Here is a 67,500-nt window from a genome sequence, read left to right on the forward strand (position 1 = left end):
AGTGGATAGATCTCACAAGCTAACTGATGGAAAGGTTGAGTATTGATAATGATTGGAAGGAAGCAAATGGTGGAATCAGATCAAATCGAATTGGAGTGAGGAGGAGATAGACAGAGAGACAAACTAAATGAAGGATGAAAATGAGGTTGAAGAGATGTAAGATGGGGGGAGAAAGGGTTCCTGTGAAGTGCAATAAGTCCATGGTGATGACTTGCAAGCGAATTGTCCTAAAAAGATCTTCCCCATTATACACCTCCTCGACGTTGTCTAGAACACAGGCCAAGGTCGTCTGCTATTTCATGCCATTTACTAGCCTTTTACCAGCTCGCCATAAATTCATAGAGAGAGAGAGAGAGAGAGATTGTGTGTGTGTAGGCCAGTAGAGAGAGAGAGAGAGAGAGAGAGAGAGAGAGAGAGAGAGAAAGAGAGAGAGAGAGAGAAGTATAGAGAGAACATTTACGGTTGTGACTTAAGTGGAGAAATATTTGGAGGGTTTGTATTCAGAAGTGATGAACACTATGATCAAAATAGGCCTAGGATATGTGTGTATAAGAAATTGAATAGATGAAGATTGTTTTTACAAGGATACAAAGCTAAGATGTGGAGGATCTCACTATGTGAGGGAGGCAAGGGTAGGGGCGGATGGAGATAAGATTTTTTGGGTCTTTAGAGGAGCTTACTGTGCAGAATGTGGACATAAATGCCACAAGCTTGGGCTCCATATGTGGAGGATCTCACTCTATGAGGGAGACGGGGGTCAAGGCAGATGGAGATAAACTTTTTTGGGTCTTTAGAGGAGCTTATTGTGCAAAATGTGGACATAAATGCCACAAGCTTGCACTCCATTGTCACCAACATGATATGCTTTGAGGGAGGTTGATGTAGGATGCAAGTTAATAGATCCTGCAAGCTAATTGATGGAAAGGTTGAGTATTGATAATGATTGGAAGGAAGCAAATGGTGGAATCAGATCAAATCGAATTGGAGTGAGGAGGAGATAGACAGAGAGGCAAACTGAGTGAAGGATGAAAATGAGGTTGAAAAGATGGAAGATGGGGGGAGAAAGGGTTCCCTTGAAGTGTAGCAAGTCCATGGTGATGACTTACAAGCGAATTGTCCTAAAAAGATCTTCCCCGTTACACACCTCCTCCGTGTTGTTCAGAACACAGGTCGTCTGCTATTCCATGTTGTTTACCAGCCTTTCACCAGCTGGCCATAAATGCAGAGAGAGAGAGAGAGAGAGAGAGAGAGAGAGAGAGTGTGTGTGTGTGTGTAGGCCAGTAAAGAGAAAGGCATCCCAGGCTGCCCTCTCCAAAGAGTGAATTCCACCCTGTTTGCCTTCCTTTTTGTCTGATGGCAATTCAACCATGTTCAAGTCACCACCATTACTTCTTGCATCTCAAGATCCTTGAGCTGATTTGTTAAGGCAATGGTCCTTGCCTCATTCTTAACATAATACATGTTTGCCAATCTTTCCCATGCAAGAAGCGCATTGTCTCTGATAGTGCATTCATCACCGTCGAAGATGACTTTGTAATTGTGTTCCGTTATTTGACCCACTGACAAAAGGTTCTTGCTAAGCTTTGGAACATAGAGCACATCTTTCACTAATCCTTTTGTACCAGTGAAATTGTTCATAGGGATAACACCTGTCCCTTATACCAGATTCGCTGTATTGTCTACTGTGTAGATGACATTTTTCTGTCTTTCTAATGGTTTCATCTCTGTGAACCATTCTTGATGATTTGTCATATGAGATGATGCACCGCTGTCGATGTACCAAGGATCCTGTTCCATTTGGTCGACTTGATAGCTGTAATCCTCTTTGGGATTGAAATCAGTGTCTAGGTACACTTGTCTAGGTACACTGTATCAGTCTAATGCACTTCCTCGCTTGCAAGAAACATATTTACATGTTCATTTGCAAAATGATTGTGACTAGAATGTCCATCACGATGATTTCCTCTTCCTCGAGAATTTCCTCAATTACTACTGGATTGACCGCCTTGGTCGTACTGCTTCTTGCAGCAATCTCTTTCATAGTGTCCAAACTTGTGACAGTAGTTGCACTGAATGTTTGACACATTGGTGGATGCATGCCCTCGTCCTTGGAATCTTCCTCGATTGGAATGATTTCCTCTTTGCTGATTCTGATGTTGCTGAGGATGATGCTGATGCTGATGCTGACTCTGACTTTGATTTTGTTGATGATGACCACTTTTCTGGTATGATCTACCTCTGCCTCTGTCTGTGCCTCTGCTTCTGTCTGAAGCTATGAATGCCTGATCATTAGAATGACCTTTACGTGCTTGAATGGCCTGAGTCTTGAGTTCTTCACCAAGTAGAACTAACTGAAGTTCTTCCAATGTCGGAATTTGCCGTTGGATGGCAATACTCTGGACTAGATTCTCGTATCCTTCTCCTAGTCTATTCAGAATGACTTGAATCATTTCTGCGGGGTTCATAGTCTCTCCTACTGCTGCAAGTTGATTGTTGTAGTCTTTTATGCGGAGTACATAAGCATGACCGGTTTCACTATTGTTGTGGAAACTCTGGTTTATTTGGTTTCTCAGGGTGAGAATCTTGGATGTGTTCTTGAACTCGTAGAGAGCTGCAAACATATCCCATGCTTCTTTTGATGTCTTGACTGTGTTGAGCTGTCTTAGCATGACATCTTGCACATTTTGCTTGATCAGGTGATAGGCATACTTGTCTTTCTTATCCCATTCTGCTTGAGCTCGGGCAATGGCAGGATCTGCTACTAGTGCGGAAACTATTTGTGTAGATGTAGATCCCATTGCTAGTGCTATGACAATAGATGGAGACTAGAGTAGAGCTACTGGTAGCTGGTCTAGGTATAGACCCATCGACATACTCCCATTTGTCTTGAAGTACAAGAATGGTCTCCATTCGGTATTTCCATGTACCATAATTGAAGTTGTCTAACTTAGCAGATGCCTCTAGATTGAGGTTACTAGTCGACATGGTGCAAGAAATGTACTCAAAAAGTGTCGTGAAAATCTCTGTATGAATCAACTGCAAATACACTGACTATGCCAAGTGAAATCTCTGTACCGTCGATGAAGATAGAACTGCAGTATATAAAATCTGATCTGTATTACAAGGCTTGTGGCAATGATGCCAGGAATAGCCAAGAGGCTTTACAAGGCTGAAATGATGTGCACGATGTCATGAGATAGCTGAATAGGCTTTACAATGGTGGCATGTGTGTGTGAAATCAAATGCTATCTGCCCACTAAATCAATCTGCAATGCCTCTGAACTCTGAAGTCTGCTCACTGAATTGATGAACGTAAGGTTTTAGGTAATGTAATGATGTGAAAATGTATGTGAGCATATGGACTGACTCCGAGTAGGTACTAGTTGGGAATTTTGGGCATGGCTTAGATTGGCAACTTGGGGAAATTCAAAGCGTCCCCTCTATGGTAATCTGGTCTACTCTGATCTAGATCTAAACCAACCGTCAATCGATGAAAGAACAACAAATAATTCCTTTTCTTTTGTTCTTTTTAAGTGCTGGGTCAGATGCATTGATGTAGAGGCAAATGTGCATGAAGGAAGTGGTTTTGCCGGTGAGGCTCAAATGTGAGTGTAACTTGCACTAAAATGTGTGCATGATGTGATGAGCACGTAGAGCATGAAAAAACAAGCGACTTTCCTTTTTGGAGCGCCCTCAAATTCTTCCTAAATCAAGAGATACGACTTGATCTAGGTGGAGGGGCAAAAGGAGTGCAAATGGTGCTCAATGATGATGTGTCACTGTGTCACATGCAATGATGATGTGGCATTGTGCCTAGCAAGAGGTGTGCCAGTGAAGCTCTATGCTGAGGTGGCAAGAGTGGTCACATGCAATGACTGTGAAGCACTATGTGTGCCTGCAGAGGTCAGTGCTGATTGGATAGCTGAGGTGGCACAGATGATGATGTCAGTAGATGATGTGGCAATGTTGATGTGGCTGTGATGACATGGCACTGATGATGTGGCCTGATGATGTGGCAATGGTGATGTGGCAGTCGATGATGATGTGTCTCTGTTGACATGGCCTACTGAGCTGGCAGGGGTGATGTGGCAGCCTCACAAGGCTGCTAACGTGTCAGATAAGATGACATGGTAGCATGACGTGGACTGACATGTGGCTGTCAGTGACAGTTGGCACATAAGATAAGATTACCATGTGGCAAAACTCTGACCACTGACCAAACCAAGCTCCACTGACCTAACTCGGGCAAGACCTATCTACCACGTGTCAAAATGCGAGACACCGGAATCTATCGAAGATTCTAATAGAGTCTAGTAATTCCATCATCATTTCCATTGAGGCGCTCCTTTCATCGCAATGGAGGCGCTGAAGGCTTGAGCGGTGTCGTTGATGCAGAGATGGAGTCGTTCGTGGTTGTGAGACTTGGAAGCATTATCACTAGGCAAGGCCAAGGCTCCGAGGAGAGGCACTGCTTTGTTGGTGAAGGGCTAAGCACGGGAGCCAGAGCAGCGAGCTATTTGTAGAGGCTTTGGCAAAAGCTTGGCTCTTGTAGAGGCGGCTATGGATGCACCTACACTGCTCATTGTTGGAGCTGTCTATAAAGTCGTGCTTGCTGAGCATGGAGAGTCCGTTGGCTATTCGAGTTGCCAGAGCTTGGCTACTCCTTTAGTTTCACGGGCTCTAGAGGAAGCTTAGAAGGATGATCTTTACGAATGCTGGAGCTGTCCGTTTGGAGATGTTGGGCCGCTTTCATGAGGCTTGGAGCAGAGCGCGGTGGAATGCAGGTTACCTTACCATTTGGAGAGGTGTTGTTGTTCTGCGTAGGAGCAGTGTTGCATGAAGTGTCCCCTTAGAACCTCTCTATGTGTCTCTGGCCTCCTCAATGGAATTCTGAGTCACACTACAGATATTCTTTCGATCTCCTTCCAATTAGCAAATAGAACGATGGAGAGCTATTGTTGTGCTATCCACTATTAGAGGCACTCTTGATATGCTAGACATTGTGAGGAGGCCACAGTGGAAGCTTTGGAGCTATGGTCATAGCTATAGCTTGGGCGGGAAGGCTGGTTGATAGAATAGAACCTATGTGACAAGAGATGAATCTCTTCACAATAGAGCTCTCGAAACTAAATCTCAGGAACTCTCCCGAATGGATTTCCTCTCCAAATCTCTCTCACAAGCAATGGATTCCTATCTCAATGAAATCTCTCTCTCACAATAAGAATGAACCACAAAATGAATTGAAATCCTCACAAGGAAATCTCAAGAAATGAACGGAAATCTCTTAAGGAATGACGAAAATTTTCTCTCAAATGGATGGATGAAGATCTCTCACCGGAAGTGGACTCTCATGGAGAACACTCAAGAGAACTCTCAATCTCACAATCTCTCTCACACTCTCAAGAATCACAATGCCTCAGTGGAAGGCAAGGGAGCTCTGATACCATGACAAAATATGAAGAGGGGAGAGGAGAAGAGTGGAGATGAGGAGAGAGGGCACAGCTAGAGAGCACACCACAAATGACTAACTGTAGACTAGATTTAGTTGAAAAAATAGAATATATACAAACCCTTTTAGGATTAGGGTTAGGGGATCTAACCCTTTCCTTTATAGCACTCTATAAGGTTAGTGCGATGCACATATGATCACATGATGGTGCTATGCACACATGATCACATGATGTTGAGCGTGAACTCTCAATAGGAACTCATAGCGAGGATTGGAGTTAGTGTGAGGGTACTGATCGAGGTGTCGCACAACACTTTATATATGGCCATGGGCCAAAATTTGTATTTGTTTTATTATTGCAAGTTTGAGCAATATATTTTGTAGTGGACATAATTCATTTTGGGCCCTAAGATGGATATGTAAAGCAAATCCCTCATTTTTGGATGAGGGATAATTTTGGCTCCTTGGTGCTTTTATGAAATATCATAAATACTCTAGATGAGGAAGCGTGAGCCACTCATCTAGGGGGGGAGATTATACCTAGTTTGCTGTCATTCTCGTGGTGTGATTGTGATTTTCTTCTCCAATTCATTAAGTGGTGAATTTGTGTGAAAAGAATTACCTTTTTGGTTTCAATCTCATACTCAAGATTTTGATAGGTTTTGTTACTAAAGGGAGTTGGTGCCCCAGAAGAGGGACTGAGAGAGAGAGAGAGAGAGAGAGAGAGAGAGAGAGAGAGAGGGGGGGGGGGGATGACTGGATAGAGGGGAGTGGAGAAGAAGAGAGAGTACATGAGTGAGTAGACAGAGGGAAACTTACATTTAAAGAGAGAAGAGAGAGTATGCTCGCCATTTTTGGGCAAGCTCACCAAAAGATGCTCGCCAAAAAATCCCTCGTATCTCATGTGCACCATATGGATCAAATCCTAAATTTTAGGTGACGATCACATGCATGATAATTGTACTCTAATCTATAAAGATCACCCTGTATCATTCAATCATTATGCAAAGGTTCTATTTTGCATTGGCTTATTCATGTGTTGCTATCAAAGTGTTTTAGTGTTGCTTCATTTTGTCATTGGTATCAGAGCAAGCTAGGATGTCGATTGCTATGTCAACATCAGTCCATCATCTTGTTCCTGTGTTTGATGGATTAGGATTCAACCATATGGAAAAGAATGATGATCCTATATCTAAAAGGAGAAGGGTATTACTTGATCGTGGCTAGCAAAGAGAGGCAAAGACTAAAGCAGAAAAGAAAGCTTGGTAGACTTGGGAGGACAAGGCTTTGGTAGCCATTGGCCTTATCCTCAAAAGAGAAATGATCTTGGAGGCACCTTGTGAGATGAGCACTGAGCTTTGACAGTGGCTCATCTGATGGTATGAGAAGCATTTGGAGATGAAGATTCTCCATATCTTCCACAAGCTAGAAAATCTACAATATAGAGAAGGGAAACATTTATGTGCTCACATTCGTGCCATGAAGGAATTGTTTGAGCAGTTGGCATGTTGTGGCGATGCCTACAAAATCCCCATTGAGCAACAGAATCTCAAGCTTTTTCAGTCACTTCCTAGTTCGTGGCATAGCAGAAGGAGTACACTAATGATGCTCTCTTTGAAGAAGAAATGATGTGGGTTAACCTAGGCATGCAAGCTTCAAGCACAAAGAACAATCATGCACTCGTGACACAAGGTCCTTAATCGATCTTTGGTGAAAGAACATAGAGATCTCCATCAAACTTCAGAGGAAATCAGAAAAAAGGCAAGTGCTGCTATTGCAACATAGAGGGACACTTTGAGTTCAAGCACGAATGGAAGCTTGCTGATTTAGAAAAACAAGTCAAGGAGATGACAAATCAATTCATCTTCATGTGACAAACCTCGCATGCACAACATTCAAGAGATACTGTCCTCACAACAACAATCAAAGGTACAAATGGTAGACAATCTCATTCTTGATTCTAGAGCAAATAAGCATATGGTATTTCATTCTGATTCATTCATCTCTCTCAAGCACTGTCATTCAAAACAAACAGTTCAAATGGGTGATGATATTGAGCATTGTATTAAAGGAATAAGTGATGTAGAGTTTCAATTAGCTACTGGTGATGTTTTTTTGTTGTGTGGAGTCCTTTATGTTCCCAAATTGAAAAGAGATCAGATTTCAATATCAAGGTTGGTAGATATGGGTATGATGGGTTCGAGTTCACAACAGGAGAGTGTCTCATTTGCCTTGAAGAGACACGTGAGCTTGTAGCTAAAGGTATACGCCACCATTTATTACATTTGCTGATGGATACCAATGAGATCTAGAAAGTTGTCCTCTTAGCCACAAGCACAAGCAACACCAATACATGGCACAGGCGTTTAGCTCACGTGAACTTCAAATCTATTCGTCATACACACAAGAATCAGTTAGTTCATCGTTTGGATCTTGTTGAAAGTCCAAGGTTTGGTGCATGTGAATCGTGTATTACTGGGAAGCATTCTAGTCGCTCTTTCCATCATCATGCTCCTCAATTTGCAAATATTTTAGATCTAGTGCATTCTGACTTATGTGGACCTATGCCGGTTCTTTCTACAAGAAACAACAAGTACTACATGACCTTATTGATGATGCACTATTTTTTGAAGGCAAAATCAGAGGAATTTTAGTGTTTGAAGTAGTACAAAAGCATGGTAGAATAACAAACTAGCAAGAAACTCAAGGCATTGTGATCAGATAATGGAGGGAAGTATCTTGCCCACGATTTCCAATCTTTTTTTGTCAAGAAGGCATTCAATGTCAACCCACTACACCATATACTCCTCAGCTTAATGGAGTGAAAGAAAGAAAAAATCAAATATCCAACAATGTAGCTCGAACCATGTTAGTAAAAAGTCATCTAGATGCTATCTTCTGGCCAAAGGCAGTATACACAGCCATTTATGTGCAAAATCGATTATCCACTACACTGTTGTCAAATTCAACTCCATATGAACAATGACATGGATCCAAGCGATGTCTTTGCATTTCGAGTGTTTGGTTGTCAAGTTTTTGCTAAGATCCCTATTTCACAGTGTTAAAAGTTTGACCCTTGAAGTCACAAAGCAATATTTGTTGGGTATCTTACTGACCAATGTGGCTATAAACTTTGGGAACCATTTGCAGCATGAATGATTCTGACTTAGATGTTATATTCTGAGAAAACATTTTTTCAAGTATAGTACATGATAGTGTTGAATCTTCTATTTTTGAATTTCTCAATATAGCACTTGACCATTCTCTTCCTCCTGGTGATGAGCTCCATGGCGTTCAACTCATTAGTGATAACAGTCTTCCTTATCTTGTCATGCATGATGATGATCTTTCATTTCCCGAGGAATCTCATTCTAACACTTAGGTAGATCATGCGAAATCTTTGTTCTTGATCAAGATTCCTCTGGTGTTTCCTCCTCTACCAATTCTTTTGAAGCCTCCTCCTCCATCCCATTTGGCTCCGAACTTCCTGGCTTAGATTCCCATCACCTTGATCATGATGCATTTGATGATATTTAGCGTGAGATGGCTGATCCTTCCCAAGTAGAGCTTGATGATTTACCAGCTCGCAGTCTTCCTCCATGGACAAAAACCATCTGCCAAAGTGATCAAGAATGCAGATAATTCTTATGCAGGAGAATGCCCTTGGTTCCAAGCTCAAGCATATTGTCATCTTGACAATGGGCCTAAACCAGCTATAGAAAGACGACACAGGGGAGAGCTTTTTTGATAACAACGATAGTACAATAACCGAAGAATAGACACAATAGAGCATAATAAAAATTTTGTATCACTAAACAAGATACAACTGATAAATGTGTTTATTAATACCATTATGATATCTTGAAGATTTGATAGGACTCTTATGGTTAATTAATGTCATGCATTGGCCATACATACATACATACATACATACATACATTCATACATACATACATACATGCATACATATAATTTTTTCATACATTTAAATTATTTTTATTAATTTAAATATAATTAAATAATTAATTTAAATTGTTAAAAACTTTAGATTCTAGAATGACATTTCCATAAAATAAACTTTCCATTTGGGAAGGAGTTTTAGGATTAGTCCAAATGTAGAAATATAAGTCCAAAATGAATGAATATTTGTTAATTCCATTTCTCCTTATCCCATCATATTTCTCTTCAAAAGTTCCTATTATAGAAGCTTGCAATCATTGCATTGCATTGATAAAAAGATCTCCTAAGGCACGTGCAAAGATTTATGAATGGGCTTTAGTAGAAGGGGTACTTGCAAAGTCACAGCTAGAACTTGCCAAGGATGTTCATAAACTTGATAAATAGCTTGATGGGCTTAGATGCCCAAGGACATGAAGGTGTTTGTTAAATCGCTTAACAAAGTGTGCCACAATTTGGCAAATTAGAATGAATTAAAGTGCAAATCTGACACGTTTATAGTGCTATGTGCTATATGCTAATTGCTATGTGCTAAATGCAAATTGTTATGAACCCAAGAAAGGTCACATTCCTTGGCCTTATAATTATTGGACAGGAAGTGTGCCAACTATCCCCCCACGAATGTGTGATTATGTGCTAAATGTAATGTGCTATGTCCCAAATTCAAAATTGTTATGCGTAAGACTCAAACTGTTTTATGATAAATACAAATTGAAATGAACCCAAGGAAGGGAACATTCCTAGGTTTTATAATTTTTGGAGAGGAAGTATGCCAACTCTCCCCCACACAAATTTGTGGTTATGTGCTAAGTGCAGAATGCAAAGTGCTATGTGCTAAATATAAAAATTTAAAAACAAAACATGTAATTATATGCTAAAATAGAAAAATTAAAAGAACTTATTCTCTATTAGTATAGCTACCTGCCTAGATCTTGTAGATTTAAATGAATTACATTTATGGAGACCGAATTTTTGTAGACTCCCGTAGGATAGAATAGATGCATCTTGCAAGAGGTGTGAGAGCACAATGAAAGAAAGATGGTAGATCTCTATTATGATTATGAGAGAGAGGACTCTCTCTTATAGAAAGGGGGAGAAGGTAATACCTTCCCTACATAAGTGCAATCAGCCCCTACATTAGTGGGAATCAACCCTACATCAGTGGGAATCAACCCTACATCAGTGGGAATCAACCCTACATCAGTGGGAATCAACCCTACATCAGTGGGATTGCCTTTGTCTTACATCATCACTTAGGTCACACACTAGACACATCATAGCACTTGATGTGCCTTTACAACACACACAGACACACATGTGACTCCCCTAGATGCACACATGCACCATAGAGCAAGCCCTTGATCATACATACCCCAACAAACCCCCCTCAAGGGATTGCCTCTTGCAGTATCAAGGATACATCTAGTCTCATAGTTTCTCATGCCATCTCATGGTGGTCAAGGATTAATCTATGGCTAGGATCTCATGCTAGCAAGGGTTCCCAAGGTGTGAGGTTCATAGAAATGGGATAGTCAAAACACATATCACATGGCCTACATCATATGGTGACCAGAGGTGATTTACATAACATATTCTGTACTACTCTAGGCAGAGAACCTCAAAATTTGACCAAGTGATGATAAACAAAAAAGACAAAGTGCCTAAAAAGCATAGTCTTCATCATGTGGAGACTCATTGAATAAAAGTAGATTGGTAGTTTCTGACTTTGTAGCTTCTTCCTTTTTGCCTTTACAGTACTTTTCATGATGATTGTTTTTGCCACAATGTTTGCATGGATTGATCTTGAAGCAATCTTTTGAGAGGTGATTTGTCTTCCCACAATGTTTGCAAGGTGAAAACTTGCCCTTTTGAATCTTTATGGCATAGGCTGTGTCTTTGCCTTTCCGGAGTTCCATGTGCCTTTCTTCTTCTTGAAGAGCAGTAATAAGACCTTCAAGAGTAGGATTAGGAAGATTTTTCAGAGTGGTAACAACATGATCATAATCTTCAAGCATACTTTTGAGCAATACTGCCATTGCATCATCTGTAGTGATTGGAGAGTTGATAGAGGCAAGTTGAGTCATGAGACTCCGCATGTAATTGACATGGGCAGCTAAGGGAGTGCCACTAACCATTTTCAATTCAAAGAAAGCAATCTTAAGTGACAATTTTGAGATGTGAGAGCTAGCACCAAAAATAATGTCAAGCTTCTACCAAGCTTCAGAAGGAGACTCTAAATCAGAGATATGATGAATATAGTCATCTCCTAAGCCAAGAGCAATTATGCCATAGGCTTTCTCCTCTCTAGCAAGATCTCTTGCTGAGTGTGTCAGAGCTGAGGATTCTCCAGCATTAGAGGCTATTGAAGAAGAAGTTGAAGCAGGTTTGACAAGCCCCCAGAGGGTTTCCCTCATCAATGCAAACTTAATTTTCATCTGCCATGTGTGAAAGCCTTTACCATTGAACTTATCCATATTCAAGAAGGTAGCCATGAGAGGGTCTAACCCAAAATGGGTAGTGTCTACTCTCTTACAAGGCTAGAAAGAGTTGAAGAGCTTCAAAATACAAGCATTTAGAGTAGCAAAGGCTTGCAACTTAATTCCATACTACTAAACATAATGGAAATAATGCTTTCACTTGCATGCTTCATAGAGGTGGCTAAATGAAAGTATTCCATGCAAATCCAAGTATAGCAACTCAAAGGAAAGCTATAGCCACAGTTGTACTGATGCTATTCAACACTTTAAAACATAAAAAATGCTAAAGTAGCATCTAATGTAGCATCAAACTCACAACCTTGTAAAAACTATCCAAAACAGAGACCAGAACTTGGAGGGTGCAATTCTCACAGCTCATAGCTCTATTCAAGAGGGTTTTTATGCAGGAAGAAAGGCCTTATACTAGAGAAGAGCTACCAGCAAGGAGAGGTGCAATGTTGCGCCAGGTCGCCATAGCCAGGCTTGAGAAGATAGACTGGTTTTTCATCGTTTTCTCCTCCATCTCTTGTCCAAATGAGCTCAGATTTTAGCAGCAACTTGCCTCAGTGTAGTCCAACACGGGCTCAAAGGAATTTGCAAATAGGTAAGTAAAGAGGTGGCATTGCATGAAATTTCATCAGAGAGTGTGAGTGTTGGTGTTGCGTGTACAGACAAAATTTCCCTAAATGCTTGCAGCTGGAAGTTTGCCCATATGTGAGGGAAGTTTACAACTCAAAGGGTTTGGGCAATGGTCACTTGAATGCAAAGAACAGAGCTCTCAAAGATTTGGGGAAGAAGGAGGAAAATGGAGAAGATGAGAAACTAGTAGATTATGCTTGAGATAGCATCTAATGCTAGACTAGGCTAGATCTAGAACCTAAAGCTCTGATACCACTTGTAGAATCCCATAGGATAGAATAGATGCATCTTGCAAGAGGTGTGAGAGCACAATGAAAGAAAGATGGTGGATCTCTATTATGATTATGAGAGAGAGGACTCTCTCTTATAGAAAGGGGGAGAAGGTAATACCTTCCCTACATAAGTGACCCCTACATCAGTGGGAATCAATCCCTACATTAGTGGGATTGCCTTTGTCTTACATCATCACTTAGGTCACACACTAGACACATCATAGCACTTGATGTGCCTTTACAACACACACAGACACACATGTGACTCCCCTAGATGCACACATGCACCATAGAGCAAGCCCTTGATCATACTTACTCCAACAATTATTGCATTGACAACTAAACCAAACATGAAGTGACAAAAAAATTCAAGGACATGAAACTGAGAGCAAGATTGAAAGCATGATCAACTTTATTCATATGACCTCGTCAACTCTATTGAGCTTATTGGACACTTACATGAAAGCTACAACTCACACACACATATGAATATATGCTATCTACTCAAGTTGATGTGGGGGTTAAAGGTCACTGTGCCTTAACCCCAGTTATGTACAATACTCAAACACATATATAAATGAATGAAAAAGAAGATTAGGGTGGTTCTGCACCCACCAAACTTGTGTGGCTCTCTGTCTCTCTCTCTCCTTCTTCCGTTCTTGCTTCCGTTGAGAGCACTCTCAACTGGTATCAGAGCTCGAGTGATCTAGCTGAGCGTGCGTGAATGCTTGGAAGCTCAGCAGCTCTGTGGGAGGAAGGAGAAGCTTTGTGGGAAGCTTTGTAGGTGACTTTACTTGCATCCGAGTGTGCAGAGACCTTGGAGGAACCTTTGGAAAAGTCACTTTGGCTTTACAAAGTGGTTTTGAGAGCCTGTTAAGAGCTTTCAAAGAAAAAGTCGTTTTTTGAGCTTTTCCCTGTTCCGTTCGATGACAGAGACTCCGTATTGACTTGTGGAGGCAACTATTGCTTGCTTTTGGTGTCCACATTACTTCAGGAGCTTGGAAACACCTTCATTCTTGAATCTGAGATCATTTCAGTGGATTTCTGACTCACTGTGTCAATTCCTGCGTTTTTTGCCCGGGTGTTGGAACTCAAGTTTGGAGCAACCATTTGCAGATCTGTCAGTTCCGGTGGACTCAAGAGGCCTAAAACTTCTATGTTGCTCATTATTCGCACTCCGGTGGAGTTTACAGATAGCTCTGTTTCCAAAAACGTTTTTCAGTCCGTGTGTTGGACCCAGTGATTGAGGCCACGGTTTCCAAAACCGTCTGTCCCACTGCGTTCCGGATGCCCAAAAACCCCTACCTATCAGTTCTTGCGTGATTCGGTGGAGGATTTTCAGAGTTATAAATCTCTGTGTATTCGATTTCGTCTCTCTGTTATGCATTTTTCATACTAAGGTTTTGAAACCTTAGATTTATGCCACATGGCAGTGGATAAGTGTTGACTCCCATTTCTCACTCATCGGTTGGGATTTTGGAGTTCTGGCAGAAGAGAGATATTTGCAGATTTTCTTGCTGAGTCCGATTATGCAATGGCGCCCATGTTTTGAAGCATCTCAGGTTCTATTTTTAGTAGCGCTCATTACCGTGGGACTATGATTTCTTGAGCATACCTTATGCAGATCACTCTGGTTGCAGTTTGAGCAGTGTGCGCTCATTCGTGGTATGCATTGGGTTGCAGTGGATGATTTATAGGCCATTTGGATGCATTGCGGTCCTTGTTGGATGCGCTGATAGGCCCAAATTGCCTTGTGGGATGCTATTTTTTATGGACGCTTTGCACATGGATGCTATTTTAAGCTGAGGGACAGCTTTGACACATTGCAGGTGATGCACTGATAGTGCTATGCTCTCTTGGATGAGACATTATTGATGCATATGCCAGTGGACAGTGTTTATGCTTGAGTCATTTGGCACTTATTGGCATTTTCTTTTGGGCCAGATTTGCTCATATGGATGCATAGTATATGCACATGAGTCAGATGCATCTTTTGATGCTTTGAGCTTTGAATTTTGGTGATATTTCACTCTATTGTGGCATACACATTTGGGTGCACCTGGTATTTGGTGTGATTCTCTCTTGCAGGCACTAGCATTTGGGATTTTGCTTTATTTGCATCATGGCATCCTCTTCCATGCCTGAAAAGGAGTTTTTCAGCATTAAAAAGTTTGATGGGACAAACTTTTCTTTGTGGAAAGAATAGATAAGGGATGTGCTTATTCAAAAGAAGCAGATTAAACCCTTGGCAGGGATTGAAGCTAAGCCTGCAAATATGTCTGAGGATGATTGGAATGAGTTGGATGCATTAGCAAAGTCTACTATTAGACTTCATCTTGCAGAGTCAGTTTATTTCACAGTAGTAAATGAGCAGACTACGGAAGATTTGTGGAAGAAACTGTGTGCCACTTATGAAAAGGAAACTGCCTCTAATAAAGTTTACCTCATGAAGAGGTTGTTTGAGCTGCAGATGAAGGAAGGGGTCTCCATTGCTTCTCACTTGAATGAATTCAATATTATTTTCAGCCAGCTTCAGGCTCAGAAAATGAATTTTGATGCAGAGACTAAGGCAATATTTCTCTTATGTTCATTGCCATCCTCATGGGATACCTTTCGTACAACTGTCAGTAACTCTGCACCTGGTGGAGTACTGAAATTTGATGATGTTGTGGGTAGCTTGTTGGCCGAGGAGATTAGACGGAAGTCTATGGATGGCAACAAGCAGGATGCAGCCTTAAATGTGCAAAGGGGCAGATCACAGTTCAGGGGGAAGTCCCAAGAAAGAGGGAAGTCTCGTAGCAAATCCAGGGCACGGAACATTGAGTGTTACCATTGTGGCAAGAAGGGCCATATGAAAAAGGATTGCTACAAGCTGAAAAGAGAGCAAAAGGATAAGAAAAAGAATGCAAATTGGGGTGCAAATCAAAAGGAAGAGAGTCCAAGGGAGGACAAAGGAAAAGTGAAGATCGAGGAAATCAATGCAGTCACACGTGATAGTGACAATGATGTTCTCTTCATGTCTAGTTTATCTGCAGAGTTGCTTACCACTTCAGATGATGCATATTCCCAGGATTGGATTTTGGATTCTGGTGCTTCATTCCATGTTACTCCCCATAGGGAATGGTTCTCCACTTATGATAGTGGAAAGACAGGTTGTGTGCATCTTGGAAATGACTATGCATGTGACATAGTGGGAGCAGGTGACATAAAGTTTTCTTTTGCAAATGGGTCTGCATTTGTTTTGAAACATGTGAGACATGTGCCTAAGCTGACCAAGAGTCTTATTTCAGTGGGTCAGCTAGATGATGCTGGTTTTCACACCACTTTTGGCTTTCAGAGTTGGAAAATTCAGAAGGGCTCTATGCTTTTGGCCAAGGGTGCCATGTGTGGGACTTTGTATCCCTTACATGTATCAGGGGTATTTGATCATGTTGTTGCAATAACCGAGCAGCCAAGCACTTCTTTGTGGCATTGCAGGTTGGGGCACATGAGCCTGAATGGAATGAAACTCTTATGCCGTTTGGGTTATGTACCGCATTTGAGTTTCTCTGATTTTGAATTTTGTGAGCACTGTCTCTATGGAAAGCAGACTAAATCAGCCCATAAAAGAAGGGGAAAGAAAGAGTTTGAAATGCTTGATTTGGTGCATTCAGACGTATGTGGTCCCATGCCTACACGGTCATTAGGCGGGGCTGAATACTATGTGACATTCATTGATGATGCAACTAGGAAAGTGTGGGCTTATGCTATAGCTCGGAAGAGTGATGTGTTCCAGGTATTTCAGAAATGGCTGGCCTTGGTTGAGAATCAGTCAGGTAGAACGCTTAAATGCCTATGGACTGACAATGGTGGAGAGTATCTCTCTCATGACTTTCAGCATTTCTGTGATACTCGTGGGATTAAGAGGGAGCTTACATCCCCTCATACTCCAGAGCAAAATCCAGTTGCAGAAAAGATGAACCGTACCATTCAAGAAAGGTTGCAATGCATGCTTTCCAATGCAAGTCTTTCTGGTGGTTTTTGGGCTGAGGCAATGAAGACTGCAGTGCATGTGATTAATAGATCACCTAGTAAGAGTTTGGATGGTGGTATTCCTGAAGAAGCATGGAGTGGAAAGAAGCCCTCTTACTCTCATTTGCGTATATTTGGGTGTGAGGCATATGCACATGTGCCAAAAGAGCTTCGAAAGAAGCTAGATCCTAAGTCTAGGAAATGCATCTTTCTAGGTTATGGTGAAAGTGGAGAGATGGGCTATCGTCTCTGGGATCCAGAAGCAAAGAAGATCATACGCAGCCATGATGTGGTCTTCAATGAGAATAAGATGCATAAGGCACCCATGAGGGATGTGGAAATGAGGAGAATCACTTTCCAGGATGTGAATCCACCTGCATATGTTGATAGACAGCAAGCTGTCCATGCACCAAATGTGCAAGAAATGGTACAACCAAGTACTCCCATAGGTATACAATCAAGGGTAGATGATGGATCATCTATTGGTGGAAATGATGAGCCAAATGTGGCTGATATGCAAGTGGGACAGCAAGCTGAAATGCCCTTGAGAAGATCATCTAGAGTGTCTAGACCGCCTGATAGGTTTGTTCCAGGGGTAGACTATGTGATGCTTACTGATTGCGGGGAGCCTTCTTGCTACAGAGAGGCTATGATGCGTGAGGATCAACGCAAGTGGGAGTATGCTATGCAATCAGAGATGAGTTCACTTATGAAGAATAAGACTTGGGACTTGGTTTCTTTGCCACATGGAAAGAAAGCATTGCCATGTAAATGGGTCTACAAAATGAAGGTCACAGGTGATGATGTGCCTAGGTACAAGGCCCGTTTGGTTGCTAAAGGGTTCAAGCAAGAGAAGGGTGTGGACTTTGATGAGATATTCTCTCCGGTTGTGAAGATGACCACACTTAGATGCATGCTTGGACTAGTGGCATCAGAGGATATGGAGCTTGTGCAGATGGATGTCAAGACAGCTTTCTTGCATGGGGATTTGCATGAGGAAATTTACATGGTGCAGCCGGAAGGCTTTGAAGAAAAGGGCAAAGAGCATTTAGTTTGCAAGCTGAAAAAGAGTCTCTATGGTCTTAAGCAAGCACCTAGAGAATGGTATCAGAAGTTTGATGCTTTCATTCGGTCCTAGGGTTTTAGAAGGAGTGAAATTGATCACTGCCTCTACACTAAAAGGGCTAAGGATAGTAGCCTGATAATCCTGGTACTATATGTGGATGATATGCTATTGGCTAGCAAGAATACTTATGAGCTAGATGCATTAAAGGCCAAGTTGCATGAGGCCTTTGATATGAAGGATTTGGGATTTGCAGGTCATATTCTTGGTATGCGCATCACACGTGATCGGAGTAGGAAACTCCTTTGGCTTTCACAAAAAGAGTATGTTACAAAAGTATTGCAGCGTTTCAATATGGAGGGGGGGAAGGCAGTGAGTACTCCATTGCCTCCATATGTGAAACTGAGTCATACAGATAGTCCCAAATCAGATGAGGAGAGGGCCATGATGGCCAAGGTTCCTTATGTATCAGCAGTTGGGAGTCTTATGTATGCTATGATAGCTACTAGACCAGACATTGCATTTGCAGTGGGAGTTGTTAGCCGGTATATGGCTAATCCAGGAAAGAGGCATTGGGAGGCAGTTAAGTGCATCATGAGGTACATGAAAGGTACCAAGGAGATGTGCATTTGCTTTGGTAAAGGAGACATGCGTGTACTTGGGTACACAGATTCAGACTATGCAGGGCATGTGGATAGTAGGAGATCCACTTCTGGTTATGTGTTCACCTTTGCAGGTGGTGCAGTGTCATGGATGTCTCGTGCACAGAAGTGCGTGGCTTTGTCTACCACAGAGGCTGAGTATGTTGCAGCCACAGAGGGTTGCAAGGAGGCTATATGGCTTGATCGGCTAGTGGGAGATTTGGGGATTCATACAGGTGTACCGACATTGCATAGTGATTCCATGAGTGCTATTCAGCTAGCACGGAATCCAGTCTTTCATGCAAAGACCAAACACATTGAGGTCAGGTACCATTTCATCAGGGAGGTACTTGAGGACAAGCGTATAGAGCTTGTCAAGGTTCATACAGATGATAACCCTGCAGATATGCTGACGAAGAGTCTACCTAGTCAGTGGTTTGAGTATTGTCGTGTATTGATGGGCATTGGATAGTATGCTCACTGGTTGTTCTCCCTTAAAGGCACATTTTCCTTTAAGTGGGAGGTTGTGGGGGTTAAAGGTCACTGTGCCTTAACCCCAGTTATGTACAATACTCAAACACATATATAAATGAATGAAAAAGAAGATTAGGGTGGTTCTGCACCCACCAAACTTGTGTGGCTCTCTGTCTCTCTCTCTCCTTCTTCCGTTCTTGCTTCCGTTGAGAGCACTCTCAGTTGAAACAACGAGGCATCTTATAGGAGAAAGCTACCACGAGCTGCCTTGAGAACCACCATGCTTTGTTCATCAATCCAGCCAAAATCTAAGCTCACAGCTAGGAGAGAATTCTACCATGAATCATGAAGTGCACTAACTCTTCATGTAGGTGGCCATGCACTCAATGCACATAGAACAAGTGGCAATCGGCCAACCCCCTAGGTCAATACCCCTTTGGTTTTTTTGTCACCAACACCCCCTTTAAACCAAGGAGAGGGTCGTGCACAACCTATCAAAACATCTGCTTTGACACAAAAAGCCAAAAACCAAACACTAGCTTGAATCTCCATCACAAAATCAGCATGGAAACCAGATATTACTCCACAAAGTAAGAGAAGCATTCTAAAGAAGACCAACACTGCAAACTGACAATTGATGTACCTTTGAACATGACAAACTAAAGATGAAATTTTATGCAAAAATGAAACCTAATCTAAACTGTAGATCATGCATGAATGTCTAGTGACTCAGAATGCCCAACCTTCATCATCTCACTCGCATCTACCACAGAGCCCAACAGCTTCCTCTGCTACATGCACACTTTCTTTACCTTTTCGTTTGGTCTTCCGAGTGATATCATTCCACTTTCTGAAACAATATTCTTCTTGGTGTCCAAGCTTGCCACAGTGTCCACACTTCTGTCCATCCTTGATTTTTCCTTTCGATGCCTTGCTTACAAATGCATGCTCCTTATTATTGATGGTCAATACCTTGTGCCTCTCTTTGTCCAGTAGCATGGAGTCTCTTCTTAGCACCTAGCACAATCAACCAAAAGGCCTTCTCCATTAGATAGAAACAAAGTGTCAATTGCCAAATCGGAAAGTTCATGCATTGTAAGTGACCAGCTTCATGGAGTGCTTAGATTCTCTCTCCATCTTCTCAACCTCAGCTTTGATACCACTATAGATTCAAATGAATTATGTTTATGCTTCGTTTATGCAAACCAAATTGTTGCACTGACCAGCTAAGCTGAATAAGAAGTGACAACAAAATTCAAGGACATGAAACTGAGAGCAAGATTGAAAGCATGATCAACTTTTATTCATATGGCCTCCTCAGCTCTACTGAGCTTGTTGGAGACTTACTCAAAGCTACAACTCACACACATGTCTGAATATGTGTTATCTACTCAAGTCAAAACAACAAGCCATCTTATATGAGAAAACTACTAGAATCTACCTTGAGAACCACCATGCTTTGATCATCAATCAAGCCGAGAGCTCTGCTGCTGCTTCAACTCATATCAAGGAGAGAATTCTGCCATGAATCATGAAGCGCATTGACTCTAAAAGCTACTTCATGTAGGTGGCCATGCACTCCTTGCACACATGACAAGTGGAAATTGGCCAACCCCCCTAGGTCATAGACCCTTTGGTTTGTTTGTCACCAATAGATCTTTACTCTATCGATTGGATTGAGTTCTCCTTTCTCTTGAGTCTTACAATCCTAGAAGCTGGAATCTATAACACAGATTTGTTACAAAAATGCCGGCTGGACTTTAAGCATGTTCTCTCTTCTTTAGTCAAGCTATCGGAATTAGATGTAGATAGAGTTCATGAACTCCCATCCATACACTCTCGTTGTTGGGTGTGTTGAGTTTGATTCCCAGGATCGAAGTGTGGCAACCCTATGAGGGCCCTACCTTGTGGCCTAACATTAAAAAATTATTCTCTTTAGTGTGTATATAGTCTCATCCCAACCAATATTTTTGGCGCTCTTGGTGAGAAAACGTGTTGATTATAGGAGTGACTCTTATTGTTGGGTGTGTTGAGTTCGATCCCCAGAATCGAGGTCTAATGTCCTAACATTTAAAATTCTTCTATTCTTATCTTATGCTCAAGTGTACGAAATGCCCTTCTTTTCTTCTCTAGTGCTTAGATGTGCTAAATGCCCAGACTCTGTTAGCTATGGTGACTATGAAACAATGAGGCTTCTTTTTTCCTTTTCCTTTTCCTATCTTCTACCAACATAGCTACCTGCCTAGATCTAGCTTAGCTATATTTGGGCCTTAAAACCTCAAAAGTTCTAGGAGAACTCTCAGGTGAGTAAGTTCAAAGTTTCTATATCTACAAAAAGTAAAACTTCTTTGTGAACAATGATCTATTATAGCTTGTTTAAAAGTACCTTAATTTTAATGGATCTAACTTAACCTAGGAAGAGAAGCATTTACCCTTGGCACCCTACCCTTAGAATTTTCCTTTTATCACCTTCTCATCAGCCATGCCATTCTTTGGATTTCTCCATCATTTTTTCAGATTTTGTGTTTCTTTTAAATAATTTACTTTTCATTAGAAATCACATACATAACATAGCGAATGGATCTAGCATATTAGTCAGCTATAAGACAAGACAGAATTCCTAAAGAGCACAGAGAGGCTCAACATGTGGATGGGGCTATGGGAGGACTTGCAAAAGTTGACGATGGCAAGGCTAATGTGATGCTGGGTGGATGCTAATTGGAAATAAGTGTGAATTTAAAATAGAAAAGACATAAGGGAAAATTTGGGGGAGATATGGGATATGAGGAAAGGGGAAGTGAAGGGTGGTGAGGGAGATGTGGTGTATAGAGGTGGCCCTCAACAACATCAAGTTGATAGTGCTTTTCTTGGAAGGGCAACTTTATGGCCGGCTTTTAGGTTATTCCCATGACAAGCTCACTTGCTATGACTTTGCCATCTAGCATTGGGTCTCTTAAGGTTTATTTCTTCTTGGTTTGCTTGGGTTTTGCTACAGATCTAGTTTGAAGGTATGACATTCTACTTCTTATTAATTGTAGCATGTGCTTAGTCATGCATAGGTAGTCTTATTCATTAGGCTAATAATGGGTGGTGAGTAATTATCTATTTTCTCTCTATTCTTTGTGTCTCAGTCTATTCATGAGACGACTGTATAGACTAAATATGCACTACATTATGATGATGACTATTTATAGTTTTTCATTCCTCAAGGTAAGGGTTAGGGTTTCTTAGAAATCCCTTTATAGTCCTTTCTAAAATAGTATTCCTCATACCCTCTCTAAAATAATAACCAAAATTGAGGCCTTATCTGCTTCTCGTGCATCAATGAGATTCATCAAAGTCCTCTCCAAATTGTGCTTCATTGTTTGTCTCTCTAATAAATGCAATCTCCATTCAAAGGGAAAATATGACGTGTATCTCATTGTTCCAAACTTCCAATGTTCTTGAATCTGCCATGATGCACACACTTTCATTGTTCAATAGTTGCAATGCCCTTGAATCTCCCATGATGCACATACTACAAAAAGAAAAGCTCTACATTTTAAGAGAAAGGTGACTATTTGGAAAGACCAATACTATGCAAAATAGTCAATGGTGTCATAGTCATCTATTTCTCCTTTGTGGGACAACCTATGCATGATATTATTATGGCTCTATTTATTGTATGTCGATTGTGCCCCTATGGGGTGGTTAGATCCAAGCTATGTTGCTACATCATGAGCATTCTGTAACTTATTATTAGAGTATATAATTAATTTTGATAAAGAGATTGCTTGATTATGGCACCTCATCCATCATGTTCTCCCTTTCCATGGTTTCCACAACATGTTTAGACCAATTATGAATTTAAACATTGAGGCAAAGTAGAATCCATGGATTGATTTAAATTGAGAAGAAACACCATTTGAGCACACCTCATGTTGTCTTACTTGTTGTACTTGGCAATCATCTTTGGTTGACCACATTAGGAAAATTTTGGACTAAAAAAGAGACTCTTGCATTAGGCCTTTAAGATTTCTTTAATGTCAAGATCAGTAAACTAGACAATGGGAATGCTTGGGCATTAAAAGAATAAAGGATTCCATATTGGCCTTTCATTGGTGGAGAGACCTCCCTTGGTCCCCACTACCTGCCACTTGCTTCCATCTTGCCCCCCCCACCTTCTAGGGCATTTACTCACCCCCTTGATTTTCAGATGGTTTCTCTACCCTCCTCCCTCTCTAGTAGTGGGTTCAAATGAACGTGGCTTTTTTTCTCTTAAAAAAAAAGTAACTTTGGAAAAGTGCCCCCATCCCTCCAAACACCTCCCTGGAGTCTCTTCAAACTATCCCCATTCACTCACCACCTTCCTCTCGTGCTCTAGGCTCCTTCTCAACCTCTTCTTAGCCTCCTCTTAGCCTCTTTCTCTTTGCTCCCATTGTTTATAAAGTACTCCCCTTCCTATAGACCAAAGCTATCTCTTCAATCTTGTTAGGTCACATTTTGAAGGACGATAGTGATGTTTGTATTGCTCAAGAGTTTAGGCTAATGTCGGGTTACATTGCAACCTACAATAGGTCCATTCAAGAAGGACATAACAACAAAAGAGAAGCATTGGAAGGGTCACATTGTTGGGTTTTATAATACCAAAAAAGGAATCAAACAAAAGGTTCAGCATGTGTACATGGCTCAAGATATGGACTTGAATCCTACAAATTGATCTTGCTTTCCTTCAAATTGTATATAAGATTTACATTGTCATTTATATATTATGACAGCTTCATTTTTTCATTCTATTGTGTATGTTCATGTGTGTTGAGAGGGGTGGCCATATTGAGATTGAGAGAACAGGAGGGAGAGAGAGGGTAGAAGGGGTGTGTTATGTGTGGAGAGAGAGAGAGAGAGAGAGAGAGAGAGAGAGAGAGAGAGAGAGAGAGAGAGAGAGACTAGGGGTGGTACGTACGTGCATGTGTGTGTGTAGAGAGAGAGAGATTAAGAGTGCTACATGCGTTCAGGTGCACATGTGTGTGTGAGTGTGTGTGTGTGAGAGAGAGAGAGAGAGAGAGAGAGAGAGAGAGAGAGAGAGAGAGAGAGAGAGAGAGAGAGAGAGAGAGAGAGAGAGAGAGTTGACATCTTTCATATCATTGCATGGTTACTACAAAGATATATTTCCTTCCACCAAAGTGGAAACCCAACCCTTAGAGAGTCTCACAGGAACAATTCAAGCCTTTCATTCAAACATTGGGGGGGTTAATGTTCTGAGGGCGGAGTCATGCCTCCTTGACAAAGTCTTTTTTTCTTCTATAATGCAGGTTACCAAGTACCTCAAAGGGAGGGTGCATTATGGAAGCCTCATCCCCTTCCTCTTCCTAACTTTGATAATCTAGAGTGGCCTTTTTATAGATCCATTCTGTATAGATGCATTCAGGTAGAAGATGAGGTTTGATATTCACTCATCAAAGTCCTATTGTACCTTTGGTTCAAAATTCTTGGGTGTGAGTTGGTTAATTCTCTCCATTGTATTTATTTACTTCCACAAAACAAAGACCATGTGGGTATGCAAAGACCAAGTAAAGGAATTTCTTGACAATCTCCTATACACAATGTGAGATTTCAAAGAAGGCTTCTAGAAGGGAGATAATTTTAGATGTCTAGTTAGTAAGGAAGGTTTAGTAATCAGGTGTGTGTAGTATTTGGTACATGAGATTTATTTATAGGCATTGGAAAAATAATCATAGCACATAGATTCCTATGGATAGTGATGTTTTGGACACAATAGAGGTAGAGATGCATATGCCAAATAGTGAAATACAGTGTCTTGAGGTTACGAAGCATGAAGCACATTCCAAAATATGTTGCTATCACCTTTGATGATAGTGACTTTTTCTTTACATTGGATGAAAATAGGTAAGAAGGAGACTTAAAGCAACATCAATACTGGATACATGAACGCCTCCTTGTACCTCGTCCGTTTAGAGTTTAATTGAATTCAGATTTAATAGATTTTTGAATGTGACTCAATTGTGAATGTACAAGGGCCAATGTTTTCTTGGGTGTAGCCATTTATGGTGGGTTTCACACCATTTTTTGCATTCAAGTATATTGCTTGACCCATAACTTATGCATTGCTCAATGGAATTCGGCAAACTTTGTCTTCAAGTTGTAGTACACATTCAATCTTAAACATGAGACCAAAAGCACATGGAATAAATATTTGGAATGAGAATATTAAAGCATTACAAGTGCTATGTTGTAGGTGAAGCATCTATCTTGAAGAGTATAAGATATAACAATTAATTCAAAAACATCAAAATTTTATTCTACATAGCAACCAAGTAATCATTCAAAACTATACTACGTGAGCTTCTCATCAACCCACGGACACACCTAATTGAAGATCTGAAGTATAATTTAAAGGGCCTTCAACATTGTGCTAAAATTTTCCACACCCATTCGAGGGAATGCTCCATAAAATTTTCTTGATTTGATGAAACGGATTGAAAATTTGGAATGCAAACTAGTGGGACTACTGGATTATGATCTTATAACATTGATAGTTGATATTGGTATCTAGATTACCCTACAATGGAACAATTTGAAAATTTGCAATTTATGCATGTGCAAAGATCTTTTAATAAATCCAACATTATTTACAATTTTGTATTGGTTTATTTTTTGAGCATTTTCTTGCTATATGGCTCATAAGCATGTCAAAGTCATTGCATTTCATAATATATGGCATCAACCCCAATAGTATGCCCTTTTAGCCTATTTGTATTTTGAAGGAATTTGGATCACATTGCACTTGCTTTTTGAGGGAAACTGTTATATCCAATTTTGCTAGCGTGTATCACCGGAGGGGGAAAATTACGATGACTGATAATTTGCTATCATTGTGCATTTCTAAAAAATTTCACCTCCCACCCTGCAAATCTTCAAATATTAAAGTGCATCCTCATTCTATCGCCCTGTAAAGTACACTCTCATCGTACCACCCTACAACCTACCTCGTGCAGAGTCAGCTTGATGTGACCTCGTCTTTTCGTTTGGCATAATCTTCTTTACTCAAGTAAGTCATCTTCTATTCTTTGCTCGCCTCATAAGCTAGTTGGTATTTGTTAAAGCGGAGGTTCACTAATAATCTCCATGGTGTCAATGGGAAGATGTAGCTCTTCATGGCTTGCAAGAGAACCAGATAGAGACTGTAAGCTAGGAAAGCTAAAAAGCTTGGTCAAGGCACAAGGAGAAAATTGCAAGGCGAGGAAAGAGATGGCACATTGTCAAAATAGAAATAGAAGGAATTTTTGCAAAGTTTGCAGAGGGACAAGAAGAAGAAAGAAGACTCCTTCTAGAGTAGTAGCAAGAAGCAGTTGCAGATGCATGCATTCGATCATTGCCATCAGAGAAAAGAACACGATCTTTGGTCTCACATTTGGTGGGAGTATTTGAGATGGCAACATTAGGATATTCTCATGAATACTAGTCTCACATTTTCACAAGCTTTAGCTTGCACCCTAAAATAGAGTGAAGACCCTACCAACACCTCGAGAGATGCATGCCTAAGAGACGATGCTCTCTAATCAAAGAAATGGCCTTACAAAAAGGGAAAGGGATGCATAGCTTAGATTAACTAGTTTGCAAAGAGGGTGACATTGGCTATGTTGGTATCCTTTGAAACAAAGAAGAAATGTCATGAGTGCAAAATGTCAATGATGTTGTCAATCAAAAGAACCAACATGGCTCTAGCTTTTGGTCATAGAACGGAAGCAATCCAGAATCATCCCGATCCTAGAAGTCTTTGGGCTTGAGCAAAATGCAAGAAAAAGAGGGGCAGCCTAAATGTGAAAGTTATTGATCCAGTGACAACCTTCTGGCACAAGAACCGAGAGTTTCTTCAAATAAGAAAGGCCTTTGCAAAAAGCAGATGGGATGCAAGAAATGGGATGAGCACATCATCCATATGCCCAATGTGATTGTCCTAAACTATGCGGTGGTTGGGACATCATTCATCATATCACCTTGCTAGTTTAGGTCAAACACCAGTTATGTGATTGTCCCAAATTAATGTGGTTGAACAGCAATATATTTCACCAACCTAGTGGTTGTCTGTGAATGATATTTGGAATAGTTTAATTGTTTAATTTCTAAACTGGGCTGGATTGGATTTGATGTGATTACCCTAAACTAACCTGATGGTTGAAAATGCTATGCTTCCTCTCGTAGCTAAATAATAGTTAAGATTAATTTTTGGGCTGGTTTGGTTCATATACCAGCTAATTTCTAAATTGGGCTAGCTTGGACTTAATGTGGTTGTCCTAAACCATCCTAGTGGTTGGAACATCATGGAAATATCATTCAGCTGCCTCAGGTCAAATAGGAGTTTTGTGTGGTTGAAATAGGAATATTTTACACAAACAAAAATAATTGATGACCAGTACGATGGTTGGTTGAAATTGCTGTGTTTCATAGTAGTTTAATTATTTAAGTTTAATTTCTAGGTTGGTTCGGGTCATATACCAGCAATCAGCTGGCTTGAACTTATGTGATTGTCCTAAACTAGCCTAGTGGTTGGAACATCATGAAATATATTATTGAGTTGAAACAAGGGTTATGTGATTGTCCTGAACTAGCGTGGTTGAACAAAAAATAAATATTGAGATGTGGCACAAACGTATTAGACATGTGAATATCCAAAAGTTGAAAAACATGCAAGCTAGAGGCATAGTTGGTGGCCTGCCTAGATTTAAATATGATGGGAGTAAGCATGTATGTGATGCTTGCCAGTTTGGGAAGCAAAGAAGGTTGCCATTTCCTAGAGAAGGCAACATAAGTAGAAGGCCACTTGCGATTCTTCATAGTGATGTATGGGGACTAGCACAAATCCCATCTATTAATGGTAGCAGGTACTATGTAACCTTCATTGATGATTATAGAAGGATGATTTGGATCTATTTTCTCAAGGAGAAGAGTGAGTGTTGGGAAAGTTTATGGATTTTAACGCATTTACAAAAAAGAAATATGGCTATTGGATCAAATGTTTGAGGATTGATGGAGGTGGTGAGTATATATCACATGCATTTGAGGATTTCTTAAGGAAGAATGTCATTAGATGGTAGCTTACATGTAGGTATACACCTCAGCAAAATGGTGTTGCTGAATGTAAAAATAGGGTAATTGGTGATGTGGCAAGGGAAATGTTAAATGAGAAGAACATGCCAAACTTTTATTGGGCATAAGCATGTGCCACAATGATGTATTTGCTTAACAAAACACCTACAACTACCATACATGAAAGTATACCACAGATGCGTCTTACTAGATATAGACCAGGTGGGCACCTCAAAGTGTTTGGTAGCATTGCTTATGTACATTTGCTACATGAAAAAAGAAAGAAGCTTGATCCTAAGGCAGAGCTGTATTGCCCAGATGGCATCATGCACATCCTCCTCTTTATAGCAGCTGCTTCTAATTGGTTTCCTGGAGCATGTTGTGTCCCAATGTTAGACTTTCTTGTTTGACTAAGCACTCTGTTCATTGTGACTGATGGTACTCTGGACGATGACTATCAAGCTCACTCTCCTCAATAGGCAATCCCAAACAACTCTTTCTACATACTATCAAGGAAACAAACATTCTCAGGCTCCACAAGTGTGGCCTCTATCAAGTCCACCGGTTTATTACTCTGTGCTTTATTAGAGTCACCCTCTGATATGTGTTGCCTCATTACATGCAGATCTGATCTAGTTCCCAATTGCTTGCTTGACATGAACACATGATAATGGTCACTTTGCAAGGCACTCATTACGAGATCCATAACGCAAGCCTCATATTGCAAGATGTGTATGGAGCTAGTTTAGCTCATATTGACACCATATCTTCCACCCATTTGCTTTTCAATATTGAGTTTCCTTGTTCAATTGGATGATACCCCCACATGAATTGCACATCTTGTAATCTTGTTGCGTTCATGAGGTAAGCAATAGTTCATTAATGCACTACACATAGCCACACACTCTGGGGGCTCACCATAGTTCCTTTGTCTTCCAAGATTGTGGGCCAATAGGGGGAACCCTTTTTAACTTACCCTTCCACTATGTTTCATTTACCATGCCACTGTGCTCTCTATAAGCACAATCAACATTGTAGCATTGCAAAACCCCTGCACCTCTACTCATACTCACAACACCTTTGAAGAACTCTTGTGTGCTAGTGTTGTATTCTATCCATACATGCCCATCATTCTTTTGCACCATTTCTTGCATAGGAGACCCTAAAGTTATCGGTGGCAACTCATACAAAACATACCCATCATATCTCATAGGGAGCTCTTGTGCCATTTGATCTGACTATGCACTTGAGAAGGCAACATGCAGAGGACTTGATAGTGGAAGTGATTATACTCACCTCTTGAGGAAAAGTCACAATCAATTATGTCCTCTGTATAGTTACTTTGAAATGTTGAAACTGATGACCATCCAATTTGTAGCCTTTCTCTCCACCATCCAAGTCCACAAGTGCCTCTGTGATGGTGACATCCTCAGCACCCATTCCTTGGTGTAGCTCAATCTCCCTATCTTTGATAGCAAAATGCTTTAATATCGGCAATCAAAATCTCATAGAACTCTGCGTTGTATCTAATGGCAAGTGTGTTTGCCTTATGGAAGTGAAGGAAGACTGCTTTGGGCTTCATCGAAAAGATGGAGAATGGGGAACACTGGTAGAAGGGTAATATGGAATGGAAGCAAAAGCAATGGTGGCAAAGGATTCAATAGGAGATTTGTTAGAGAAGAGCACTTAGCTATACAACGTGAAGTGCCAGAGGCCTATGTGATGGAGAAATTAATGGAGAAGGATATAAGAGGAAGAATGATGGGAGTTTATTCTTGCTTGCATTTTATGGGTAGAGTAGAGCAATGTCTTCACAAAGTTGGGTTGAAGGGGAGAGAAGTCAATGGAGATGGGTGCAACACCAAAACCAGTTGATGCTAGAGCTTCAAGTACCTAGAGCGAGAGGAAAAGAGTTAAAAAAAGGCACAAGACATTTCATAAAGTGTCACGTAACACGTTTTTGTCCATGCAAGTTTCATCTCATAAAACTAACCCAACATAGTAATTATTCAAATCCAGTATGGTTATAGTTTCTGACCTCGTTAGAATCTGGCGTTTCAAGATATTCCAAATCATTGTCCATACTTCTTGAGATAGTAGATATGATGGCTATGATGCAATAAAGCCAGTAGATATGGTAGCTATGATGCAATGAAAGCCCTCTCTTCCTCGTCATCTCATCATTTCTCTCTTGACTCCATTTCCAAAAAAAGCACCTCCAAAATAATTGCATCACCCCTTCCAAAGCTCACCAATTTTTGGAGAAGCAACACCCCTTCTAAAACTCACCAAGGTAACTCCTACTCTTTCTAAAACTCACCTCTCCCTCATCCCTCCAAAGCAGCCCCTACCCTTTCCCTCATCCCTCCAAAACTCGTCCTGTTTCCCTCCATAGCAGCCCCTACCTTTTCCACTACATAGCAGCCCTAAAACTCCATCTTTCTGTAAAAAACTCTCCCTCTCCCTCATACGTCCAAAGCCTTTCTCCACTCCTCCTCCTCCCTCCACTCCTCCACCTTCCTCTACTCCTCTACCTCCCCTCCCTCGACATCTACCTCGCCTCTACCTTGTCCTCCCCACCACGCCCTCCCCTTGGCCTCCCCTTGACTGCCCTCACCTCTTCCCTCCATCTCCTCCCTCCTCCACTCCACACCCTCCCCTCGGCTACCCTCTGGCATCTCCCTCCACACCCACCCTCTCCCCTCCTCCCTCCCCTCCTCCCTTGACTCCCACCCTCCATCACCACTCACTCTCTCCCTCTCCATCTTGCATTGCCGTTCCTCCAATTACTCTCTCCCTCCTCACCTCCTCCCTTTCCAATTGGCTCCCCACCTCCCTTGCTCTCAACCCCAAACCCTAATATCCCTTGCCTCTCTGAAGCTCCATGAAAATTTCTTTGAAGGTACTCCCTCTCTTATCTTTTGTTATTCCTCAGTCCTAGGGTGGCTTCATCCCAATATGAATTTCAAGGCTTCTTTTGTTCTGTGTCTTTGATAGAGTAGGAATTTCTTCACCCCAAACACCTACAACACAACAACGCCCCCATTTAACTCGTGTAAGGATTCTTTGTATTGTTTTGATTATTCATATCAGCAAGAATATATTGAAAGTATTGGAAATAAGAGTTCTTTCTTAGTTCCAAAAATGTGAGAATGCATGTTGGAGCACCCAAAATTGTCACAAAGATGATTCTAATTCATAAACTCTATTTCATGCAAAGATGATTGTGGGGATTCTTTATATGACTCATATTATATATTCAGAGTTCCTCTTTATATGCTTCAATGCACATGCATTTAGATTTATGCATGTATACTCTCATAAATGTATTACTCCATAAGAGTATACTCCAATGTATTTTGTTCATGTATAAGAGATTGTTGAGTATGTACACTAGCTTATGTAGACTACTCTTATGCTCATGATTTAATTCTGATTCTTGTACACAATTTATACAAGAGGCGCGCTAACGTGTGTACTCTAAAAGAGATTCTTCTTTATATGCTTCAATGCACATGCATTTAGATTTATGCATGTATACTCTCATAAATGTATTCTTCCATAAGAGTATACTCCAATGTCTTCTTCCATAAGAGTATACTTCAATGTATATTTTTCATGTATAAGAGCTTGTTGAGTATGTACACTAGCTTATGTAGATTACTCTTATGCTCATGATTTAATTGTGATTATTGTACACAATTTATACAAGAGGACCTAATGTGTAGACTCCAAAAGAGAGTCTTGTATGTTAACAAAAGTAATGTGTATACCTATAAGAGTATCTTGTATGTATTTTATATATACATAAGCACCAGGTATATCTATAAGAGTACCATTTATATTTAAAAGTACCATATAAGAGTCCCATATATACACATAACTACCAAATATATGTAAGAGAACCATATACATAAGAGTACCATAAGTATATCATAAGAGTACCATATACATATATGTAAGAGTACCTTAAGAGTACCATCTATATAAGGGTACCATATATATATATAAGAGTACCATAGTTACCCTATATATAAGAGCAACATAAGTACCATATATACAAGGGAACCATAAGAACCATATATGTATAAGGGTACCATATAAGAGATGTACCTTGTACCATGTATATATACCTCTTATATAAGTACCATGTACCTTGTACCTTGTACCTTGCATCATATGTATATATATATATATATATGTATGTATACATATATATATACATATATATATATATACACATATATATGTATATACATATATATATATACACATATATATGTATATGCATATATATATGTATATATGTATATATGTATATACATATATCTACACACACACACACACACACACACACACACACACATAAATAAATCTAAATTATAATTTGATTAAAAAATAAATTGGTAAATTAGAAAAAATAATAAATTAATAAAATAGATATAAATGAAATGAATTACTAATTTGAAACTAAAAAACAAATAAATGTAGAAAAATCTTTATAATAGTGAAGGCCTTTGGAGATTGTTTCATGAACCTCTATTTTTTTGGGGAGGTAATTGGGGCCAATTCAAGGCAACATTTGGCATTTTTTTCTAGTTTGAATGAAACCTAGAAAGAGTGCCCTTAAGTGCTGAATAGTTAAAGTTTAATTGTAGGAGGGGTGCCCTAGCTAGACTCCCCAAATCTGGGCACTTTGGACACTTCTGCTAAAAATTTTAAAACACTCAGTAGAAGTGGCTAAAGTGCCCAGATTTGGGGGGTCCATCTAGGGCACCCCTCCTACAAATGCATCTTCAAACTGGGTGAAATTTGTGAGGTGACTAGTACCAGTTCAAGGACACCCTTGGGAATTTTTCTTCAGTTTGAATGAAACCTTGAAATGGGCCCCTAAAGTGCCATAAAGTCAGAGTTGAAATTGCAGGAGGGGTGCCCTAGCTAGACCCTCCAAATGTGGGCACTCTGGCTACCCTTTTGAAGCATTTTAAACACTTAACAGAAGTGGCCAAAGTGCCTAGATTTGGACGATCTAGCTTGGGCAACCCTCCTACAAATGAAGTACCAAATTTTGTGACTATTCAAGGAAACCCTTGGGCATTTTTCTTTAGTTTGAATGAGCCCCTAGAATGAGGGCCCTAAAGTGCCAAAAAGCGAGTGTTCAATTGCAGGATGGTGCCCTGGCTTGACCCCCCGAAATTGGGCACTTTGGTCACTTCTGCTAAGCATTTTCAAATGCTTAGCAGAAGTGACCAAAGTGCCCAATTTCGGGGGGTCAAGCCAAGGCACCCCTCCTATAGATGCATCATCAAATTTGGCCAATTTTTGTGAGGTGAGTAGGATCAGTTCAAGGATACCCTTGGGGATTTTTTTTCAGCTTGAATGAGAGTACCATGTACCTTGGCCATTTCTCACTTAAGAAGCATCTACCTTGTTCCCTGTACCTTGTATATATATAGCTTGTACCATATACCTTGCACAAAAGTAACATGTACCTTGAGCCATATACTTTGAACACAAGTACCATATATCTTGCACACAAGCACCATGTACCTTGAACATAAGTACCATATACCTGGGGGCGAGCATTTTTCGAGCGTCTGAGTGAAGGATAAAAAAGCTTCCAACTATGTAAAACTATGGCAAAAATAGATTGGAACAAAACATAGTTTCACTTAGAAATATGCAAAGTATTATAGCAATGCCTATTTTATACACAAATCTTTACATGAATCTTTGGGAATGGTGAGTAACATAATGGGATGGCTTTTGAAGAAACCCACATGTAGAGTAGACTTCTTTATGAAAATTCCCCATATACCTTGCACACAAGTACCATGTACCTTGAACCATATATATATACACATATATATATATACATACATACATACATATATATATATATATATATATATACATATATTATACATACATACATACATACATACATACATACATACATACATACATACATACATACATACATACATACATATATATATATATATATATATATATATATATATATATATACATATACATATATATATATACACACATATATCTATATGTATATATATACATATATATCTATATGTATATATGTACATATATATGTATATATGTATATATATATGGATATATATGTATATATATATATATAGATACATATATATATACATACATACATACATATATATATATACATATATATATACATACATACATATATATATATATACATACATATATACATACATATATATATATATATACATACATATATATATATATATATATGTATGTATCTATATATATATATATATACATATATATATATAGTTACATATATATATACATATATAGATATAGATATAGATATAGATACACACACACACACACACACACACACACACACACACATGAATATATGTATGTATGTATGTATCTATATGTATATATATATTATACATATATATACACATGAGTTTGTACTCATAAGGAAATTAAAAATATTCAAATAACCTAGTGAATTAAATAATAAATTATAATATCATTTAAAGATTGACTCAATTGGTAAAAATAATAAATTATACTTTCATTAAAAATTAAATAAGCAAATAGGAAAAATAACAAATTACTAAAACAATTAGTAAATTGAAAATAAGAAATCGATAAATGTAGAACAATCTTTATAAGTGAAGGCCCTGGAAGGATGTCCAGAAATTGTATCACAAACCTCCAAAAATTTTATGAGTTGATTGGGAACAATTCAAGGCAACACTTGAATTTTTCTTCAATTTGAATGAAACCTTGAAATGGGCCCCTAAAGTGCCAAAAAGTTTGAGTTTGGATTGCCTTGGCTGGACGCCACAAATTTGGCCACTTTGGCCAATTTTGCACTAAGCATTTTAAAATGCTTAGCGGAAGTGGCCAAAGTGCCTAGATTTGGGGGGCCAACCAGGGCACCCCTTCTACAAATGCATCCCCAAATTTGCCAAATTTTATGAGGTGACTAGGACCAATTCATGGACACTCCTGAGCATTTTTCTTCAGTTTGAATGAAATCCTAGAATGAGGGCCCTAAAGTGCCAAAAAGTTAGAGTTCAATTATAGGAGGGGTGCCCTAGATGGACCCCCCAAAATTTGGCATGCTTAGCAAAAGTACGGCGGGTCCGGGCCAGCCAGAGCACCCCACCCACAAATGCATCATCAAATTGAGCAAATTTTATGAGGTGGTTAGGACCAATTAAAGGACACCTTTGGGAATTTTTCTTCAATTTCAATGAACCCTAAAATGGGACCCTAAATTACCAAAAAGTCAAAGTTTAATTGCAAGAGGGGTGCCCTAGCTGGACCCCCCAAAATTGGGCACTTTGGTGGCCACTTTTGCTAAGCATTTTAAAGGTTTAGCAGAAGTGGCCAAAGTGCCCAATTTTGGGGGGTCCAGCCAGGGCAACCCTCTTGCAAATGCATTTTCAAATTTGGAAAATTTTGTGAGGTGACTAGGACCTGCTCAATGACACCCTTGGAAAAATTTCCTTAGTTTGAATGAAATCCTGAAATGGGGCCCTAAATTGCCAAAAAGTCAGAGTTTAATTGTTGCAAGAGGGGTGCCTTGGCTGGACCTCCCAAATCTGGGCACTTTGGCCACTTTTGGTAAGCATTTGAGAAGGCTTAGTTGAAGTGGCTAGAGTGCCCAGATTTGGGGGGGTCCAACAGCTAGGGTACCCATCCTACAAATGCATCACCAAATTTGCCAAATTTTGTGAGGTGACCAAGACCAATTCAAGGACACCCTTCGGAATTTTTCTTCAATTTTAATGAGACCCCAAAATGAGGGCCCTAAAGTGCCAAAATTGGTGGTTTAATTGCAAGATGGGTGCCCTGGCTAGACCCCCCAAAAATAGGCACTTTGGCTAGCAGAAGTGGCCAAAGTGCCTATTTTGAGGGGGTCCATAGCCAGGACCCTACTGCAAATTTATCAATAATATTTTCTTAATTATTAATTTAGATGAGTCAAAATTGGTATTTATATTTTAAATAAGATTTCAAATGCTATTTTAAATTTTAATTTGTTTAAGCATATGCTTCAATGCACATGCATTTAGATTTATGCATGTGTCAATGCATATTTGGAAACCTTTGTGGTACTTGGATGAAGATGTATGCATAATTATTAAATACTATTTTCAAATGATTCTTTAAATACTTTAAAATATTATTTTGTTTAAGCATATGCTTTAATGCACATGCATCTAGATTTAGGCATGTGTCAATGCATATTTGGAAACCTTTGTGGTACTTGGATCAGGATGCATGCAAAATTTTGAATATTGTTTTTGAATAATTCTTCAAATACACATGCATTTAGATTTATGCATGTGTCGATGCATATTTGGAAACCTTTTTGTGTACTAGGATTAAGATGCATGCATAATTTTTAATTACTATTTTCAAATAATTCTTCAAATACTATTTTGATTGTTTAATTATTTTTTGAGGTTTATATGAATATAGCCTAGTTTCTTTTGCACATATATATATTTTTAGTTATGAAGTTTACATAGAAATGGATGGAAAATTTGTCACTTGCAAAAAGTATAGGCCTTGAAACATGCCACAAATCCCAAAAAAAAGTTTGAAATGAGAACCCAAGAAAAAGTCAAGCAGGAACCAAAATACACAAAAAATATGCTGATAAAATGGGAATGGTGAGATCATGTCAAGAAGGTACTAGAAGAGATGAGGAAGGATGCGTAGTGTAAGGAGAGAACGAGAATACACAAAAAATATGCTGATAAAATGGGAATGGTGCGATCATGGCTACTTTCATGTGTTTCTTTCTTGGTTTGTTTATTTTTATATCAACTTATTTTTCCTTTTTGATGGTATTCAAGGTTCTCAATGTTTTGGATCCCAAGAATGGGGATGTTTGGATGTCCAAGGTTTTCTCTTTGCACTACGATGGTCACAACTTCATTGTGACCTAGTCAAAGTTAAAAAATCTGGCCAATGCAGAATTGCAGAATGAGAAGAGGCTTATGCTTCTTGCTCTCTTAGATGCCAATAAGTGTATGTGAGAGACCTACTATATGCCATTCGGTGATAATGAATATAGAGGGTGCGTGTTTCATCACTGACTCTTTTAAGTTTGATTTCAAGTTTGTTGTTGAGAAAGATGTTGATTTGGCGGTTCATCTTATACGTAGTTATTGAAGGAAACCTTCCTTGAGAAGGTAGAGGCATTGGACCTTCCTTTGCATAGCTGCTTGCTGACTACACACTGCAACAACATGTTGAAGACATAAATTAAAGGGTCAGAAGCACATGTCATGACTAGAGACAACAGGATGGAACTGAGGGGAAAAAAATGAGAAGATGGTGCAGTGGATCACAGGAAGGCAACTGAACTAGACCAAGCATGCCAGCGTGTGGTGTACAGGTATTGAGGAATGGCATTCTTACAATGTTGAATATGCTTATCTATGTGATAGGAGTTGACGAACATAATGTTTAATTTGAAGGTATCTGTCACATTTTGTTAAAGAAGGCAAACTACATGAGATGCCACACTAGCGTAAGGGGTGGATGGAAATTAAGAATAGTAGAGAAGGAGACTCCCAAAAGTGTGCATAGAAAGCTTTCACAAACTGAAGTTAAGAACAATGAAAACCCAAGTGATGTCAAAAACTATGTGGTAGAAGCTTCAGTTGGAAAGTTTCAATAACTTTGCTCTTTTTTTTTTTTTGGATGAAACGATCCAGGTATGGATTTGATTTTGCCACCTAAAGACAACAAAAAGGATGAGATGCAACCACCAAAAGAGGATGACGATGCTACTAAGATAGGGCATGGTGAGCACTCCTCCATAGTTTCTCTTTATCATTTCAATGCATATTTTCCAACTGTGGTGGTGGGCTGAATATATTCATTGTGTTGTGATGATTGAAAATGTAGGAATGGGGATTGCTATTAAGGAGCACATTACTTTTGTTTATTATCCTCCTTCTCCTATGAATGAGATTGTTAGCCATGGAGATACCTTTTGTGTGCTTGCGTTGCTGGGGACTATATCTCTATGGCATGGACTTTGTTGTAATTGAATAATTTCTCTCTATTTCAGGGGGTTGTGATGGTAGATTGAGGTGGTGGTGGCTTCTTATAGAAGCCACCGAATCATAATTTTTTGCCGCCTGCACCCTTACAAGAGGAGGAGGGGGGGTGGTAGAGTATGGGCAAGGGGGATGTGAAGCCCTCCGAATACAAGGAGGAAGAAGGGGAGGAAAAAGGAGTAGAGGAGTGGGAAGGAGGAAGCAAGGAGCAGAGGAGTGGGAAGAAGGAAGAGGGGGGGGGGAAGAAAGAGGGGGAGGGGGGAGAAGGAGGGAATGGAGGAGCTTGTTGAGATGTAGCTCTTCTTGATTAGTTGTAGAGATGCCTTAGGTTCTCATGCTTTCTCTTGAGTAATCTTGCACTCTGTTTAGAAATTTCTGTTCATATGTTTGAGAGATAAAGAATGTCCTAGTCGAGTCTAGTCTATCGTGAGAGACATTGGAGTCTTCATTGAGGAAAAGAGACTAGAGAAGCCTTTCTATTTGTTAGAGTGCTAGTCTTTTATCCTTTGTTGTTTAACCTCAAGCTACCACCCAGCTAAAAGACCCTGCAAGAACCTATTCTACAACAACGTTTCTATGGCAGCATCAAGCAATCAAGAAAGTCCCAGAGTGCCAACTCCAAAAGTAGGGGCATGAGCTCTAGCGCTAAACTAGTACTCAATGCAAGGAAGACAATGAAGTTTTTGTAGAGAGAGTTTCCCTACTATGTAGATGGGCTTTGGGGCAACCAACTACCCAGATGATTGGCACTGCCACCACTCTCGGTATAGGTCATGATGACTAACATATGAAGGCATTACTTTACAGCTACAATGATCTAGGGCTATTTGCCTTGGGAATTTTATTCCAGGAAGAGTAGCTTTACCATATGGTCTTGATGTTATCAGCTTGTGGGATTGACTAGAAGGAGATGCACTTCTCAGAGTTAGGAAATGGCATCAAAACATTTGGTTGGCTTGCTCTTAAGGAGCTTGGGGTCCAACTTAACCCTTCATTGCATTGATTGCATATACTCTTGTGAGGGAATATATAGAGCAGAAGGGACCTAAGATGTAGCATGATAATCATTTATAACATCTTGTTGAATATGAGAGATCAATAACACTTTATACTTTTATATTTTACACTTTACACTTTATACTTTGATAAATGGAAAAGGCCATCATTTCTCATTTATTTGTCATGAGTCGGTAACTTGAAATGCGAAGTAAAGTTCCATGGGTAATATTTTATCCTTAGGAAGATTTAGGGTTATGTTCCATTTGATGTTTTCAGTTACAATTTCTTTATTTACATAGAAAATTTCCCTTCTAGAGAATGGTGGACTAAGTTCCCTTCTACCATTATAAACTTGGGTTGTTCTTACATAAGATTAGAAGAACTTACCTTGAAAATCACTAGGAAAGGGACTTTAATTGTTTTACAATATAGAAAATTTTACACTCTTGAGTATTATATAGAAAAACTGCATGACCATCAGTATTGATATATTTGTTGGCCCTTACCTATGAAGTTCTTCCCTATGATGAGATTGGTCAAGCCCTCTTATCTTGTTAATAAATGGATAGAGATGTGACTCATCACTAGTGTAAGAAAGTTTATGACCTCTTGGAGTGTGATTGGTTGTTTATTGTTGGAGAAGCTTTATTCTCATGATAGGCCTTATATGTCCATTGGTTTGGGATTCATTATATAACACCCGTTAGTAGGATAGTCCTTTCTACTAAATGGAATAACAATGGTGATGCAGGAATTGGAGCCCCCCTTATGATTTTATCTTGCGGGTTTATGGGCATGACTTAATTTGAAATGAAAACTGAGGATTCCATTTCATCATTAGGTCTTTATCTTAAGGTCCATTTCATGATTGTGATACTGATAATTGGAAAATGCCAATAGGAGATCAAGGAAAGGTATAAGTATATTGAGGGTATATTTGGATTTTTTGACCTTGGGAATTCCCTTGCCACTTGGTTGGAACACCCAAATTTATGGTTCACTTGTGAGATCCGCAACTATTACTTGGATTTCACTAACATTTTATATGCATTTCTTCATATCTTTAATTGCCCACCTCTGATTACTATTGAATAGTAAAATGCCAAGATTTGATTATGCTAATCTAGATCAAGTGACACGGATAACAACTGTGTGCCGGCATTGAAGCCTGGCTTCCACAGCTTAAATGAATTGTTCTAACTTTCATTCAGTTGTGATGGTGCCAGGTGAGTCGACATACCTCTCCATCACGTTTGCATTAGAAAATCTAAGGCATGAAGACACGGTGTTGGCAACTTCGAGGAGCACTCTACAATGGATTTTCTCCAAGTACTGCTAAATAAGATTGAACTCTCTATTGGAGACTAGTCATCAGTATCATTGTACTTTCTGCAATGTACTGACATAAATGTGAGTATAATAATTGACTCCCCCTTCGACACCTTTGTTAAGAGGAATGGTATGATATGGATTATTCTCACTTATACGGTATTGAGAGCTTGGTTATTAACGGACGACTCTCACTAGGTGTTTGAAAAGGGCAATAGTAGATGTTTGCAATTGGTTGACTTTGACATTGAAAACTAGTCCAGTAGTATAATAGGACAAACACACACACACACATAGAAGAGAGAGAGAGATGTAGAGAGAGTGTGTGTCTTGTGGGTGTGGGTTGGTAGAGAGAGAGAGAGTATATTATATTATAAAAATCATAATATATAATATAATATAGTATATATTATATTATATAAAATATAAAATATAGTATATTTATATTTATAAAAAATACATTACACACACACACACACACACACACACACACACACACACACACACACACACACTCACAAAGAATTACAGAGAGAGAGAGAGAGACAAAGAGAGAAAGAGAGACAGAGAAAAGTAGAGAAGAGAGAGAGTCAGAGACTACCATGTAGAGAGAGATAGAGAGAGAATGTAATATAAGATAATATTATATTATACATATTATAATATATTTATATTTATAAAAATTACATTATATTTATTTATTTATTTATATATATATAGAGAGAGAGAGAGAGAAGAGAGAGAGAGAGAGAGAGAATACGAGAGAGAGAGAGTGCGAGCGAGAGTGAGTAAGTGAGAGAGAGAGAGAGAGATAGATAGATAGATAGAGATAGATATAGAGATAGATAAATAGATAGATAGATAGATAGAGAGAGAGAGAGAGAGAGAGAGAGAGAGAGAGAGAGAGAGAGAGAGAGAGGGGGGTCTAAGTATGTGTGGGTCAGTAGAGAGTTACACACACACACACACACACACACACACACACACACACACACACACACACACATAACATTTACGGTTGTGACTAAGGTGGAGAAATATTTGGAGGGTTTGTATAAAGAAGTGATGAACACTATGATCGAAATAGGCCTAGGATATGTGTGTATAAGAAATTGAAAATATGAAGATTGTTTCTACAAGGATACAAAGCAGTACAAAGCTAGGATGTGGAGGATCTCAGTGTGTGAGGGAGGCGAGGGTCGGGGTAGATGTAGATAAGCTTTTTTGGGTCTTTAGAGGAGCTCATTGTGCAGAATGTGGACATAAATGCTACAAGCTTAGACTCCAGATGTGGAGGATCTCACTCTGTGAGGGAGATGAGGGTTGGGGTGGATGGAGATAAACTTTTGTGGGTCTTTAGAGGAGCTCACTGTGTAGAATGTGGACATAAATGTCACAAGCTTGGGCTCCATTGTCAGCAACATGACATGCTTTTAGGGAGGTTGTTGTAGGATGCAAGTGGATAGATCCGGAAAGCTAATTTATGGAAAGGTTGAGTATTGATAATGATTAGAAGGAAGCAAATGGTGGAATCGGATAATCGAATTGGAGTGAGGAGGAGATAGATAGAGAGGCAAACTAAATGAAGGATGAAAATGAGGTTGAAGAGACGAAAGATGGGCAAAAAGGGTTCCCGTGAAGTGCAATAAGTGGACATGGTGATGACTTGCAAGCAAATTGTCCTAAAAAGATCTTCCCTGTTACACACGTCCTCCACGTTATCTAAAACACAGGCTAGGGGTCATCTGCTATTCCATGCCCTTTACGAGCCTTTCACCAGTTGGCCATAAATGCATAGACGGAGAGAGAGAGTTTGTGTGTGTGTAGGCCAGTAGAGAGAGAGAGAGAGAGAGAGAGAACATTTATGGTTGTGACTAAGGTGGAGAAATATTTGGAGGGTTTTTATAAAGAAGTGATGAACACTACGATCGAAATAGGCCTAGGATATGTTTGTATAAGAAATAGAAAAGATGAAGATTGTTTCTACAACGATACAAATCGGTACAAAGCTAGGATGTGGAGGATCTTAGTGTGTGAGGGAGGCGAGGGTCGGGGCAGATGTAGATAAGTTTTTTTGGGTCTTTGGAGGAGCTCACTATGCAGAATGTGGACATAAATGCCAGAAGCTTGGACTCCAGATGTGGAGGATCTCACTCTATGAGGGAGACGAGGGTTGGGGTGGATGGAGATAAACTTTTGTTGGTCTTTAGAGGAGCTCACTGTGCAGAATGCGGGCATAAATGCCACAAGCTTGGGCTCCATTGTCACCAACATTGCATGCCTTAAGGGAGGTGGTTGTAGGATGCAAGTTGATAGATGTGGAAAGCTAATTGATGGAAAGGTTGAGTATTGATAATGATTGGAAGGAAGCAAATGGTGGAATCGGATCAAATCGAATTGGAGTGAGGAGATAGATAGAGAGGCAAACTGAATGAAGGATGAAAATGAGGTTGAAGAGATGGAAGATGGGGGGAGAAAGGGTTCCCATGAAGTGCAATAAGTCCATGGTGATGACTTGGAAGCGAGTTGTCCTAAAAAGATCTTCCTCGTTACACACCTCTTCCACGTTGTCTAGAACACAGGCCAGGGGTCGCTCGTCTGCTATTCCATGCCATTTACCAGCCTTTTACTAGCTGTGGCCATAAATGCATATAGAGAGAGACTAGAGTTTGTGTGTGTGTAGGCTAGTAGAGAGATCGAGAGAGAGAGAGAGAGAGAGAGAGAGAGAGAGAGAGAGAGAGAGAGAAGTATAGAGAGAACATTTACAGTTGTGACTAAGGTAGAGAAATCTTTGGAGGGTTTGTATTAAAAAGTGATGAACACTACGATCGAAATAGGCCTAGGATATGTGTGTATAAGAAATTGAATAGATGAAGATTGTTTCTACAAGGATACAAAGCTGAGATGTGGAGGATCTCACTATGTGAGGGAGGCGAGGGTAGGGGCGGAAGGTTTTTTGGGTCTTTAGAGGAGCTCACTGTGCAGAATGTGGACATAAATGCCACAAGCTTGGGCTCCATATGTGGAGGATCTCACTCTATGAGGGAGGTGAGGTTTGAGGCGGATGGAGATAAACTTTTTCGAGTCTTTAGAGGAGCTCGTTGTGGGAAATGTGGACGTAAATTCCACAAGCTTGGGCTCCATTGTCACCAACATGATATGCTTTGAGGGAGGTTGATGTAGGATGCAAGTGGATAGATCCTGCAAGCTAACTGATGGAAAAATTGAGTATTGATAATGATTGGAAGGAAGCAAATGGTGGAATCAGATGAGATGGAAGATGAGGGGAGAAAGGGTTCCCGTGAAGTGCAATAAGTCCATGGTGACGACTTGCAAGAGAATTGTCCTAAAAAGATCTTCCCCATTACACACCTCCTCCACGTTGTCCAGAACACAGGCCAGGGGTCGTCTGCTATTCCATGCCATTTACTAGCCTTTTACCAAGCTGGCCATAAATGCATAGAGAGAGAGTTTGTGTGTGTGTAGGCTAGTAGAGAGAGAGAGAGAGAGAGAGAGAGAGAGAGAAACATTTATGTTGTGACTAAGCTGGAGAAATATTTGGAGGGTTTTTTCTATAAGGATACAAGGCTAAGATCTGGAGGATCTGACTATGTGAGGGAGGCAAGGGTAGGGGGGGATGGAGATAAGCTTTTTTGGGTCTTTAGAGGAGCTCACTGTGCAGAATGTGGACATAAATGCCCCAAGCTTGGGCTCCATATGTGGAGGATCCCACTCTATGAGGAAGACGAGGGTTGAGGCAGATGGAGATAAACTTTTTTGTGTGTTTAGAGGAGCTCATTGTCCAAAATATGGACATAAATGCCACAAGCTTGGGCTCCATTGTTACGAACTTGTTATGCTTTGAGGGAGGTTGATGTATGATGCAAGTGGATGGATCCCGCAAGCTAACTGATGGAAAGGTTGAGTATTGATAATGATTGGAAGGAAGCAAATGGTGTAATCGGATCAAATCAAATAGGAGTGAGGAGGAGATAGACAGAGAGGCAAACTGAATAAAGGATGAAAATGAGGCTGAAGAGATGAAAGATGGGGGGAGAAAGGGTTCCCATGAAGTGCAGTAAGTCCATGGTGATGACTTGCAAGCGAATTGTCCTAAAAGGATCTTCCCCATTACACACCTCCTCCACGTTGTCTAGAACAAAGGCGAGGGGTTGTCTTCTATTCCATGCCGTTTACCAACCTTTTACCACCTAGCCATAAATCCATAGCCAAGAAATGGCAAGAGTAGATTAGATGCTATTTAGGAACCCTAGGAGAGACAAACTCTTTTTATAGAACATTGACAATGGCTTTGAGTTTTTTACACATGCAAGAGGAAGGGAGGGATTCCTCTCCAAGGCCAACTTGGAGATATACTATGTCTTACATGCTATTTGGGTCTTATGGTTTTGAATATTTACACTCTTGAGCCATTAGCATGGATGGAAGGGTATGGGACTACAAACAAGAGGTGTAGAGAAGATGAGATTTTGAAGATTCCACAATGGAGGGCAAGAGAAATGAAAGTTGGAAAGGATAATCTCCTTGCAAACACTACATGTGAATGGATTGGTTGTTAACAAAAGCAAATTTTGTCCTTGCCAGCTCCCGAGCCATGGAGGTAGAGGACTAGATAGCAATTCGAGAGCAATTCCCTTCTAGTGAAAGAGAGGTTATGGATGCAAGATTTTGGAGCTCATTTAGGAGTTTGCCAGCACATTGACTGTATACAAGTTCGATGATTTACAGTTCAAAATACATTGTGAATTGCAATTGGTATACCAATGAACATGTTCTGGTCGAGCAAGCACTCTATCAAACCTTTGAGTTTGTTGTGAGCCTCTATGTAGCAAGCAAGCAAGCAAACATCAACAAGTGAGGAGTTGAAGGAGGATCATCTTGCTCCTCAATCCTCCTTCTCCTTTCATTTGGTTTTGTAGGGGATGATGCTATAATGGAGATAAGAGAGAAAAAGAAGAGGAACGATGCTATATGGGAATGCTGCTACAATGTAAAAATAAGAGAGAAAAAGTAGAGAGACGCACAAACCCACAGCTTGCCGATCCTTCACTTTTGAATTATTGTACAAGTGAAAATTCTTGAATATGTGTGTGTGCGCACACGCACACGAATGTACATTTCTCAAACTTGAGATTTATAAATGAAACCTTAAATTTTATTAAAGGTAATCTATGATCACAACCTTGAGACCTAGCGGAGTGGGTCTCTAGCCCATCGTAGAGAGGTCAAGTTACTCGTAATTCTAAGTTTCACATAAGAGATGAACTAGATGTTCTTTCAAGGGGAATTGCACCACATGCTGAAAGTCCACTTGAAGGACTAATGAACCTTCCTTCAATGAACATATTGGTGATTTGACGATAAACGTTGTCTGTGAAGTGGATCCCATCCCAGTTCAAGAAGGTACTCGGATCTTCACACAAAGAATCCCATTCATCACACAAAGCCAAAGGGTTGTATCCATTTGGCGCTGCTGCTTCGAGGCTTGTTGGTCCACAACATGCATGAATGGTATCGGTGATTCCTAGAGAAAGATCACAAGTTTTCATTAGTACTAGGAAGAAGATTACATATGCGACTTTGAAATCATCAATCAATTTAGCTTTGATGTGAAGCTTAGCCCCATATATCCAATGCTGTATTTCAAGGCATTCATGGTTAGCCGTTCCTAAGGAATTATCTCTTACCGTATCGATCCGGAAATGTAAAGATCTCATTAAACGCTGAGTAGAGATCTAGGAAGACGAAGCTCGAATTTGGCAAGCTCTGGCTCAGCCTTTCGGTAAGAGTTCGCAGCGAGGCCGTGTAATTTTGAGCTACAGTGTTCACCCATGGCATGCAACCTCTGTCATCTAGCTCATCGCCGATGAAATACTTCAGCATTGGCGCGCACCCAAGTAGACTGATGCCACTGACAATAAAATTGCGTGCCCCGTGGTTATAGAGAAGCTGTTTCTCGTAAATAGTCATACAATAAAAGCTAGTTAGCCACCTTTCTTGGCTGTCCAAGGTACGTGGTGTGTTACTACCTTGAAACAAAAATTAGCTAATATTTGGGAAGGGATTGGCGACCCCCACTGTGTGTGCCTCTCGTTAAAAAACGACGCTAAATAGCAGCTGTATGAACCATTGCAACGATGAGGGGAAGTGCGACACACCTGAATAGCCTCAGCAACCTTTTCTACTACAGGTGACATCGCACTCATGGTCCGCTCTTGTGTCCATCCAGCCATCATATAGTTGGCAAGATCGTTTCCTCCATTCTCGATGAAGTAAGTAGCCTGGCTGATAGCTGATGCATCGGGGAATGTTGTTACGCCCTGCATACCTGCAATTTCTCGATCACTTTAATAGCAAATTCACTTCGGGGAGCTAGAAAGCTTTAACTTGTACAATTCTTCAATGCGATGATGTAATAGTGTCTAAATGCCTGAGTTATCTACCTCTTTGGATCCATTGCAAGACCGTCAGATGCCACTGCAGCTGAACGTCCAGGGAGTATTCTGTGTAAGGAGTCGCCCCCAGGGCAACAGATGTAGAGTAATTTAGAGCTGTCGCGCTTCCAACCGCATAGTTGACTCCGTGAGAGAAATCCGTTCCCAGGAAATTCAAGACGGGGTTCAATAACGGGAGACCCAGCGATTGCACTGCATGCAAAGCAAGGACAAGCTTGTGAACACGGATTCAAGACCCACAATGCATGCCTCAAGGCGTAAAGCTAACTTAATTGAACTGTGCGGAAACTGCTTCTACCAGCGCGCGCTAGCGAGGCAGCGTGGTGCATTGGGACTTACTTAGGCAATCGATGATCAAACGGCCATCGGAGAAGCGGTGAGCAGCTCGTCTGAAGTAGGTGACACCGTAAGGAAGGCGGGTGGGATTGGGCAAGGCAGGGTTGAAGGTTCTGACGAGGTTACCAGTGTCTGTGAGGGAATCGCCAAAGGCAAAGACGACGGAGGGGCATTGGGAAAGCTGGGCAGAGGAGGAAGCAACGAAAGTGAGAAGGAAAAGAGCGCAAGTAGAGGCGAAAAGCCGCTCCATGGCCAACTCTCTCTCGTTTCTCTGCTTGACACTCACTGCCTTTTTACGAGGTGTATATTGCGCTTATCGAAGTTGTTCTTACTCCCACGAGCCTAGCACGTCCATTATGACTCTCTTATGCAAGGAACGCACCTCACTGTTTACTCTCATGTACTTTCTGTCGTACTTGCTCACACGTTTACAATACACCGGCAAACTATGTACAATGCAACTTACCGAAGAGACTTACCGAAAAAGCGACGAAGGAAATCAGTTAATTGCCCGCAGCGGAATGGCTATGGTGTATCTCGATCTGGAAGCACAGCATTAGTCTTCTCAAGATGGTGGACAGGCGTAGCGGAGTAACACTTTTCTATTGCGCACACCCGAGAACTCCAACCTCAACCATTATTGGTACTCAATTGCAATGCTTACCAGTCCGCTTCCAAAGATTGATTTGACCTCCGTTGTCTTTCCTTTCGATTGCTCACATGACGTTCAAAGCTTTCCTAATCCCACTTAGATTTTCTAGTGGTGCAAATGGAGAAGCTTAGGCTAGATCCCCAACCGTCGTTTTAGTGGAAATAACGTTCTCTAAGTTAGAGGCGAGAGTTAAAAAAGCCACTAACCAGGTTAGGGCCTGTTTCCGCACCAATATATGGGCTGCGGTGGCAGTGGGAGCAGAATGGCGAATAGAGTCCACAGAGGCTTTGGTGGTCTGTTTTGGCCATTGGTGGCCAAACACCCAGCAGTCATTGTCAAACTGCTGGGTGCATGCATGGCACGAAAACAAGCCCTTAGAACATTATCCATCAGCTCCCCAGCCTTGGTGACTTGTTCCTTGTCAAGCCCCTAGATAAGCGAATTTTTTTGTGTGCCAAGTCCTCTCTCTCTCTCTCTCTCTCTCTCTCTCTCTCTCAGCCCCCCTCTCCCCCCCCCCTCTCTCTCTCTCTCACACACACACACACACACACACATATGCATGCAAAGGCTCACAACGATAACTTACCTTTACGCTCGGCCCTTCCAGCTGTTGAGCTCATGAGAATAGCTTAAAAGCACGAACTCGCATATGTTGAGCACAGAGAAGGGCCTCCTACTACTTTCATACATAGAAACACCACGAACATGTATAAACGCCACTGCCTTAGAACCCCATTGCATCGTTTGGATGAGTCAAGTCGGAGCTTATGAGTAGCCCCCCACGTGATCGACTCGTTAGTATGCTTAGATACGTGAACGGAACGTTGCAGGGATGAAACCATACTTTCACCCAAATACTGTTGTACGGATATGAATATTGACAACCGAATGGATACACCAGTGATGGCACCTGTGCCATAGGTGTCTCTTTTCCCAGGCTCTTGACCTATGATGCTGGCTCTTCAAAGCCATAGAAGGACGTGCTTTCTCCTTCTCTTAGGCTCTAGATGATTAGGTCTTCCTTGAAAATTAGGTCCTCTGAAGGAGGTTGTGATTTTATAGTTATATTCGTATTTATATATATATATATATATATATATATATAGATCCCTCTGCTGTGCAAGCCACTGTCTTCTTAAGATATATACAGAATACACTTATAAATTTATATCACCATGAAATTTGAATTTAAAGAAAGTAATTTAATAAAAAAATTAAATTAATAAGTAGATTATTAACAAGAGACTAATGTTCTTTGTAATTATTGATGTAGCTTACAAAGGAAGCTCACAAAGGAGATGGCTATAGATTTTGTTCTAGGGATGGAGGTGATTTTATGTAGCAAAAGAGAAGTAGTTGCATTTGCTACAATCCATGATAGTGATCCAAATTCACTTTGCCACTTTAGAAAACTTGGTGAAGATAAGGTGGCAGTTATTGTATTGAAGGTTCTTAGCAAACATGTTGAGCTAAAGCATAAATGTGAAGATATGGAGATCCTTGGAGATGTTATGTCCTACAATACATCCAACAAATCATTTATTGCATGGGACAACGATGAGACTTATCAAACAGACATTGTCAGTGCTACAAAGTGCGTATCTTTGGATTTTAGAGTGGGAGATGTTTTACAAATGATATCATTTAAAAATAAGTGCATAGCAGAAGGTCAAGTATTGGGATTTCAACAAGTGGAGTGGTGGGCATTTGTGCAGATGATAATTTTGAAGATTACAAATGATGGTATGGATGATAACACAGCTCATTGGATGGTCCCTACTATGAGGTAGGTAAGAATTTAAGATGGAGCATTCCATTTCTGAAGATTAAAAAGAAGCATGTGGTTTTCAATGATAAACCTAAGGTATACTACAATATGAAAGGACGTAAAGAATATGCCATGGTGCTAAGATTTGTCCCTTTAGACATGGATGGATTGATGCATATTGAACATGGCAAAAATTTCAATATCAGGCATGGGTGAGCTCAAAGATATTGATAAACTTGGTGTCAAACAAAGTTTTGGAGCTGTGAAAACCATGCAAGATGTGTCAATGAGTAATTTTCTCTTAGGAGTAGAGGAGTATCAAGGCTCTCGACACTCTCTAAGTACATTTAGTACAAATGGCTCTGAGATTGTATCAAAACCTCTAAGTTGTGGAGTCATGAAATACGTGGAAGGTGCATCAATGAGTGATTGTCTCTCGGAAGTAGAGGAGTTTTCAAGGCTCTCGACACTCTCAGACTACAATTAGTATAAATGGCCTTAAGATTGTATCAAAGATGTGGAGTTATGGAGCCCATGAAAGATGCATTGATGAGTGATGTTCTCTCAGGAGTAGAGGAGTTTCAAGGCTCTCAAAACTCTATGGGCACAATTAATGTAGATGGTCCTACAATTGTATCAACAAAGGATTATTAGATATTTGACTTTGATTTTGATAAGATCATGAATGTAACATCCCTTTGGATAAGTACACAAATACTGCAAACAATGTACAAAAGAAATGAAAAAGGACATACAGATGCATGACACGAAAGAGAATCCAAGCAGAACCACAAAAGCACCTAAAGAGTAAGAGTAATGAATCAAGATATTATGCTGAATGCATTGGGACTTACATGTTGTAAGCGTAGATGTATGCATTCCATTAACTTACAAGACATCAAGGGATGTAAAAAATTGATATGGCAAAGGAGAGAACTGAATATCTACTGACGAGACTCTCTTGCTTTCTTCAAAATGACATTAAAAGAGGAAGTTCAAGACAAAAGATGAAGCCTCTCATAAATGGAAAGAGGATTTGCGATAATGCATATCGCATTATTACAGGATTGTCACATGCACATATTGGGATTTGGTTAATAAAGCAAAGGAAGGAGAAACATTTCGCATTCATGGTAACATGGGAAGGCCCAAAACAAGAGCCTCAACTATTGCGGCAACAACAATTTTGGAAGACTTCATAGAGGAAAATGCTTTACCTCAATCCCATCTATAAAAAATGCACCTTTCGATAGGCTTGACAAAAGAAGAAATGTTTGACTCTATTAGTGAAGTACTTGGAAAAAGAGGGCATGCTATGGTTTCTTCTCACACATTGTATACTCTTTGGAAGAAGAGCTTTGGTCATGTTAAAATCGAAAAGCTGTATGAATTTAGAAACTCTCTCTTCATATATGTGGGCATTGATGTAGCAGAAAGGTTTGCCATGCTCTGTGATTTATGTGAAGGCAGTAACTAATTTGTATGTGAGATGGTGACTTTTGGGAGAAATTATGTGCATTGTTTGTTTCTCAAATGTGGTATGCTAAATAGGCTTTTCATGTTGAAGCTTTTCTTGGGGGATGTTATCCTTATGGTCTTCTTTTTTTTGGTTATTTAGAAACCTGAAAAATATGAATTGAGGAGATTGCTTTCTTCATACGTTTCTGCAGATTGATGCAACAAAGAAGTTTTCTAAAGTCATTCATTTCTACAAAGACAGTTGCATCGCAAAACTATGGTATGTTGTGTAACTACTTTGGGATATGGTGAAATCAGGGATTTTTATAATGTTCTTGAAGGTGTAGAGTGTATAATGGGAGAAAAGACTACTACAAATCACACTTGTGACATGCAGAAAGTTTGCTGACGTAGAATCAACTTATCGTAACATTACTATAATGTGTTAAAAGATCGTATTAGATAATTCGGGAAAAACCCAATTCCCAGAATGGCAGTTTTGGAAGAAATTGTAGCTCCCCTCAATGAAAAAATAGGAGAAAGTACACTTTAGGATGGAAACATAACAACTTGTTGATACACCATTGAAATCCCTGAAATAAATCATGATTCCAAAGAAACTCTCAACCACTAGCGGAGAATGGCAGTAGGATAATGGCAAAAGTGCCAATGCACATGTGAGTTTAGGATTCCTTGTGCATGTTTTCAGGTCATGGTATGAGATTGGCACCACTACCATTCTCCACTGTTGGCATTCTCCACAGAGATTAACACAATTCCATATGATCTCTACACAGCGGAGGCAGTGACCACTACATAGAAGAATGCACGTGTGAGTTTAGGCTTCTCAATGCCATTTCTTAGGGCCTAATAAGAGATTGGCACCACTACCATTCTCTTGTACAAATCTTTACCCTACTATTCTAGGAGGGGTATTCCAATGATCATAGGCGAGTGGTGTCCGATTCCAATCCACATGTGAGTCTGATGATCTCAGTATCATTATGTAGGTGCCACCATGAGTTTGGCATCACTGCCATTCTCCACTAGTGGTTGTCTAGACAAACTAAACCTATAGATTGACATTCCAAGGCCTAATAAGAGATTGACAAAATTCCATATGATCTCTACACAGCGGAGACAGTGATCACTACATAGAAGAATGAGCATGTGAGTTTAGGCTTGTCAATGCCATTTCTTAGGGCCTAATAAGAGATTGGCACCACTGACATTCTCCACTTGTACAAATGTTCACCCTACTATTCTAGGAGGGGTATTCCAATGATCATAGGAGAGTGGTGTCCGATTCCAATCCACATGTGAGTTTGATGAACTCAGAGATTGACACAATTCAATATGATCTCTACATAGCAGAGACAGTGATCTCTACATAGAAGAATGCACATGTGAGTTTAGGATTCCTTGTGCATGTTTGCAGGTCATGTTATGAGATTGGCACCACTACCATTCTCCACTGGTGGCATTCTCCACAGAGATTGACACAATTCCATATGATCTCTACACAGCGGAGACAGTGATCACTACATAGAAGAATGAGCATGTGAGTTTAGGCTTCTCAATGCCATTTCCAATTCCCAATTCGAGAAAAACCCAATTCCCAGAATGGCAGTTTTGGAAGAAATTGTAGCTCCCCTCAATGAAAAAACTGGAGAAATATGTGAAAATAGACTAGATAGCCATTCATGAAGTGTGAAATATCAACTACATTCTCAAATAATAAATAGAATATTAGTGTCTAAACTACGTTATCATCAAAAAAATAATAAACTTTGAAACCCATTTGAGTTAGATTCATCTCGTGAGCCATAGTGATGTTCAAAAATACCTTCATAATAGCGAGTCTTTGGAATTTCCATTGATATTGAGACTCGCTTTTGTTGTGAGCATTCTCATTTGAAAATCTCCAAAACACTGTTTAAAAAATGTAGAGTGTAATTAATAACCATGAGTATTGCAATGAAAACGAACAGGCTCTTTAACTTAGTAAGATATGAAGTTGATGGAAAATCAAGATATGTAGTTGAGGAGAATGAATGCAAGATATGTAGTTGATGGAAAATCAATGGGCAATGACAAGCATTTGATGTAATTTAGGTGGCAATGACAATCATTTATTGTGCACTTTCAATGTTTGGATTGACTAGCATTATTGTAAAATGATAACTTTACATGTCATGTTGATTACTCATTGCAAAGTAAAAAAGTACACTTTAGGATGAAAACATAACTTGTTGATACACCATTGAAATCCCTAAAATAAATCATGATTCCAAAGAAACTCTCAATTTCTAGCCCCAAAGAGAATGGCACCAGAAAGAATGGCACGAGAGACACTCCTTCTAAATACATTATGAATGTAGTTATGAACATGTTTGCATATTATTCACACACAATAATTACGCACCAATTTATATAGTTGGCAAGAAAGTAGTAATTCCCATAAGTAATGATTGTATAAAGAAATACAATGTTGTTATTCAAAACTCGTAGTCTGCAAATAGCTCCTCTCCTGCATGTATATCATCTATGGATTCAATACAAATGTGACCATATTCTGCAATATCTATGTTCATCATGGGGTCATACCAAGGTGGAACATCAGGGGAAAATACATAACAAACGTTTGGCTTTACATTGGTATTTCTATTGCTGTTAATAAATCCTGCCACATTGACATATTGAACATCACCAACAATATGCACCATATCCTTCATAGGGACAGTAGGGTCCTCTTGGATCGAGTACTTCTTTAGCCTTGGATGAACTCTACATAATTCCTTCCAGTCTCTGTAGGAGTATTTGTCACCTCCATAATGGAGAATAGTAGTCCCTCTCTTGATGGAGCCATGCACAAACAAGCCCAAGCCAGCACCTGTAATGGTTGACTCATGCACCTCGAAAGCCACATTTTTTATCTAGAACACTTCGTTGATAGGGACAGGTAACTTTGGTGGTCCAAATGGATCTCGTTCTGGTATGTACCTACTCAAGCTTGATTTGAACGTATATCTATCTACATCACAAAAGACAAATTCAATTAGCTACAACAATAGTTATATATATTGAGATAAAATCAAAAAACACTTTGACATATGTACCTTCATGAAAAATACGCATTCTGTAGTCAGTTTATGTAGCCCTTAGCAATGTATTTCTTGATATAGCGACCTTTGTACCCTAGGTCTATAGCCAATTGAGAAACTTGCATAGCATTCATGCTAGAGAGTTGCGGAGCATTCCTTAAAAGTCTTATTTGGGATGCATTGAGTTTAGGCACTTGGCCATCACCACCATGGGTTGCCCTACCACCTATATCCCTCTCTCTTAGTTGATATGCAAGAGGAAGATTTCTTGTTATGCATGATTTTCCTCCCTCCATTCATCAATTACTTTCTGGACAAGGTTGAAATCCTTATGCCCCTCCATCACAGGTAATTGTCCATACCGATTTGTCTCAATCATGCTGCGCACATCTTTAGTCTCATCGAGTTGTAGTAAGTACGGCATCAACTCTCTCAGTAGAATATTATCATCCTTGTCTTGTACATCAAACGTTGAAGGAAATATGCAATTTGATGGAGGGCTAATGCAAGCCTTGTATGGGGAGTCATCAACAAGGATTGTCCTTCTAGCATCACATCCAAATGCCTTTGAGATTTTTGCTAAGGGATTGGCACCACTGCCATTCTCCACTTGCACAAATGTTTACCCTACTATTCTAGGAGGGGTATTCCAATCATCATAGGAGAGTGGTGTCCGATTCCAATCCACATGTGAGTCTGATGATCTCAGTGTCATTATGTAGGTGCCACCATGAGTTTGGCATCACTGCCATTTTCCACCAGTGGTTGTCTAGACAAACTAAACCTATAGATTGACATTCCACTACATAGAAGAATGCACATTGCCACTAGCGGAGAATGGCAGTAGGATAATGGCAAAAGTGCCAATGCACATGTGAGATTGGCACCACTGCCATTCTCCACTGGTGGCATTCTCCACAGAGATTGACACAATTCCATGTGATCTCTGCACATGTGAATTTAGGCTTCTCAATGCCATTTCTTAGGGCCTAATAAGAGATTGGCACCACTGCCATTCTCCACTTGTACAAATGTTTACCCTACTATTCTAGGAGGGGTATTCTAGTGATCATAGGAGAGTGGTGTCCTATTCCATTCCACATGTGAGTTTGATGATCTCAATGTCATAGTGTAGTTGCAAGCATGAGATTGGCATCACTGCCATTCTCCGCTAGTGGTAATCTAGACAAACTAAACCTATAGATTGACATTCCACTACATTGAAGAATGCACATTACCACTAGCGGAGAATGGCAGTAGGATAATGGCAAAAGTGCCAATGCACATGTGAGTTTAGGATTCCTTGTGCATGTTTTCAGGTCATGGTATGAGATTGGCACCACTGCCATTCTCCTTTGGTGGCATCCTCCACAGAGATTGACACAAATCCATATGATCTCTACACAGCGGAGAGAGTGATCACTACATAGAAGAATGCACATTACCACTAGCGGAGAATGGCAGTAGGATAATGGAAAAAGTGCCAATGCACATGTGAGTTTAGGATTCCTTGTGCATGTTTTCAGGTCATGGTATGAGATTGGCACCACTGCCATTCTCCACTGGTGGCATTCTCCACAGAGTTTGACACAATTCCATGTGATCTCTGCACACGTGAGTTTAGGCTTCTCAATGCCATTTCTTAGGGCCTCATAAGAGATTGGCACCACTGCCATTCTCCACTTATACAAATGTTTACCCTACTATTCTAGGAGGGGTATTCCAATGATCATAGGAGAGTGGTGTCCTATTCCATTCCACATGTGAGTTTGATGATCTCAGTGTCATTATGTAGTTGCAAGCATGAGATTGGCACCACTGCCATTCTCCGCTAGTAGTAGTCCAAACAAACTGAACCTATAGATTGACATTCCACTAATTTTATTGGCTACAATAGGATAATGGCAAAAGTGCCAATGCACATGTGAGTTTAGGATTCCTTGTGCATGTTTTCAGGTCATGGTGTGAGATTGGCACCACGGCCATTCTCAACTGGTGGCATTCTCCAAAGAGATTGACACAATTCCATATGATCTCTACACAGCAGAGACAGTGATGACTACATAGAAGGATGCACATGTGATTTTAGGCTTCTCAATGCCATTTCTTAGGCCCTAATAAGAGATTGGCACCATTGCCATTCTCCACATGCACAAATGTTTACCCTACTATTCTAGAAGGGGTATTCCAATCATCATAGGAGAGTGGTGTCCGATTCCAATCCACATGTGAGTCTAATGATCTCAGTGTCATTATGTAGGTGCCACCATGAGTTTGGCATCACTGCCATTTTCCACTAGTGGTTGTCTACACAAACTAAACCTATAGATTGACATTCCACTACATAGAAGAATGCACATGTTACCACTAGCGGAGAATGGCAGTAGGATAATGGCAAAAGTGCCAATGCACATGTGAGATTGGCACCACTGCCATTCTCCGCTAGTAGTGGTCTAGACAAACTGAACCTATAGATTGACATTCCACTAATTTTATTGGCTGCAGTAGGATAATGGCAAAAGTGCCAATGCACATGTGAGTTTAGGATTTCTTATGCATGTTTTCAGGTCATGGTATGAGATTGACACCACTGCCATTCTCAAGTGGTGGCATTCTCCAAAGAGATTGACACAATTCCATATGATCTCTACATAGCAGAGACAGTGATGACCACATAGAAGGATGCACATGTGATTTTAGGCTTCTCAATGCCATTTCTTAGGCCCTAATAAGAGATTGGCACCACTGCCATTCTCCACTTGCACAAATGTTTACCCTACTATTCTAGGAGGGATATTCCAATCATCATAGGAGAGTGGTGTCCAATTCCAATCCACATGTGAGTCTGATGATCTCAGTGTCATTATGTAGTGCCACCATGAGTTTGGCATCACTGCCATTTTCCACTAGTGGTTGTCTAGACAAACTAAACCTATAGATTGACATTCCAATACATAGAAGAATGCACATTGCCACTAGCGGAGAATGGCAGTAGGATAATGGCAAAAGTGCCAATGCACATGTGAGATTGGCACCATTGCCATTCTCCACTGGTGGCATTCTCCACAGAGATTGACACAATTACATGTGATCTCTGCACATGTGAATTTAGGCTTCTCAATGCCATTTCTTAGGGCCTAATAAGAGATTGGCACCACTGCCATTCTCCACTTGTACAAATGTTTACCCTACTATTCTAGGAGGGCTATTCCAGTGATCATAGGAGAGTGGTGTCCTATTCCATTCCACATGTGAGTTTGATGATCTCAGTGTCATAGTGTAGTTGCAAGCATGAGATTGGCATCACTGCCATTCTCCGCTAGTGGTAATCTAGACAAACTGAACCTATAGATTGACATTCCACTACATTGAAGAATGCACATTACCACTAGTGGAGAATGGCAGTAGGATAATGGCAAAAGTGCCAATGCACATGTGAGTTTAGGATTCCTTGTGCATGTTTTCACGTCATGGTATGAGATCGGCACCACTGCCATTCTCCTTTGGTGGCATCCTCCACAGAGATTGACACAAATCCATATGATCTCTACACAGCGGAGAGAGTGATCACTACATAAAAGAATGCACATTAACACTAGCGGAGAATGGCAGTAGGATAATGGAAAAAGTGCCAATGCACATGTGAGTTTAGGATTCCTTGTGCATGTTTTCAGGTCATGGTATGAGATTGGCACCACTGCCATTCTCCACTGGTGGCATTCTCCACAGAGTTTGACACAATTCCATGTGATCTCTGCACATGTGAGTTTAGGCTTCTCAATGCCATTTCTTAGGGCCTAATAAGAGATTGGCACCACTGCCATTCTCCACTTATACAAATGTTTACCCTACTATTCTAGGAGGGGTATTCCAGTGATCATAGGAGAGTGGTGTCCTATTCCATTCCACATGTGAGTTTGATGATCTCAATGTCATTATGTAGTTGCAAGCATGAGATTGGCACCAGTGCCATCCTCCGCTAGTAGTAGTCCAGACAAACTGAACCTATAGATTGACATTCCACTAATTTTATTGGCTACAATCATTAGGAAAAAAGGGAGCTCATTTTGGGGCCCTGTAAGAAATTCACTATTTTCTCTTTTCTCTCTCTACAAAAGCAAGAAAATATGGATACTTGCATGAGAAATGTCAGTGTGAAAAGGAATAAATATATTCTTTCACATGCTTTACATTCAATGTTCATATAAGAGCAACACTTTTCTGTGTAGAATTTGGTGATTCTGACACCGCAGACGCGTCCGGAACGGCCCAAAACCCCAGAAACGGCATTGGAAACGCTGGAATCGGACATCCGGAGGCTCGGAAACGGCCAAAAAAGGCCGAAAAGTGGGATTTGCAACAAAACGCGATCTGGCACCTTTGGAATTTTCAAAAGGTGCCAGATCGCGTTTTGCTGCAAATCCCACTTTTTGACCTTTTTTGGCCGTTTTCGGGCCTCCGGATGTCCGATTCCAGCATTTCCAGTGCCGTTTCTGGGGTTTTGGGCCGTTCCGGACGCGTCTGCGCTGTCAGAATCACCAGATTCTGCACAGAAAATAAATTTTTAAAAGATTCAAATTAGATCACCGCATTAATGTGACATGCTTCTACGAACATATAGTACTATTTCTTTTTCTTATTTTCATCTTCTTTTGTTGAATTTTCAACGTTACGTTGGCCCACTCCTGATTGGTTGAGAGCCTATTTTCTCTCTCTTCTAAAAGGCCCCAAAATGAGCTTCCTTTTTTCCTAATGAGCATAATGGCAAAAGTGCCAATGCACATGTGAGTTTAGGATTCCTTGTGCATGTTTTCAGGTCATGGTGTGAGATTGGCACCACTGCCATTTTCAACTGGTGGCATTCTCCAAAGAGATTGACACAATTCCATATGATCTCTACACAGCAGAGACAGTGATGACTACATAGAAGGATGCACATGTGATTTTAGGCTTCTCAATGCCATTTCTTAGGCCCTAATAAGAGATTGGCACCATTGCCATTCTCCACATGCACAAATGTTTACCCTACTATTCTAGAAGGGGTATTCCAATCATCATAGGAGAGTGGTGTCCGATTCCAATCCACATGTGAGTCTGATGATCTCAGTGTCATTATGTAGGTGCCACCATGAGTTTGGCATCATTGCCATTTTCCACTAGTGGTTGTCTACACAAACTAAACCTATAGATTGACATTCCACTACATAGAAGAATGCACATTACCACTAGCAGAGAATGGCAGTAGGATAATGGCAAAAGTGCCAATGCACATGTGAGATTGGCACCACTGCCATTCTCCGCTAGTAGTAGTCTAGACAAACTGAACCTATAGATTGACATTCCACTAATTTTATTGGCTGCAGTAGGATAATGGCAAAAGTGCCAATGCACATGTGAGTTTAGGATTTCTTGTGCATGTTTTCAGGTCATGGTATGAGATTGACACCACTGCCATTCTCAAGTGGTGGCATTCTCCAAAGAGATTGACACAATTCCATATGATCTCTACACAGCAGAGACAGTGATGACTACATAGAAGGATGCACATGTGATTTTAGGCTTCTCAATGCCATTTCTTAGGCCCTAATAAGAGATTGGCACCACTGCTATTCTCCACTTGCACAAATGTTTACCCTACTATTCTAGGAGGGGTATTCCAATCATCATAGGAGAGTGATGTCCGATTCCAATCCACATGTGAGTCTGATGATCTCAGTGTCATTATGTAGGTGCCACCATGAGTTTGGCATCACTGCCATTTTCCACTAGTGGTTGTCTAGACAAACTAAACCTATAGATTGACATTCCACTACATAGAAGAATGCACATTGCCACTAGCGGAGAATGGCAGTAGGATAATGGCAAAAGTGCCAATGCACATGTGAGATTGGCACCACTGCCATTCTCCACTGGTGGCATTCTCCACAGAGATTGACACAATTCCATGTGATCTCTGCACATGTGAATTTAGGCTTCTCAATGCCATTTCTTAGGGCCTAATAAGAGATTGGCACCACTGCCATTCTCCACTTGTACAAATGTTTACCCTACTATTCTAGGAGGGGTATTCCAGTGATCATAGGAGAGTGGTGTCCTATTCCATTCCACATGTGAGTTTTATGATCTCAGTGTCATAGTGTAGTTGCAAGCATGAGATTGGCATCACTGCCATTCTCCGGTAGTGGTAATCTAGACAAACTGAACCTATAGATTGACATTCCACTACATTGAAGAATGCACATTACCACTAGCGAAGAATGGCAGTAGGATAATGGCAAAAGTGCCAATGCACATGTGAGTTTAGGATTCCTTGTGCATGTATTCAGGTCATGGTATGAGAATTGCCACCATTACCATTCTCCTTTGGTGGCATCCTCCACAGATATTGACACAAATCCATATGATCTCTACACAGCAGAGAGAGTGATCACTACAAAGAAGAATGCACATTACCACTAGCAGAGAATGGCAGTAGGATAATGGCAAAAGTGCCAATGCACATGTGAGTTGAGGATTCCTTGTGCATGTTTTCAGGTCATAGTATGAGATTGGCACCACTACCATTCTCCACTGGTGGCATTCTCCACAGAGATTGGCACAATTCCATATGATCTCTGCACATGTGTGTTTAGGCTTCTCAATGACATTTCTTAGGGCCTAATAAGAGATTGGCACCAGCCATTCTTCACTTGTACAAATGTTTACCCTACTATTCTAGGAGGGGTATTCCAGTGATCATAGGAGAGTGGTGTTCGATTCCAATCCACATGTGAGTCTGATGATCTCAGTATCATTATGTAGGTGCCACCATGAGTTTGGCATCACTGCCATTCTCCACTAGTGGTTAACTAGACAAAGTAAACCTATAGATTGACATTCCAAGGCCTAATAAGAGATTGACACAATTCCATATGATCTCTACACAGCGGAGACAGTGATCTCTACATAGAAGAATGCACATGTGAGGTTAGGATTCCTTGTGCATGTTTGTAGGTCATGTTATGAGATTGGCACCACTACCATTCTCCACTGGTGGCATTCTCCACAGAGATTAACACACCATATGATCTCTACATAGCAGAGAGAGTGATCACTACATAGAAGAATGCACATTACCACAAGTGGAGAATGGCAGTAGGATAATGGCAAAAGTGCCAATGCACATGTGAGTTTAGGATTCCTTGTGCATGTTTTCGGGTCATGGTATGAGATTGGCACCACTACCATTCTCCACTGGTGGCATTCTCCACAGAGATTGGCACTATTCCATATGATCTCTGCACATGTGAGTTTAGGCTTCTCAATGACATTTCTTAGGGCCTAATAAGAGATTGGCATCACTGCCATTCTTCACTTGTACAAATGTTTACCCTACTATTCTAGGAGGGATATTCCAGTGATCATACGAGAGTGGTGTCCGATTCCAATCCACATGTGAGTCTGATGATCTCAGAGATTGACACAATTCCATATGATCTCTACATAGCGGAGACAGTGATCACTACATAAAAGAATCCACATGTGAGTTTATGATTCCTTGTGCATGTTTTCAGGTCATGGTATGAGATTGGCACCACTACCATTCTCCACTGTCGGCATTCTCCACAAAGATTAACACAATTCCATATGATCTCTACACAGCGGAGACAGTGACCACTACAAAGAAGAATGCACATGTGAGTTTAGGCTTCTCAATGCCATTTCTTAGGGCCTAATACGAGATTGGCACCACTACCATTCTCTTGTACAAATGTTTACCCTACTATTCTAGGAGGGGTATTCCAATGATCATAGGAGAGTGGTGTCCAATTCTAATCCACATGTGGGTTTGATGATCTCAGTATCATTATGTAGGTGCCACCATGAGTTTGGCTTCACTGCCATTCTGCACTAGTGGTTGTCTAGACAAACTAAACCTATAGATTGACATTCCAAGGGCTAATAAGAGATTGACACAATTCCATATGATCTCTACACAGCGGAGACAGTGATCACTACATAGAAGAATGAGCATGTGAGTTTAGGCTTCTCAATGCCATTTATTAGGGCCTAATAAGAGATTGGCACCACTGCCATTCTCCACTTGTACAAATGTTTACCCTACTATTTTAGGAGTGGTATTCCAGTGATCATAGGAGAGTGGTGTCCGATTCCAATCCACATGTGAGTTTGATGATCTTAGAGATTGACACAATTCCATATGATCTCTACACAGCGGAGACAGTGATCACTCCATAGAAGAATGCACATGTGAGTATAGGATTCCTTGTGCATGTTTTTAGGTCATGGTATGAGATTAGCACCACTACCATTCTCCACTGGTGGCATTCTCCACATATATTTACACAATTCCATATGATCTATACACAGCGGAGACAGTGATCACTACATAGAAGAATGCACATGTGAGTTTAGGCTTCTCAATGCCATTTCTTAGGGCCTAATAAGAGATTGGCACCACTGCCATTCTCCACTTGTACAAATGTTTACCCTACTATTCTAGGAGGGGTATTCCAGTGATCATAGGAGAGTGGTGTCCTATTCCATTCCACATGTGAGTGATGATCATCTCAGAGATTGACACAATTCCATATGATCTCTACACAGCAGAGATAGTGATCACTACATAGAAGAATGCACATGTGAGTTTAGGATTCCTTGTGCATGTTTTCAGGTCATGGTATGAGATTGGTACCACTGCCATTCTCCACTGGTGGCATTCTCCACAGAGATTGACACAATTCCATATGATCTCTGCACAGTGGAGACACTGATCACTACATAGAAGAATGCACATGTGAATTTAGGCTTCTCAATGCCATTTCTTAGGGCCTAATAAGAGATTGGCACCACTGCCATTCTCCACTTGTACAAATGTTTACCCTACTACTCTAGGAGGGGTATTCCAGTGATCATAGGAGAGTGGTGTCCTATTCCATTCCACATGTGAGTCTGATGATCTTAGAGATTGACACAATTCCATATGATCTCTACACAGCGGAGACAGTGATCACTACATAGAAGAATGCACATGTGAGTTTAGGATTCCTTTATATGTTTTCAGGTCATGGTATGAGATTGGCACCACTACCATTCTCCACTGGTGGCATTCTCCACAGAGAGGATTACCAAAAAGCGAGCGGAGAAAAGCGAGCAGCCCCAAATAAGCGAGCAAGATTAAATAGGTTTCAAGCGAGCGAGAACCTCATCGAGCATCTTATTCCTCTCAATATCATTGGAACAATTGATGTGATCATAAGCAAATTAAACATATTCCAACAATGAAGGCATGCCTAAAACTCACAATTAACTTTTCTTTCATCCCCATACTATCAATTTGAGTTGTTGTGGAGAGGTAGAGACACAACAATACATAAAATTTGCGATAAAAAAAGCAAACACTACTCAGATTGAACATCCACACAGCAAGATAATGATAGATCACAAGGTAGAATATATGACTGAAAATATGTAAACATGATCATGTGCTACATATACATATCATGTCTTTTATGCCTGCAGAAGATCATCCATACATTCGATTCAAAAACATGGAAATAGAACTAACTATGTCAAAGGAAAAAAAAACACATTTTCATTATAAGGATTAATTTTGCTTAGTGAAAATACCTATGTAATTTGGACAATACTATGCTTTAAAAAACTTAGGGAGCTAAAAAAGGATTTTAGCCCTCCATACTTCTATTATGACCAATGTCTGAATGATAGTTCTATCGGAACTAGAAATGAATGCATCTAACCACTATGTTGAGTGCTCATCCAGTGTCATGTAGACTATTATGTTAAACTCAATACGTGACCACAAACTCAAGCATAGGAGGAGCATGATTCAAGTGAAATAATTGGCAAAGACACTCTGTAACTAGTATCCTACTACATCTAATCGAAAATATGCACCAGGCATTAACAAGCTTCTATTTCCACTTTATAAGCAAACTCGTATCCTGTAGTATGAAAAACTTTAAGGAAAACATTGCACTTAATGCATGAAATAAGCCAGTGACTACTCATCATGCACAATCGAACAATCATCAAGGAAAGTCTAGTCAAGCAAGTTGAAGCAAAAAACCAAATATCTATTCGGATCTATGTCGTGGTGTATCCGCCAACCATGAGTAGCAAAAGAACCTATGAAAAAAGCAAAATAGGGATTATGCCACTCTACCATGATCACTTCCATGCTACAAATAAGGGAATACATAGTCATTTTAGGGTACTTTTAGGGTTCATTCCCAACCACTAAAAAGAGAGCCAATGCTATCTATTTGTATTCATAAAATCTTTATGAACATTATCATGTTCAATATAAGGATAGGAGCCAGCTCAATGGGTAGTCTTAAACAAATATAAATACTATTCGAATTTTAACCTTATGCAAAAGCTTTTTTTTTAACACAAAGTAAAACTTGATTATACATATAGATGGGAATCAGGTCACCATTGTAAGTATGTATTTAGTAATTAAGTTGAAAATATTCCCTTAGAAAAATAGCTCAATCAACATAGTACCCATATTATATATCCAAAATTTACAAGATCTCATTCATACCATTAGATTGTTTTCATCACTTGTCATGAGTACTAACCTCAATTGGCATTATGTATTTGGGTCAAAATAGTTTTTAGTATAGGATATAATGGAGCAATACATTTATGTAATATCTAGTGATCATAGTTTCTAATATAGGATAAAATGGAGCATAGAGTAATGTTGTCATTCAAAAATGATAATATACCTTCCTTGACCATATACAAGTATCATGCATTCATAAAAAAAGTTAGTCATAAACTGCAATATAATGTGCCCATAATGCATGTACATTAAATCTTCACATGTTAGAATCTGAGAAAGGGAATAATTTAACTATGAAATCAGGGATCAATGTAGAAAAACGGTCTTCTATGCACACATATATGCTAAGGGTCCATCTAATACAATATTGGAAATTGATGTGAGTATAAGTGTATGCATCCATCGGTGACGTATATGAGTGTATGCATCCATTTGTGATGTATATTCTTGTACTAATCCATGGTGCTTTATGGCTTGAGTTGTTTGTAGCGCAATTAATCACAACAATGTTGTATTTTTTAAAAGAAAAATGCCATAAAAATTTCATGCTGCAAAACACACACAAAAAAATGGCATTTGTAGCATTAATCCAAGCATTTCCTACAAGCAATCTCCATCCCTCCCTTTCCTGCTTACTCTTTCGGCCACCTCCACCCTCTTGTTGCCCTTCAAGACTGCTTCTTGCCTCCTCGCCTCCTTGCTTCCTCACCTCCTCACCTCCTTGCTTCTTTGCCTTCTCACCTCCTTGCATCATGCTTGTTGCTGGCAATTCCAAGGCTGTCCCTCCCCTCATTGGCTAGCTCCTCTACTCCTCACGTCATCCTTCTCCTCATTTTGGTATCTCCAATGAATAGCTTGGGGGTCTTGTTTTTGGAGGGGGGAAGCATAAGAATGGCAACACCTTAATGCACTGTCATTTTTCATGCTTTTGCCACCCAAAAACAAGACCTGCAAAGCCCTTGCTTAAGCTTGAATGAGCCTCTTGATTTTGGGCATGTTAAGCCATTTTTGACCATTATACCCCCAAAATCAAGAGGCTCATTCAAGCTTAAGAAAGGGCTTTGCAAGCATTGCAAGTCCAGTAAATGAAATCAATCAGATTAGGAATTGGCAAACTCAATTTGGGAATGGTCAGAAATACGTTGTCTTTGAATAATGCCTTGGATCATGGGATGGGGTCCCATGAACTTGCTGCCTATGATGACGAATGGTTCTGCCCTCGACTAAAGGTGACGTGTGTAGTAGGATAGCCCTCATGGAATCTCTAAGGGGTCTTGATTTTGGCCATGATTTGCACATTCTAGCACTTGAGCCATACATCAATTTCCAACACTTGAGGCATATAGTGGCTTTGCCCACGCAACATTTCCAGCTGCAATCCAAGCATCAAGCAATCTCATATTCTGTATCCAGAGACATCATGAGGGGTAGAGCCTCTTTTTGGTAGTCTCACTAGCAATATGTATTGAAAAAAAATGTATTCAATTATTATATTCTTCCTTGCTATAGGAATGCTCTTAATGCATCCAAATTGTAGAACTACTTCAATACTACTTCTTAGTTATATTGTAAAATAACCTCCATATGTATGCTCGTGAGACAACAAAAAAGAGACCTAGAAACCAAAAAATGATAGCGCATTGATGCGCTACCATTTTTGGGCTACTAGGCCTCTTTTTTAATGTCTCCTAAACATAAGAACAAGCACTTGTGTTCCTTACCTTTCTTTCCAATGGGGGTCTTGATTTTGGGGGTGTATGCCAAAAATTGATAAACAACATTATTTGATGCATATAGTTTTATTAAATCGATAAAATAGGCATGAAAACATCTAAATTGGCTCTTGCCATTTGATTTGATGTATGACATGACCCCATTTGGATTTGTAATTCCAAAGATACGGGGTCTTACTTTTAGGGCTTGAATGCCTAAAATAGGCAACGCGTCAATGCGCTGCCTATTTCATACATTTAGGCCTCAAAAGTAGGACCCCATGTAGGACCAAATGAGGTCCTACTTTTGAGGCCTAAATGCATGAAATAGGCAGCACATTGACAAGCTACCTATTTCAGGAATTCAGGTCCTAAAAGTAGGACCCCGTATCTTTGGACTTACAAATTCCAATGGGATCATGTCCTATATCAAATCGAACGGCAAGAGCCAATTTATATGTTTTTCATGCCTATTTTCTCCATCAATCAAAACTGTATGCATAAATATATACATCAAGATATGCATCAATATATGCATCAATATATACATATGTATGTATGTATGTATAAATATATATATAGATACATACATACATACATACATACATGTGTGTGTGTACACACACACACACACACACACACACACACACACACATATATACACATATAGATATATATGTATGTATATACATACATATATACACACTTACATACATACAGCAAAATGGGGGTCTTGATTTTGGGGGGGGTATGCCAAAAATTGATCAACAACATTATTTGATGAATATAGTTTTAGTTGATGGAGAAAATGGACATGAAAACCATTTAAATTGGATCTTGCCATTCAATTTGATATATGACATGACCCCATTCGGATATGCAAGTCCAAA

At 40.1% G+C, this 67,500-nt stretch overlaps 1 protein-coding gene across 1 annotated transcript; it reads right to left on the reverse strand.

Annotated features, from left to right (window-relative positions):
• Positions 1-45,653: 45,653 nt before the first annotated feature.
• On the reverse strand, positions 45,654-47,614 carry LOC147899195 (GDSL esterase/lipase At5g45910-like). Its single transcript, XM_087378420.1, has 5 exons — positions 47,326-47,614; positions 46,975-47,178; positions 46,690-46,859; positions 46,219-46,480; positions 45,654-46,055 (listed from the first exon to the last, which is right to left on the reverse strand). Exons 1-5 carry the CDS (start codon positions 47,570-47,572, stop codon positions 45,781-45,783), a joined length of 1,158 nt encoding a protein of 385 aa, XP_087234546.1. The 5' UTR covers positions 47,573-47,614; the 3' UTR covers positions 45,654-45,780.
• Positions 47,615-67,500: the final 19,886 nt, after the last annotated feature.

This window comes from Dipteris shenzhenensis, chromosome 8, assembly GCF_047967505.1.
Source record: "Dipteris shenzhenensis isolate YYH24624 ecotype China chromosome 8, Dip_SZ_1.0, whole genome shotgun sequence".
Taxonomy (NCBI): Eukaryota; Viridiplantae; Streptophyta; class Polypodiopsida; order Gleicheniales; family Dipteridaceae; genus Dipteris; species Dipteris shenzhenensis.

Coding starts and splice junctions, on each gene's coding strand:
- LOC147899195 (XM_087378420.1), bottom strand. CDS start 47,572: ATGGAGCGGCTTTTCGCCTCTACTTGCGCTCTTTTCCTTCTCACTTTC. Junction 47,179..47,325: donor TTTGATCATCGATTGCCTAA/GTAAGTCCCAAT, acceptor CTTTGCATGCAG/TGCAATCGCTGGGTCTCCCG. Junction 46,481..46,689: donor AGGTTGCTGAGGCTATTCAG/GTGTGTCGCACT, acceptor TACGAGAAACAG/CTTCTCTATAACCACGGGGC.